Raw genomic sequence first — 72,089 nt, 5'->3', positions numbered from 1 at the left:
TTTTTCACTGGAAATAAAATATATGTATGTAGTAATGAACTCATTTACAGTAAATTATTTAGATAAAAATTATAATAGATATTTGAATACTTTTATTCCCGTTTTTATTTATTTTTAATACAAGCGCTTCTAGCTCACCACTATCATTATATACAATGTTAACATTTTTATAATATCTCCACAATAAGTGTTAACACACAATATGCAGATTAAATAATAGAAATCCCTACCCATGTTAGACACTTGTGACAGTAAATGAAAGTCAACTATTTAGCTTGTTTAGAATATAAACATCATTTTGAAAACTACGGTAAACATTAAAATGCTTAAGTAAATTAAAACAATTGAGAGATTTTTCCAATAAATGTTGCCGAAAAATGGGCATGGGCACATTTTAATATAGCTGTATTTGGATCAATCCCGATCAAAATGAAACTGATCCCGATCAAAATTAACACAAAATAAATAAAATAATAATTGTCGTCCTGTTTATGTATTTACCTCTAGGCTTTAAGAATTCTATTTAATTGTCAAGTTCAATTACCTTTTAATCCGTATTACACCTAAACAAACTAGTATTCTTGTGAAAATATTATCTATTTCCAATTATTACAAAATTCTGGTTGGGATCAGTTTAAATTTCGATCGGGATTGGCCAAAATTAAAAAAAAAAAATTTTAAATTTGGCATTTTCATTTTAATTTCTTTTAAAAATATGATTGTCTAGCATATTCATTGTAGCCGTGACTTGTTTTTTGAATATATTATCCATAGGTTTCGAAAATAATCGCAAATTCTGCTTTTGTTTACATATTAGATATTCATTTTCTGCATTTATTAATAGCAAATTTTTAACTCTAAAACATCTTAATTGCAAATAAAATCTTTTTTTTTCATTATGTATGAAAAAATTGGGGGGAAAATCTTATAGAATAATTGAGAGCTAATATCGGCCTTTTAATGTTGAAACCATAGTTTAAAGGGGATGTCTTAAAGATCTATGAAAAAAATTGGTGTGGCATTCCTTCTTATATTCTTCCTTCAGGCTTAGAATTAAATGCTTACTTCAAGTGTTTTACAATTTATAAACTTCATCTCTATAATGTTATGTACAGTACATGTAGATTGAGTAGGGTTCCTATGCGCGACAGAAGCAACTTTGGTACAATTTTTTAAGCCCACAATTTGCTTGGCTTTTTTTTTTTTTTTTTTTTTTTTTTTTTGATTGAATGGCTCTATTACTTAAGTGAATGATTTTAGTTTTCCCAGAAGCTTTGCTAGGACCTGTAATAAGGTGAACATTTACTCAAATTACGTTGATAGCCTAACGGTTAATCATTTAACACTGTCCATTCAAAACCGCTTAGCACATGTAGAAATCTATGGTTAGCAGAGTAGAACCATGCAGCAAGTAAAGATAATACATAGTTTTATTAAGAGTACGTATTTAAACAAACACCAAACGAACGTTTATATGCAATAAGAAAATATGAAATGCCGGGTAATCCGTAGAACAACGAGTGAGTCATGATGCAAGTGCATTTTGGTTAACATTGAAAGCAACGACACGATGTCTGAACAAGATAAAAATTATGAAAATATAGTAAACTGAAAGCTTACAAGGGAAAAGGATAGTGAATGTCAAACCCTTATTACATACTAGATCAAATAAAGCATATTTATAGACCTCCTCTCTGCATGTGGATAATTTAGGGCACTAGCCGTACATCTATTTTTCATAACGGTACAACAAATAATATCCAACTTAGATTTCAAGCTGACATATGTTCCTTGCATGTTAGTAAGCATATAAATATTGTTTTCCAAGCATATAAAATTAAATGCGCAAACATATAACGCAATGAACAAATTTGTGAACAGGGAAGCAGTATTTTCTGTTGTTTGAAGTTATCGCCCTTATAATTTTAAATTACATTCATTTTTTGCAAAAATAAACAAATTTTCCAAATTCAATTTAAAGTAAAAAGATCAAGAATAAACATTTTATAATTTCTTTTCTACTAACAGTAAGAATTTTGTCTTTATTCTGGAATAAGTATTTTTTCCATTAATTTTATTGTAAATAACTTTGAAACATCAATGTATTATGCATATATAGTAGTTTTTTCACAAGGGCTAAGAATAAATAAGTCAGACAGTCAAAGAAAAAAAATAAAGAGAGAGGGAGATAGTGGGGAGAGAGAGAGAGGGGGTGGGGAGGGAGAGAGTGGAGAGAGAGTAGAGAGAGAGTGTGTGGAGAGAGAGAGACTGGGAGAGGGAGAGAGACTGGAAGAGGGAGAGTGGAGAGAGAGAATGTTCGTGGAGAGGGGGAGAGAGAGAGTAGGAAGCGAGAGTGGGGAGAGAGTGTGTGGGGAGAGAGAGGGTGTGTATGGGGAGAGGAGAGAGAAAGATAGTGGCGAGGGGAGAGAATGTAGAGAGTGGGGGAGAGAGAATGGAGAGATTGTGGGAGAGAGAGAGGAGAGAGAGGGAAGGGAGAGAAATAGGGGGAGAGTGGGAGAGAGAGGTGTTGGGAAGAAGTGGGGAGAGGGACGGAGAAGGATAGAAGATGCTATAACCGTGTATAGACTTGTGTTAAACACCTCTTTCTTTGTAAAAACCCTCATTTTGTGAAGGCTTTGTTGACACTAGCAAACAACAAAAGACACTGGTAAAGGTTCTGTGCTTATCACATTTGTGTCCCTGATATCGAAGATCAGAGGCATATTGATTCAGTCCTGTGTGATATTTTTAAGATTTATATATTTCACATATTTAATCTTCCCTATATTTTTATGAGAAGAAGTTTAAGACTTCATTCATAGAAATTAAAAGATAATTATGAGATCAAATTTTCTTAACAATCGCTATTTTTAAAACTAATTGGGGGGAGTTTTAAAACGTTAATCTTTCTAATAACTTATGAAGAAGAAAGAAGACTTTATTTTGATTTTTTGCACATTTAGATAATTAAAACTGTGGAAACTGAAAATTTTTAAGTTATTATTATAAAGGTATTCCATCCCTAATAGCAAAAGATTCAATGAAATTGAATACATATCAGATGTGTAGGTGTTGAATACTCAGAATACTTAGACATAAATCCCATTTATTACTATAAGCATGGAAGGGTGGGATCTGTCCTAATTATGATCTTGAATTTTGGTAAGAGTTATCTGTTTTTTATTAATAAAAAAAATTCTTAAAAACTTATATGGTAAAAAAAAGTTTTCAATTGTCATTCTATTTCTAATGTTTAATGCATCTTTCTACCACAATATTCATTGATATTATTATTTGAATTTTTAAAAAATTCTTGTCCCCATAGACTTCAAAGCAATTTTTGTTAATTAATTACTGCTTAGTAAATTACATTTTTGAAACTTTCTCTCGGTAAATCCTTTTGTACTATAAAATGCTTTAATTAATATCAAAGTATTATGTACATGATGAACATTTAAGGATAGAGAATTTGGTCCTATTAGGATGGAAAACCTTAAATGTGATAAAAGAAATCAAAGAAAGCGCGTATTCTTGTTCTAATAGTCAAAGAACATCATTATAGCCTGTTATGTTTTCCTTTAAATGGGACAAACCACCTTGTATTATTTATGCAAAGTATAGTAATACCTTTTAATTTTATTATTTAAACTTTAAAGCTTTCAGAAATGAACACTTCATATAATAAGACTTTTTGATTTTAAGGTTCATACTTCATGTAAGAAATCACGAAAATCAAAAGAAATGGGTTAGTGTTTGGTCTTTGTCCAAGATAGAGCTTCTGGTAAAGTCAGCGGCATTGAGCGGCATTTGTCTAAGACAGAGCTTCTGGTAAAGTCAGCAGCATTGAGCGGCATTTGTCCAACACAGAGCTTCTGGTAAAGTCAGCGGCATTGAGCGACATTTGTCCAAGTCAGAGCTTCTAGTAAAGTCAGCGGCATTGAGCGACATTTGTCCAACACAGAGTTTCTGGTGAAATCAGCGGCATTTGTCCAACACAGAGCTTCTGGTGAAGGCAGCGGCATTGAGCGGCATTTGTCCAACACACAGCGCGTCTAGTTAAGTCCAACACGGTACTTCTGCTAAAGTTAGTTGCAAAGTTTAAGTAACTTATATGAAAAGTTGATCTTTTCTCAAAAAAAATGCTTTTATTCACTTTTGTGCAATGAAAATTTTTTTGCCTTAAAAAGATTCACAGAAGGCCTGAAAAATTAATGTGTGTATAAATAATGTTTTGTTTAGACCAAGGATAGAAGAATTTGAAATACAATTAATTCTTTTTCTACTGATAGAATTACTTATGATTGACAGAAGGTTTTCCATTCTATCTATGAAAGGTACTGTAAAGATATTTGTTTTTCTTTAATGGCAAGGATTTGATCATTAATTAGCATTTATGTTTTCCACCTTTCTTTTGATCATATTTTCATTAGTATATAGATAATACAATAATATTAGATTAAACTGAATTCACTAAATAGCATAATTCTGGTCGGTTATTAGTCAAGAAGCATGCTAATTAAGCATTACAGTAATGGCAGTCAGATACATACTTATCACCAATGTGTGATTCTGTCCCAAAATCTTAGCAAGTGTTTAAAACCCTAAGATGATTAGGCACATACTGTTAATCATCTGGCTTCAATATTCTATTTTTGTAAGAAATGTAATCATTGATATTGCTTGATTATGACTATTAACTTAAGGGCATCCCATGCATAAGTAGTAAAAATATATCTTTGATCTTTAATTTTAAAATCAAGGAAAATATGTAAAGAGTCCATAAATTGAGATACATTAGAAAAAACTTTACCATGAGATTTGTTTCAAAATTATCACAAAATAGATGTCTAACTTAGAGTCTAAGGACTAATTAATGTCCCCTATTCAATACAAGTTAAACCACAAGAAAGAATGCCCCTTCCATATAAGGTCACTACATGAAGAATACCACTCAGTTTGTATTGAGTCACTTCATAAACAATCCAGCTTATTCCGTATAAGGTCATTACATGAAGAAAGCTGCTCATTTTGTATAAAGTCACTTCATAAATAATGCAGCTTATTCCTTATAAGATCAGTACATGAAGAAAGCTCTGCTTATTCCGTATAAAATCACTTCATGAAGAATGAAACTTATTCCATTTATGGTCACTACATGCTGCCTATTCTGTATAAGGTCACTACATGAAGAATGCCGCTTATTCCGTATAAGGTCACGACACGAAGAATGCTGCTTATTCTGTATAAGGTCACTACATGAAGAATGCTGCTTATTCTGTATAAGGTCATTACATGAAGAATGCTGCTTATTCTGTATAAGGTCACTACATGAAGAATGCTGCCTATTCCGTATCAGGTCACTACATGAAGAATGCTGTTTATTCCGTATAAGGTCATTACATGAAGAATGCTGCTTATTCTATATAAGGTCACTACCTGAAGAATGCTGCCTAGTTCGTATAAGGTCACTACATGAGGAACACTGCTTATTCCGTATATGCTACTTACATGAAAAACTTGCTCATTCTGTTTATGGTCACTACATAAAGAATGCTGCTTATTCAGTATAAGATCACTACATGAAGAAGGCTGCTTATTCCGTATATGCTTATTAGATGAAGAATGCTGCAAGTTCTCTGTTGGACTTTACTAGAGGCGCCGTGTTGGACAAATGCTGCTCAATGCCGCTGACTTTACCAGAGGCACTGTAATGCCACTCAATGCTGCTGACCTCACCAGAAACTCTGTCTTGGACAAATGCCGCTCAATGCCACTGACCTCACCAGAAGCTCTGTGTTGGACAAATGCCGCTCAATGCCGCTGACTTTACCAGAGGCACTGTCTTGGACAAATGCCGCTCAATGCCGTTGACTTCACCAGAAGCTCTGTGTTGGACAAATGCCGCTCAATGCCGCTGTCTTCACCAGAACCTCTGTCTTGGACAAATGCCGCTCAATGCCGCTGAAGTTACCAGAAGCTCTGTCTTGGACAAATGCCGCTCAATGCCGCTGACTTTACCAGAGGCACTGTCTTGGACAAATGCCGCTCAATGCCGCTGACTTTACCAGAGGCACTGTGTTGGACAAATGCCGCTCAATGCTGCTGACCTCACCAGAAACTCTGTCTTGGACAAATGCCGCTCAATGCCGCTGAAGTTACCAAAAGCTCTGTGTGGGACAAATGCCGCTCAATGCCGCTGACTTTACCAGAGGCACTGTCTTGGACAAATGCCGCTCGATGCCGCTGACTTCACCAGAACTCTGTCTTGGACAAATGCCGCTCAATGCCGCTGACTTCACCAGAGGCACAGTGTTGGACAAATGCCGCTCAATGCCGCTGACTTTACAAGAAGCTCTGTTTTGGACCAATTCTGCTCAATGCCACTGACTTTATCAGAAGCACTGTGTTGGACAAATACCATGTTTTGACTCTTAGAAAAGTTTTTTTAAACATCTTACCCTAGATATTTCTTAGTACTCGTAGTATTCTATAAACTAAATGTAATCTTTCGTGACTTCTTACATGAAGGAATAGCCGATTTTAATGACCCCTTTGTATTTGCCTAACAGAAAAATTCTTTACAAAACCATATTTTATCAAAAAATGACAGAGGGTCATTATTCTACGGTGTCATTTTTCTACAATCCACACGGAGAAAGATGACCCAAAGGCCATAATTTCTACGAAAACGCCGGTCATTTTTCTACGTAGAATATTGACCGGGGGGGGGGAGGGGTAGAAAAATGATCCCCGGTCAATATTCTGCGGGGGTCACTTTCCGTCGTTACACCGGGTTCAAATCCCGGACCATAATTTTTTTTTTTTTTTTTTTTTTTTTTTGATTTACTAAATGATAGTATTCAACAAATGAAATGAAAAAGTTATGACTTCTGGTGTATACAAACTCATAAAATCATTATTACAGTGTGAATAAATATTCTATATAAAAAGAATTTTCTATACACATATTAAAGAGTAAGCAATCAAATCTTCATATCCATATTAGCATTTTCCCCTTCAATATACATGTATATATTTAATAATTCTTCAAATCCGGGGGGGGGGGGGTGGGGGGGGGTCCGACCCCCCCCCCCCCCGAACTGCGCATGCTCTTCTTTTTTCCCTAAGCTGGGGACACATATTCTCTGAATTAGCTTGTTTTCATTTTGATTGATTGTTTGTTGTTTAACGTCCCTCTCGAGAATTTTTCACTCATATGGAGACGCCACCACTTGCCGGTTGAGGGCTACAGATTTTGACCTATACTCGGCACTCAGGGCCATTGAGCAGTGAGGGTTCTTTTTCGTGCACCTACTGCGACACAGGACCTCGGTTTATCCGAAAAACCGGTCTCCACGTCCCACAGTGGGATTTGAACCCCCGACGTAAGGATCAACTCCTTACTCCGCGATTCTAGAGCAGACAGACAGACGGATGGACGGACTTACTCAGAGGAAACCTATAGTCCTAATAGGACTAATAAAAAAAGAAATCATAACTCAGTATTAATGCTTCAATTGAATGTACAAAGACATTTGAATTCTGAGTATGCTGATAATATCAATTCTTAGGCAGAGGAGGAACCTATTTCATAAAATGTATATAAGCACCAAAGCGTAGATACATGTACATACATGTACACTTGTAAGGAGATATTATTTTCTCACAGTGGAATATTTTTTATTTGAATATTGCTGACTGTGGCCTCGGAGGGAAAAAAATGCACTTAAAACACTTCGTACTTTCTTAATCAACACCAGATGGACTTACAATTCAATTCCATAACATAAAGGATGACTGCACTTAAGGACATGCGAAAATTGCGGCAAAATAAACTTTCAAAACAAGCATTTTTCTTTAAATTGCACGAATGGTCAACATCTAATCTACAACTTTATGTAATTACATTAAATAAAAGTACGTATTTACGAAGTACGAAGCTGTTTTCTAAGTCGGGGGTCATTATAATTCCTTGAATCTCCGTCCGATAATGAGGACGCCCACTTTTTCACTGACTTTATACATAGTCAGCGCATGTTTGTCTATTGTTCTCCGTTTTACAGTAGTTATATATTTGCATTAACAATGTTGTGTCAAAAGGAGATTAATAGACAAACATGCGCTCATGGTTTAAACGAGAAAAAACTGCTTTGCTTCTTCTTACATTCGCTCTCTCTATTGTAACCAAGTGCTGTGACATGTTGAATATTATAATTCACCACGTGATTTCTTACCTCAGGTAACTCTGTGAATACTAAATTCCGTCACGTGACTTGTAAAGTAGCATGTTTTGTGCTAACTAGGACAAAGTGCTCGAACACGTTAAATTGTTAGGCATTGATTTAAAAGATTCTTTACTTACATTGACGTCGCTCATATTGTTAATTTCGTTTTTGAAACCTCTGAAAATAGTGTATTTGTGCCATACAGAATAAAGAGGGAATGGGAAAGAGTGATCTCGTATTTTTTAAATACATTTCATTGTTATTTATGTAGTCTAATTTTAGACCCATTCTTACAATATTAGCTCCACCTCTCATGCATACCTAATGTTTAATCAAGGGCAGGTAAGTGTAAATGCTCTATATTTGGAAAGAGTAAGGGCAGAAAACATAGAATCATTTTATTGTATCACAGTCTAAGATCATTTTAATATTTAGATTCGGTTCGAAATTGACAGGATTCTTTCATAAATATATAAAAATGAAATAAGATTATGATATAAAAGCAACAGAAGCGACCGAAAAAGACCCAAAACCCGGCATTAAGTGAGGTCATCCTTTATCCGATGCTTAATTCATTGCCCTTCCAACGTTGATTTCGCGTTTTTAAGAACGATAGGGTCAAAAACATTGAAAAAAATTAAGTTATTTGACGACATTAAAGATAAAAAAGTTTCTATGGTGTTCCTCAAAGTGAAAAGTCGCCAGCGTGGCGCAGTGGTTAGAGCGTCTGTCCGTCTGTCTAGCTGTCTGTCTGTCCCTCTGTCCGTCTGTCCCACTTGGTTTTCCGTACTTTTTTTCTAAACGCTTGCAGATATTGAGCTGATTTTTGGTATGAGTGTATCTTGATTAGTTACAGATCAAGTTTGCATTTCTTTCCGCTTCAGTGATTTTTGACGGAATTACGACCTTTTCAATTTTTCAGGGTTTTCCACAATTTTTTTTCCTAACACATGCAGATATTGAGCTGATTTTTGGTATGTGACTTTACCTTGATAAGTTATAGATCAAGTTTGCATTTCGTTCCGCTTCATTGATTTTTGACGGATTTATGACATTTTCAATTTTTAACGGGAACCAGATTACACTTGCCGGTAGGGGACTAGTATTGCAAATGCAATACTCTCAGAATGCTTGTTACCTAAAATTTTTACATTTAGGAGGAATGCTTGGGGTTTAAAAATGGTAAACTTGTTGGATTATGCAGAAATTAAAACGTAACAAGTGTTCCGTGTTAATTCAGCCAGAAACACAATCAAATACAAAACAAACATGGGGAGGTCTATCAGTTTATGACATATTAAGGTTGGATCAAAGGCTATGCTCTATTCGAAATGTTGAAATAAAGCTCAGATTACTGGACAATGACGCATTTCTTGACTTGTCAATGAGGAGAAATTAGGCTGAAATTACGTCATATTTATCGCGTGCGTTTAATGTCTTTTTCTGTTAAAAAGCGGTTTGTTCCCGTTTAGCACACATTTGAATTTCAAGTATTGAAAAAATGTGTGCAAAACGGGAATTTGTCCAGGTAAGATAATTACTTAATTGCTATAGCCTATATCATACATATGCATGTAGTTGTGAATTAGGAGAAAGAGAATTTACGGAAACAATAGGAAGAAAAAATGATTAAATTTTGCATTTGCATATTTTGATTTATTTTTATTATTTCATAATAAGAAAAAAAACTATGTTAAAACATTAAAAATATCAAAATATCAAGAGTTATTAGTTAAAGCTATAATTATATTCATATGATCTCTCTCTCTCTCTCTCTCTCTCTCTCTCTCTCTCTCTCTCTCTCTCTGTGTTTATTAATCAAGATTGAATTCATTTACTCATTCATTTTATCTTTATGAAATAAAAATAATAAAAAAAAAAGGTTGAACTGCGATACACATGTACATGTAAGGATATCTGTCTAAGTTATCAACTTCATCTTCAATTGGGTTGGACAAGTTAAATTTTCCAAATTTATTCTCTTAAATATATGTTATAATGCATTGGGAAATTACAGGTAATTCCAGACGGATAACAGACTATAATTGCTATCAAAACATAATTCACACCTATTGTTCTATTCCTAATTATCAAATGTGTGCAAAACGGGAACACACCTAAAAAGCATACTGTTCTCGATTACCAATGAGAATTAAACTGAGCTTTTCTCGTTTCATCCCGAGCACTGTTTTGAGAAAACATAACAAGAGGCCCATGCATGGGCCACATCGCTCACCTGATCATTTGGCTAGGCGTTCAGTATTTTATAAGTGGTATCAACCTACCCTTAAGGGGAGAAAGATGATTCGAACAAACAGGGTGTTGCAGTTCTTTTGTTATTTTCCCTAAAGTTGTAGCAATTTAAAAGAAAAATTTTACTTATAAGTAACAGAAAACGATCTTAAATTTTTTCAGATACAACGGTATAAACAGCACAATGTAGAACAATATTTAGAAACTGCATATTGACTTCCAATTTGCCATTAAATGAAGTGTAAATTAGTCACATAGCAAAATAAGTCAAGTTTTCTGGGTTTTTTCTTCAAATAGGCAATCCCCATTGTTCTGAAAAACTGCCTCCTTGAAACAGAATGAATTTGATATACGTATAAAGAGACAGGATTTTTCTTCAAAACTGCCATTTCCGATTTTTGTTTCAAAGAGGCATATTTTTGAAAATCACAAAAATCGAATAAAAATTATTATCCATCCGAAATGCAAATGTGCTCATAAAATAGCACATCGGGGCTGGTCTAGTGATAAAGCGTGTGGACTCTAAGCAGAGGTTATTTTTACCTGAGAATGGGTTCGAATCCTGGAATGGCTGGTTTATATTTATTCATATTTTTTTTTCTTATATAATGGAATTACAATGTAACATCTCTCTTAAGCTTGAGAGAGAGAAAGAGAGGGAAAGAATGTCAAAAAGTTAATGGGTAACTAAATCTGAATTGAACTCTGAGGCTAATCGAAGGTGAAAATGGAGCTGATCTCTCGAGACGGACGATCAACGGTCCCTCACATATATGTGAGGATGACCAAAAGCAGTTATACTTTTATGAATTGTTCTAATATAGAGTGCAAAGGATGACAAGTGTGGAAAAATTAAGGTAATGCACGAAAATTGCATGGAAAAAATGTAGAAGCGTTTACGACGAATATTTTTTTTTATTTTTTTTTAAAAAGGTAAATGATCAATTTATGACAATAAAGGACAACATTCAGCCTTTCGACTGGCAAAACTTTTTCATGACTTTTTTGAATAAAAATCGAAGTTTTAGAGTTTGAAGCGAGGCACCGAGGAATTAATGGCGGCTCGTTAGGTCCCTTCTCCCCTATTATACTATATACCCGATTTTGCTAAGATTGTCTCAAGTCCCTATGATATACATGTACTGACTATTGTATTGATATTTTTTAATACCTCAAGATAGTGTTTTGTTATATTCATTCGACTGTATAAAATCTTGTGATCAGATCATGTGATCTTTACGTCATGTAGTTGCTCAATATATGTTCAGATAACCATCGACATGCTGTCTGGTACAGTAAAACTTGTTTAGAACGAACACGGATATAGCGAATTTCCGGATACAGCGCTAGCGAAGTTTTTAGCAATCCCCAGCGAAATTCTTAACAATTTTCATAGCGAATATACGGTTATAGCGAACTAATTCTGTGCCCCCTAGAAGTTAAAAATAACTAAAGTTATTTTTTTATAGCGATTTTTCAAAAAATTAAATTTTTGAAATATTGAACTGACATTAATTTTGTTAGTAGATGTATTTATATTTGAAACACAACTCCTCCAAAACCCGTGTAACTCCAAGGTAAATTTTGTATTTTATACACCTGTACTTCCTTAAATAAATTCGGTAGTCATACTCGAATGAAAAAATCTAAATTGCGGATTCGTTATGTATACTTTAAGGAATTCGTTATACGGATACAACGCATTACGAATATAGTGAAGTAAATTCACAGGTCCCCAGAACTTCGCTATAACCGAGGTTTACTGTTGTGTAGTACTCACAAGGGGATAATTGGTGTATGCGATTCATTTTACGTGAAATTTGTGGAGTTAACGAACAGTATTCGAGCTCAAATACTTTTATTTGTACAGACGAATCATCGAAATCGGTTTGTTTTGAATAACACTATTGTATGAAAATTGGTTTTAGCAGCGAGGGTTCTCCATTATGACACGGGACCTCGGTTTTAAGGTCTCATCCGAATTCGAAAGATCTGTTTCACTTTAAATAGCAGCAAAGGAACAGCCACTGCCTATTTCATACGTCTAATGATGAACGAGAATTGAACTTTGACTTCCCAAGCGCTTAACAAGTAGAATATGTACTAATTTTGAGAATGAAATTTCTCGACAAGTATCTGTGGTTCTCAAAAAAAACACATTAAAATCACAAAAAGATTTCTTTAAGTTAAAATAGTTTTATTTGAAGCAAACAAATTTCAGTATATAAATAAAAGTATGAAAAATAAAATAACAAACATATACACTCCTATATGATATGAATAAGAGAACGGGGAAATGAATTTGAATTCATGGTATAACATCTATTTTTATATCTGCAATAAAATATAATTGAATTTATAATGACAAATGAAAGGAAGAAATAAGCTATATCTAGTCTTTTTTATGACATAAAACGTTGAACAGTTTCACATCTAAAAAGAAGAAAACTCACACATTTTATTTGCGTTAAAAAACTGAATTCGCAAATTCTGGAATTATCAAGTTGTTTCAGAAGTCACTCTAAATATCAATTTGGGCGAGACTTCAATAGCATCATACTGTATTAAAAATAGGAATGGTGGACGAATTAGGACAGCTTTTCCTATGAATTATTTTCATCACTAGTCCTACAATGAGAAATTATTGGTACATGTTATTTCAAGAGTACAAGAACGCAGAAATATTTTTTCAATATATTTTTGATGCATTTCCTTGATTTTAATTGAAATCTTCAAAGTTCCAAAGAAAATTGATGTGAATAAAAATAGTCCCTTACATTCTCTTAATATTTTATTCAGATATTTCATTGCAATAACTACTTATTTATCACCTGAAATATGTATGCCAAAACTTACTTCCAGTTTGCCAGTTTTACCAAGTTTTTCAAGAAACCTCCTATATCGACCTGAGCGTTTTCCAAAACAGCCTCCCGTATTACAGAAGAGTCTCTTCCGGAAGCTTGGCTGTACTTCCGGTTCATCGATTGGGTAATTTAAAGGAGCAATATCCAACGACCCTGACTGGGACCTCTTGCGACCATTAGAGCATCCAAAGAAACCGTTACAGAACACCCTCTTTTCTCTCCCCTCTATCGGAGTTTTGTCTTCATTCATCAGCTCTTCAGCCAGTAATGCCGCTAATTTATTAACATTTTGTTTGGAATTTTCAACCTGGAAAAAAATGGTATGAAATGAGTAAAAATGTAGCAATTTTATTTGTGAGCGTGCTTTAAATCTAAATCTCAAAAGCCCAATCATTTGAATAAAATAGCCATTACAGGCACATCCTCTCTTTTTATTCTTACCTATCTAGTGGTAATCAACATAATGGATTTAAATGTATGGAATATGAATTTTTTAAAGTTACATGCATGGCAAACTTGGTATATGTACTAATACAATCAATCTCTTTCTATTTTCATTTCTAAAAATACCAACCATCAAAATGGCTTGTACATGTATTTATTAAGTACATGTATAGAAGGGGATATAAAAAAGGGAATTATTTTAAATCTACTTCGAAATGTCTATGCTCAATCAAGAAAAAAATGAATCAAATATAACTTTCCTCTCCACTAGAAATCGTAAATGCAGTGCAAGGTATTGGTGAAAGCCAGCAAAAGTACAAATGACATTGACTATGTGTATGTCGATCCCGACTTATTCAAACTCCTTAAGCATCAATTATTTACAGACGTCACAACGAATATGTAAGACTATGGCAATAATTGTTGAACTTTCTTTTTTGCAGAGGGGAAAAGCTATGAAATAAAATATCGGCGCATGACATTAAATCACTGGAAAGAAACTAATCTCTCCAACACTTCTGCGAAAGCATCGATACTAAATATTAATGTAAGGCTAACAATATTGGCACAAAGTGTATCTATAAAACTGAATTTCCTTGATTCTTTTATGTCATAACCGGCAAACAGAAAAAAAAAAACTATATATCATAAAAGGCTGGTGTTTAATGTGGGGGATATTGAGAAAATTAGATATAAAACATCAAAAAATGACTTATTTTCTCTTGGCTTGTTTCGAATTCCAGTTTTGGCAAAATTATTCTTGGCGTGAAATTAATACTTAATGTTGATATTAGGTGTGTTCCCAAAGGAAATCCCACATAGGCTATGTGGGTAGAGATTTGGTTATTTCATTGAAGGTGTTCACATCAGAAAATGCAAATGAAAATTACACTTTTAATGTTACTAGCAATCACAATAAATTCTCTGTTTCTTATTACCGTTTTTGAATTATTGTTGTTTGTCAGTGTTTTTCTTTAAAATAAATTGCCTATGGTCATAGAAAATAATATTAAAGTTTAACGAAAATTCCAAACTCTCTAGAATGTGTATTGAATATTTTCTGTGATTTTACACTCTGGTATTCAATAGATATAAACTTTCTCCTACTTTTACGCATACTATGTTCAATTATTTCACAACAAACAGTAAAGCATTGAAATTTCTCTGTTTAGGAAAGGTTTAATTAGTTAGAGATATCTCTTCATTTGGAGTAGAAATGAGCGTTAAATAACTCTTTCCAGTTTACTTCCAGCACTTTGTAACAGCTTACAATTATGATTGGTGAAGCTATCTCTCATACAAAAATTGCACAAAGATATCCTGTTGGATTATTTTTCCTAAACAGCCTGCTCGGGTGCAAAAAGATTATTCTGGTTGCCCTTTTTTTATTATTGAGATGACGTTAATTTTTAATTTGTGGCTATATAACAATTGCTCGATATGTAATTATTATCAGTTTGAAAGACTTGTTAATAAAAAAAAATATTGTATTTTTGAAAGGCTTGTTAACAAGTTCAACATTTCCGTGCTCATAAAAGCGAGATAAATTCTGTAGTGCTAGACAAAAGAAATAATTTCAGTATAAAGTAAAATCACATGAAATTATACGTTTTCGCGTTTCGAAGCGTAATTAGAGTCTTTTATGACAAAATCCAAAATAAATCAAATATATATTCATAGGTACCTGTTCCATAAATATTTTACGCATATAAGAATGAAGCTATTTAAATTACCTGAAAATGAAAAAGGCGCTCTTATCGATATTAATAATTCAGACTGTTGTTTCAGTTAACAACTGATTGCAATCGCTGAAATGAACGGAAAAGTGTAACAAACGGTGAGAGACCGTCTGTATCGACTAATAGTATGCCAATAGATTCGTACAGCCCCCTCACTAATTCGTCAGCCGTGAAATTAAAGTGCCTTTTATCTATTATGCATTGAGCAAATCTGTCTGGAAAAGTTTTAGAATATTTCAAAATTTCCTAACCGGAAAAAGTAGCTCCCCTGTACAGGTTTCAATTGTGTCAACTACAGGATAATGACACTGTTACATTGCTTACTCATAATGGCCGGATCCGGTTTTTAAAATCATTACGTATATTAATTTGTTTTCTTCAGGGAATAGAATTTTATTCATAAAAACCATCTTTTTACCATCACTAGGAGTTTGCTTAGATCTAAATCCTTTAATTAAGAAACAACATATTTTTGGTCTGAGGGCCTTTGGATGATACATGTGAATAGATTTGAGAAGTTCGCAATTTGCAAAAAACAGAAATGCCAAGTTCTCTAATTAACTCATCAACATCATAGATACCCCCCCCCCCCCGAAAAAAGATATATATATATATATATATATATATATATATATATATATATATAGATATAGATATAGATATATAGATAGATAGATAGATAGATAGATAGATAGATATAGATATATATAGATATATATATATATATATATATATATATATATATATATATATATATATATATATATATATATATATATATATATATATATTACCCATGCACGTTCCACCAAATATGATACTATTATTCATACAAGCAAAACGAATGCACAACCTAGGTTGTGTCAATATTATGGCAACAGTTGATTGACTCAGGAAAGGTTTAATATAAGTCACGTGCTTACACTTTGGTCTATCAGAGGAGAGACACATGTGGCAATTGTAGGATTATTGTAGAAAATAAATATTGAATGCAAATTTAAATAGAGAAGATGATCTTGAATTAACATCATTATTGTTATGTTTTATTAAGATATACGAGATTGTTTTTTTTTTTGGTCTTTTCTTTTCAATTGGGATGGTATTTTGATTAGACTCTTTGTATATAAAAAAGTAGTATTAATTATATATAAATGTAAAGTGTACTTAAATACGTATATAAAAGTAACATTAACGTGATACGACAGTCCTCCAGACAAATGATATTTCATATCATTTATTTTGAAAAAAATCCCTTTTTTAAAAATTATTCTTGAAATCATTTAAACATACTTGTCTTTCTAATAAAAATTAATATCCCTTACTTTGCGGTTACTTCTAGATGAATATCAGTCCCGTAGTTCTAACGATAACTAAGTTATTATGTTATATTGAGTCCGTCAAGCTACACAATCGTTAGAATCTTTATCATCTCGAGAACTTATTTAATTATTCAATATCTTGTCTCTGTAAAATTAGATACCTGATAGAGGGCCCATTTTCATCCACAATATCTTAAATGTTAATATGAGCTTCAACACGTATAAACTAGATTCTAGCTTCAACACGGATAAACTAGATTCTGATATTTGATACAAGTTAGACGGAAAACACCTATTTTTTTCCCCCAACATTCATCTAAATCGCAAATATTTTGCTCCGTACTTTTTTTAAAAAGAGCGCATACATGTATATATGCATTTCTATTCATATCAGAATTGAACATTTTAAATAGTAATTTGATTGATATAAAATCATTTATTGCCATTTAACAAAATTACCTAAATTTCCTCCTGTCCATAAACTTTTTTGTTAGACTTGATAATTTTTTGGCTTTAGACATCACCGATGCACATTTTATTTAAAAAAAAACTTAGAATATATAACAGAAATGAAAATCGTTTGCTTTGTAAAGAATTACCTTTTGTAAATAATCATTCCTATCTGTGAGATCGGAACATTGACAACACGTTAAGATGGTAAAGATTCCGAAGCAGGCAACAAGGAATACTGTTTGCTGGTAAGACATCGTGTTGCACATGCCAACGAGGTGATCGTCTGTTCCTTAGCTATCGACACCCAGCTGAATCGGCTCCGTTAGCCCTCTATTGCTCTTAAGATGAAACCCTTTATTATATCAGCAATTACGCAAGAGGGCTATCCAAAATTCATGAGGGGTTACGGTTGAACAGCTGGCTAGCCGAAGCTCACTGCTTCTCTATTGAACCTCTGAGCTCGCTCTTTCTCTTAATACACACCGGTATTAGATTATAGGTTGCTAATTGGTGAGATGACGACAGCCAATGGCAATATGTCACCTGAAGATGTCGCTGTTGTAAACCCAGAGATTCTAGGAACACAGCATGGATTCTCAGAAAATCTTATCATGTACACGATCACTTTAACTGGAATTATCGTGTATATCAACTTTTTTTCATTTAATTTTTTTCTTTCTAAGAAATATGTTTATATAAATATAGATTATCAATAATTATGTTTTTGCACTTGTTCTTGTTTTTCTTAATCCAGATTTCTTGAGTATTACAGACATGAAATAATGATGAATGTAGATCAAATATTGTACACGTACATGCATGTAAATTTTAAAAAAAAAAGTTGATCTTGCAAAAACACAGTATTTTTTTTCACTAAGCACATTTACGTAGAATTTAGATTTTGCTTTAAATATCGTGCTAGCTGGAGAAAAAACTATGGACAATTTAAGGTCACATGATTTCAATTTCTTGACAGGAATTGAAATGCGTTTATGCAACTACATGTATATAAATATAGGATTTTTAGATAAATAAAACATAAACAGTAAATCTAAAAAGATAACATTTGCATATTTTAAGTAATAGTAAGGTGGCGTTATGTAATTGCACTTAGTATAAATATAAAGGTTTTTTTTTTGCATTGTTCTTTGTTGTATAAACTATAAGAAGGCACATAAAATTAACATAACGTGGTACTTTATAAATTTGAATACACACTTTTTGTGATTAATAACAGTGCAACACATTTCAATAATTCAATGTACATGTACAATGAATAGTATTAGTAGTATATATAGTATTAGATATTATTCTATTTATAGCAGCGACATATTCCCATCCTCTTTTTTTATATACTTTATAGTTTATCAGTTCTCATTTATCAAAGCCATGTTTTGTTTTCTCTTCAATTTATTTTCCATAAAATAAAATTAGATTCGAACGAATTCAGATCAAACGAGCTGATATCAATAAACGTAAGTATAAAATTTAATGATACCATAAATACACTCTCCATCAGAAACACCCACTGATATTATAACTGAGATGAACCAAAACAAGGGTGAGAGGTTTCTAGTAAATGGGAGAGGGAGAGAGTTTTAAATAGACATACATTTTTTTTTTAAAAAAAAAAGAAAGAAAATGTTTTAGAAAATAGGACTATGAAGGAGATAGTCATATTTACATTTTATCTCTTTATTTACTTTTATAAGCTGAAAACTTTTCTTCTATGAGACAAAGAATTGATCAATAGCCGTATGGCTGTTTTCTTACATTCTTGCATTCTGAAAAATGGAAAGTTTAATTGTGGTCTTTTTTCATATATAAAACATGATGTCCCATAAATAGGGATGTCATTTCTTCCGAATGCATGGAGACAGGACCGGGTATTTAGATTTCTTCAATGCTATTAAGAATGCCTTGCTTCACATAGAGCATTATTTTAAGAATGAAGAGTCCAGGAAAGAAGAAAAAAACTTTCATTCAATAAATTTCCTTTTGCTAAATACTGCAAAGTAGCAGGTGAGCGCAAAACAAATTATCAAAATAAGCGAATTATTAAACAAACAAATATTTCTCTACTATCTGTTCCGCAAGAAACATGTCGTGTGAATGAAAAGGTAAAGATCTACGAAAGCCCAGAAGATCCATTCGAGATACAAGATTCGCTCCTGATCACAAGATGAAACACTTTCTTTTCAGCTTGGCTTCATGTTTGCTTATAAGTCCTTAATAATGGCTTTAAACAAGATTGTTAAAAGTCATGTAACATCAATTTATTTGTCAGTAGCCCGGCTCGCTTACTAATTGATTCTACTCAGAAAATATCATTGCGTGCCGAATCAGATGGGAGACATAAACACCATATGCAGATGATAATGGGATATTATATAAATAGTTCATAAATAAGGAAAGTTGACGATGGAAAAGATGAAGCCATTCTGTTCGTCCTATGGGTTAGTTGTTGGTTGGTAATTAATGTTAATAGTCAGTAAAGTATCCAAGATGAAATAAATGTGGGAGATTATAGCGTCGACGTATGAATAAAAATAAATATTTTTAATTGAAAAAAAAAACCCATCGTCGCTATAGAAATATCGAAATATGGAATTGAAGGCCACCACAATTTTTTTTTTCTTTTCGTGTAGATGTTTTTGAATAAATTCTGCTTCATAAAAAAAGGTCAGCTAATAATGGAGTACAGTAAGTTTCCATCGAAATTCCCAAATATTTTTGGAAATTCTGGTCTCCAAAACCAATATAGATATAGTCAATGAGGAACTCCAGCATCATTTTAATATCAATTTCAGCGTTAGTACTTTTGTATGGAACACGAATGATTTTTTAAAGAAGTATTTTACTTTTTCAACCAAACCTCACAGACGTTGAACTATTTCCTTACATTGATGTTATACAGATGAAATTCTTGGCATTTATCGCTGTAGCAAATTTGAATTAAAACCGATTTAAGTTGGGTCGAAGGAATGAGAATATTTTGATATACCAGACAATTATTTTATAGAAGGAAGATGACGATATAAAAGATATAGTCAGGATATAAAAGGGATTTAATAGAGTTACACGAATTAATGTGATGCTAGAGCTAACGAGCAACTTATCACTGAATAGACAGAGACAGAAAACAGAGACTACGTCTGGGTGATATTTTAAAATATGTTAGAAAAGCAAGTTGTTTCACACGTACGTTTGTGGAGAACTCACTTTAAATGTTTTCTGCTGCAAATTATACATTTCAAACCTATTAAAGCATTATTTCATTAAAAAGGAAATAAAATCACACAAAATATTCTCATGAAATAAAATAAAATGAATATATTGTCAGAAATATCAGTAAGTTTAAATATTATATATTTAGTAAATTATGGTTACAAATATAATTTTCGTCAGTAACCTTTAAGTTATTGATGGATTTTTTTTCCGCGAAATATTGAGCTTTTTATTTTAACTTAAGTACATGCTTTCTTCGAATTTCCCACTACGAAGGATATATGCATGGCTCAGTAAATCAATTGTTTAAATGTTATGAGATCTCGGTTTTTTAATCAGTAGAATATAAGAAAATAATTTTTCGCTAGAAAATGTATCATTTTTCTGTTTTAATTATTCTCTTTACGAAAGAAATAATGCTATAATTATAACAAATCACAACCATTGTTCGGGGATAAAAACTATTTTAACTGTCGAGGAATAACTACTTGGAATTGAATCTGACTAAAATTAGGACACTGTTAAAACTGTACTTTGAGAATACGTGATTCATTTCTCCGTGATAATAATTAATAATTTATAACAGCAAAAAGAACTAATTTCCATCTTGTTTATATCATGATGTCATCTCTCTCTCTCTCTCTCTCTCTCTCTCTCTCTCTCTCTCTCTCTCTCTCTCTCTCTCTGTAGCACTGTTTATTTCATTTGAACTGCAGATAAATAATTTGATTTAAAGTGAAAATAGTTGTTCTGAGCAATTTTCAATAAGACAGAAAACGCATACCAATCTGTAAACGAAGGATTGAACAATCCTGTTTTAAATTGTTTTATAGAGAAAAAAACACAAGGTTTAAATCATATCTGTACATTAAGTGTATATTATAATTTGCAAAATTATAACATTTTATTTATTTTCTATTCATTGCTTCCTAGTTATAAAAGTTCATATTATACATTACAACAGAGTGTATGTAAGTTCATTATAACAACTGTATATCAGCATATATGCTTAGATGCTTTTATTTACTCTATGCACAGTACTTTGATTCGGACTTGATAACTTTACTGACGATTTGCTTGTTAAACTGGAATTTATTTTTTATGATAAATTATAGCTTACTTTACTAACTTTCTTTGGTTTGCACCATGTTTTTTCTTGAAGAGAAAGTCGTAAATTAGAAAAAAAGTTAACTCAGTACTCAACAAAATTCAAATTGACAAATAATGCGTGTTTCAAAATCATAATTCATAATAAGAAAAAAGTAAAAATTATAGTTTTAATTGTAAGCTCGTAAAACAAAGTTTCGTTACTAGTGAATTTAAAATAAAAAAAAAAAACACTGATAGAAAATCATGCTTTCAGAACTATTTTATATCTACTATTGAAGAGTTCTTTTAAATATGAGTCTTTATATTTTGTTTGAAAAGATTCAGGTGGACAAACCTTGTTGTAAAAGAGAAGATTTCTCTACCCCTATCATGACGATAAAAGGTCAACGTATAATACACACGGTATATAGTCTGTATAATAGGTGAATTTGGACAAATATAGTGTACTTGAAGGTTTATTATATATTCTATATTTATAATTAGACATTGCCCTGTTGACATTTACTAGGATCATATCAACAACAACCAGGAACGCCTTGAACAAGACAGACAAAACAGAAACATCTCATATAGGATTTTAAGGTAGAATAATTTGATTTATGTAATATTGAATTATTTACTTTTTCATGAAAAGAGAACACATTTGTTGCCTAGATCTTTGAGGAAATATTGACTCTACTCTCACATCATTAATGTTTTTAATATTAATGAAATAAAAATTACAAAAAGTTAATAGCAACCAGCTTTAACCAGCTTTATATTTGTTCTTAATTCTGTTTTTTTTCCCCGAGTTGACAACGTCGACAACTATAATTTGTAAAATAATTACATTTTTTCTCCCATGAAATCTGAGTTTCAATACAATAGAGGGCATTAATTGTTGATTATGCGTGTCAAATCTAAAGAATCACCTACTACGGTTCAAAAGTTAAAACCAAATATTTAAAGTTTTCTTAGTCAGGCAGATAGAGCGAAAGCCGGGACAAAAGCATGATGCACATAAAATACTTCGAAAATTAAATTGACATACCCTTTTTAATCGAAAGTTTTTAATTGTTTTTTTTTTCAATCAAATCGATCTAAAAAAATAAATATTTTAAGTAATTTGAAAGTTTTAGGGATTTTGAATTAGGTAGACTATGAATACAGTTTAATACTTTTTTAGCTTTAGTTTTAAGATATTGTCATTGAAATACTAAAAAGCAAGTAAGAAGCTGGAGTCCTCAAATATACACAGTGAATTATAATCATAGGCATGTAATTCGTTTATATATTTGCATCAAAATTATATATACGAGGGTTGTCCAAAAAAAGCGAAATTTTTGAATATTTCATAAATGAAATATATGGAGATAACGAACAGTATTCAAGCTCAAAAGTTCATTCAAACACTACAAATCAAGAGCGGATCAAACACGACCTCTAAAACATCAGAGGTGGGATCAGGTGCTATGGAGGAGTGAGCATCCCCTGCCGACCGGTACCACCCGCCGTGTGCTCCTTGTTGTGATCGGGAAATAACGGAAAAAATCCGTCGACAATTTATTATGTAAATAATGGCCTTACAATTGGTATGAAAAACGTCAGTCGGCATTTGACTTAATGATAGATTGTATTTGCTGAAAAAAACTATTTTACTAAAATTTATAATTTTAGCACTTTTTTGGGATATGATATTTTTATTATTTTGACATACCACAATCTGATTTTGAGCAAACCCCATCTGTGTGTTATCGACTTGGCAAGTTGACACATGTTCTTTCAGACCATTCATCCACTCAAAACATATTTTCCTTAGTGGCCTTAAATTGAATCAAGGCCATGATACACTCTGCATGATACCAGCAATACCCTTTTGTGTGTTTCCGACTTGACAAGTTCACACATGTTTTTTTCAGACCATACGTTCAAATAAAATGTCCTAATTTCTATAGTCGTAATTCATTAGGTTCTACTCACTGCTTTAAAGGTTCATTGTAAATGTTTATGCCCAATTTGGACATTGAACAAGGTGTGTTTGTGAAACACTGATGTCCCTTATGGTAGCTTATGGAGAAGGTTAAAGTTTCTCAAATGCAAGTCAAACTCCATGGTCAATTGCAAGGTCAAGTGATAAAAAATGTTATTACCCAAAGAAACGTCTTGACACAGAAAATTATAACTGTGAAATATGAAAACCGTAGAACCAACCGTTCAAAAATTATAGCCAAGGTTAATTTTTTTTAAAGAAGGTCAAACTCCATGGTCAAGGGCAAAGGGTCATAATTGTTGGTACCCAAGGGAAGGTCTTTTTACAAGGAATACAGGTATGGTATAAAAAACCTTGGTACCTATTACTCAAAAGTTATGATCAAGGTTAACGTTTTTCAAAAGTAGATCATACTCAAAGACGAAGGTCAAAGGGTTCAAAATTTTTGGTATACAATGAAAGGTCTAGTAACAAGAAATACACCTGTGAAATTTGAAAGCCCTATTACGAGCCAATAAAAAGTTATTTCCAAAGTTAACGTTTTTAAAACTCGGTCAAACTCCAAGGTAAAATGGTCAATATTTTAGCAAGGAAAGGTCTTATCACAAGGAGTACAGATGTGAAGAACAAGAAAACTGTGAGCGAATGCTCACTAGTAATACCCCCGCTCTCGTGTGAACTGCGATGAGAAGTTGCTGAGAAAACTGCGACGGAAATTTGGTAGAGACAGACGCATCGATAAACAGGAAGATGACATCGGATTCAAATAAAAATGATTCCCACAGTAAAGCATGCTAAAACAGTGTACTAAAATTTCAAGCATCTGCGATGAGTGGTTGCTGAGAAAACTGCGTCGGAAATTTGTTACGGACAGACGCACGGAAGAAACAGGAAGTTGAAATTGGATTCGGACAAAAATAAATACCACCATAAGGCAGGCCGAAACAAAGAGTGTGCTAAAATTTCAAACATCTGCGATGATTAATTGCTGAAAAAATTTGTTACGGACGAACAGTTTCGGACAGATGCACGTCGATATTGGATTCGTACATAAATGAATCACACCATGTGGCATGCCTAAACAAAGAGTGTGCTAAAATTTCAAGGATCTGCGATGAGTAAAACTGAGAAAATGAGAAAAATGAGAAAACTGCGACGAAAATTTGCTATAAACAGATAGAAAGATAGACAGGCACACAGACAGAAACACAAGGGTAAAACAGTATATCCCCTCTCCTTCGGAGCGGGAGTATGAGTATTTAATTCAATGTTTATGATCTATGCCTAATTATCCGAGTTCATATGGAAGTATGAAAAAAAAATTGAATTAGTTATATTTTTGATGAAGAGATATACAGAAAATGTTTTCAAATTTTAAGTCATATTACAATACACATCTTCAAAAAAAAGTGTGTGTATGTTTTGGTGGTTAGACCTTTTCAATACACTTTTGCTGCGATTTGGCTATGTATGATCGTACAACAACAAAAAGTGGGGAGGTGGCAAGCAGCAACTAAATCAAAATTTAGATATTAAAACTACAGCAAAAGACTATTTTCAGAAAAAGCCTGGGACCCCCCCCCCCTTCTCGTCGCGTACTACGGACCTGCAAAAAAGATGCCAGCCCTACATTCAGAATGCACCAGGAAAGAGTGGCAAAAAAGAGAACTTATTTTGTTGTTTTTTTGGGGGGTCTATAAATCGAATCAAAATATCTTTTCCTCGAGAGTCTTTTTTCCTTGAATTCATCCCAGTGATTGTGTGATTTATTTCATATATTTTACGTTCTGTACTAGACTTGGAAAATGGCAACATTTTTGGGTTTTTGAACTGGCCTTGAAGCCTGCAGTTTTACGATAATTTCAAATAATAAATTCAAATTATATGTAATTCGGAATTAATTTTGTGTTAAATTTTTTAATGTTGATTTCAGGAAATATGAAAAATTAATTTTTGAAGTAATGTTGTTTTAAGATGAATAATTTATCAATTTAAAATTCTATCTTAATTCACATTGGAAAACAAATTAATAAAAATTCAAACATTTCTACCTAGCAAATTTATTGAAAAAGTAAGTCATATTTCAAAATCACCAAAACGTAGAGGCAGAAACATTTTTATAAAGGTACCATCATTATGACAGTTATGTTCTGGGTCAAGCCTGTAGAAAGCAATATTAGTTGCTTTTTTTTTGGGGGGGGGGGGGGCACAACTAAACAGAAATTTCTTGATATATAAACAGACATCATTGAATGGGAGGGGACACGGCCGTAATTCAAAGCTATATTGTGACTAGGAAGGAATGAACTTTCATTTGTCAAGATCTTTTACCAAACTCTTCACTTTCAATTTTCAATTACGGATTCTTGTTGCAAAAAAAAAAAAGAAAAGAAAAATAAACATATACATTTATATGAATCTATCAGATGGATGAATTATTTTATTAATCATTTTACCTTAAAGGAAAAGTAAAAAGTAAAAATCTCAATCAAAACTTGTCCCGCATACTGTGCTCTCTGATTCATTATTTCATAGCACCTATACATGTAGGATAGGATCGCCAATTAAGACTGCAGGTGTGATAAATTCACAGCATGCAGCTCCAGCTTTAATTCCAATTTTGTTCCAAGATATTAATTTTCAACGCAAAAAATTAGACTTGGATGAAAGAATATTTTAAGCTAGTTCACCCATGAACACATATCACAAAGTACTCCAGAAAAAAGAATAATATCACTATAGTGTCAATAATCAAGGATCTTTGTAAGAAAAATAATAAGTTGTGACATATGTTTCCACCATATTTTGAAGAAAAATTAGAGACATCCTATATATTGGTCATTCTGGAGCCTAAATTTTTGATCGTGTTTATGCCATCTACATGCCATATGATTGTCTGTTATTCAATGCAAAGTAACTTCTGATCCATTTATACTAAAGCTGGATATTTGGACATATTTATAAGGAGTTTCATTCCTTTTTTTTTTGTATTTAAAAACGTCATTTTTCAACTCCCATTTGATCCCCAGAGTAAAAAAAAAAATCCGAAACCATATTGCACATCTACAGAACACCATCAATCATCTTAAAATAGATGATTAGGCTACTGCGTAAAATTTGAGAGGAGTTCTTGGAACCAGGGTGTTTTTATATACAAACGTCATTTTTCAACCGCCATTTGACCCTCAGGGTGAAGATGAAAATTGCAAAACCCTTATTGCACATCTACAGGACACCACCAATCATCTACCAAAATATGATCAGGCTACCGCGTAAAATGTAAGGTGAGTTCTGGGAACCAGAGCTTTTGGTATTTTTTTTTTTTTAAAAGAAGTCATTTTTCAACCCCCATTTGACCACTAGGGTGAAAATGAAAATTCCGAAACCTATTTTGCACATCTGTAGGACACCATCAACCAATGAATAGGCTACTTTGTAAAATGTAAAAGGAGTTCTGGGAACCAGGGGTTTTTTTGTATAAAAAAACATCGTCTTCATTTTAGGTTGTGAAACTTGCCATTATATGGCATCTTATACCCTAAATAAGTGAAGAACATTGGAACATCGGGTTCAAGTATATTAAAGTTATTTTAATTTTGTTTTTGTTTTTTTTTTTTTTTTTGTTTTGTTTTGTTTTGTTTTTTTTGCGTCAAAGTGTCTCTTTAAAGACCAAGTCTTTTATTTAATATATAATGTAACTGTAGTTCTAAAAGACATGTTAAATGATGTCACGTTAACGAAAATCAAGGAAAGTCACCGAAGTTTACATACCTTGATCATTACCCTTCAAACAAACTGTACACAGTTATTTCTGAGAGCCATATAATACTAATGTAATAAAGAATGAAAAGTGCGGGAACAACCAGAAATAGAATACCCTATTTATGCTCATTTAATGTACTATAATATAGTTTGTTTATTGTATCATTATCTTACAAATTACTTTTGAAAAAGCATAAAGAATACGTTCATGTATTTTTGCATTGTGTTTCAAGACAATGAAGATTTAATTCGATACGTTGAATGATCCATAAATTTCCTATCAACGACAAAAACCTTGGAAGATAAAATCAATGTTTGTCTTTTACTGATGCATAGAATAAACATATTGTGTAGAATGTATTCTACTCCACATTTAATAATTATGCCATTGCCGAGGCCATCAGAAAAAGCTGGAATAAAATGGAAACTGTGAACAAGAGGGTGGTCTATATGTAATATATGTAGTTGTTTTTAATAATTTTTATTTACATCACATCATTATACTAAAAGAGTTCGATATGTTTTCTGGTTAATTTAGGAGAAGGCATAAAATGGATTTGTGTAAAAGCATTATTAACGGCCTTCCTGATTTTTTTGGTTTTCATTAAGTAGTAAAAAAAAACACCCTATCTTTATCAAAATTCATTGTTTTGCTCTAGCAAAAAAGACGATAATAATATAATTTGGAAGAAGAGATTTTTTAATACATCTTTTTCATGTTAGGGGAATTAGCTAAAAATCCCTGGCTTTTTCTCTAAATTGACAATCGGCGAGATATGCCTGGTTTCCCCCATTTCAATTATTGCAAGTTCTTCCAAATTATCACAAAAGCACACACTTTCCAAATTAAATAATGTAACAGTCGGTGCAAGGAAGAATCTTGTACACACCATAACGACAAATATTATTAGCAAGTGTTTGCCTTTACTACATTAAGACAGGATTTATATTCTTCTACTCATGAAGTTTGTCATACAAAATATACTTGTAATATTTTTTACAGTCATTTCAAAAACATATTCTATAAAGGACATAAGAATAAACAATTTCGTCTATTGTTTGCCAAAAGCAAAATATTATCTTGATTTTTCAATATTTTCCAAAATTTTAAAATAGAGAGAAAACGGGGATAAGTTCCCCACCAGTTAATGTATTTTTTTTTATGAGAACGCACCCTTCGTTTATTTTTTAGTGTCAGAAAGTTAAACAACATGGATTGTTTATTATGGAACGTTGTCCTTACTTTTATAATTTGTTTTGATATATTTTGACAATTAAACTATTGGGTAAAGAATTTTTACATAAATTTAGGATTCAACATAACTGTGTTCATATGGTTTTAAAAGAGAACAAGAATTTGGTACAAGTTCATAGAAATAAAATAAATTTTCAGAATTATCGAATTTGCAATGAAAATGAATAATTTGTTTTTTGTCAAATAATATGTTCATATAACTTGTAAACCGACCTTTTTCGAAATCTTACTCACTGCAGCGTTTCAGAAGATTGACTTTCATGGAAAACACAACGAATTTAACGTTGAATTGATTTTTTAATATCTGAAAATAATACCTGTTTATTCGACATTGATTTTTTTTATGAATAATTAAAATTGTATTCAATGACATGCATCCAGAAAAAGGGTGAAAAGACCGAAGTCCTAGAAATTATCAGGCAATTTTTATGTGTTAATTGCTAATATTTATGTTACATATTTTCAAGAGAAAAAAATCAATGCGACCCTTTAGGCCCTCTGCGCATATCTAATATTATGCATTTTACTTTGTATTCTTCTATACATATAGGTTCAAATATTATATAAAAGTTTCATATCAGAGACTTTGGACCCACTTTAACACAAGAAAAGGTCATCTTGCTAACTTACCTGTACATAACAAGAACAATAATTATTGCACGAGATTAAATATAACAGAGATGCTGCTGAATGGTTTGCTTTCAACTACCCGTTAAACACATTGCATAGGTATCCCAGTCTTCGTTTAACATGAATGTTTATTATGCCCCCGGATCGAAAGATCCTGGGGGTATATTGTTTTTGTCCTGTCTGTCTGTTTGTCCGTTTGTCTGTCTGTCTGTTGTCAACTTTAACCTTGCCCATAACTTTTGATTGGTTGGAGCTATGACTTTTATATTTCACATGTGTATTCCTTGTGACAAGACCTTTCTTTGGGTACTATCATATTTGACCTTTTGACCTTGACCTTGGAGTTTAACCCACTTTTGCAAAATTTTATGAGACTTTAACCTTGGCCATAACTTCTGAACGGTTGGTGCTTGGGGTTTCAAACTTCTCATGTGTATTCTTTGTGACAAGGCCTTCCTTTGGATACCAACAACTTTGACCTTTTGACCTTGACCTAGGAGTTTGACCTACATTTGAAATACTTTAACCTTGGCCATAACTTTTGAATGGTTGGAGCTAGGGCTTTCATACTTCACTTATGTAATCCTTGTGACAAGATCTTTTTTAGGATACCAACCACTTTGACCTTTTGACCTTGACCTAGGAGTTTGATTTAATTTTGGAAAACTTTAACCTTGGCCATAACTTTTGAACAATTGGTGCTTGGGGTTTCAAAGTTCACATGTGTATTCCTTGTGGCAAGACCTTCCTCTGTATATCAACCTCTTTGACCCTTTGACCTTGACCTAGGTGTTTGACCTACATTTGAAAAACTTTAACCTTCGCCATAACTTTTGAATGGTTGGTGCTAGGGCTTTCATTCTTCACTTATGTAATCCTTGTGACAAGACCTTTTTTTAGGATACCAACCACTTCGACCTTTTGACCTTGACCTAGGAGTTTGACCTACTTTTGAAAAACTTTAACCTTGGTCATAACTTATGAATGGTTGGTGCTAGGGCTTTCATACTTCACATATGTAATCCTTGTGATAAGTCCTTCCTTTGGATACAACAACTTTGACCTTGACCTTGATGTTTTACTCACTTTTAAAAAACTTTAACCTTCGCCATAACTTTTGAACAGTTGCAGCTAGGTCTTTCAAATTTCACAGATATATTCCTCGAGACAAAGCCTTTCTTTGGGTACCAACATTTTTTATCTTTTGGCCTGGATTTAGACTTGAAAAACTTTAACCTTCGCCGTAAGCTGCCATACAGGGGCATCAGTGTTTCACAAACACCTCTTGTTTTTATTTTAGAAAAATGACCTTCGTGATTACTGAAAAATCGCGTTTGTACCTTCAATCAACTAAGATAGGGAGAAATAGTACATGTAATCAAACTCTAAGTCGAAAAAAAACTAAATAATGAAAAAATGTCACATCATTGCTTTTCACAATGCTCTTTTTTATTATGCCCCCGGATCGAAAGATCCCGGGGGTATATTGTTTTTGTCCTGTCTGTCTGTTTGTCTGTTGTCAACTTTAACCTTGCCCATAACTTTTGATTGGTTGGAGCTATGACTTTCATATTTCACATGTGTATTCCTTGTGACAAGACCTTTCTTTGGGTACTATCATATTTGACCTTTTGACCTTGACCTTGGAGTTTAACCCACTTTTGCAAAATTTTATGAGACTTTAACCTTGGCCATAACTTCTGAACGGTTGGTGCTTGGGGTTTCAAACTTCACATGTGTATTTTTTTTTTTTGACAAGGCCTTCCTTTGGATACCAACAACTTTGACCTTGACCTGGAGTTTGACCTACTTTTGAAAAACTTTAACCTTCGCCATAACTTCTGAAGAGTTGGTGCTTAGGGTTTCATACTTCACATATGTAATCCTTATGACAAGACCTTCCTTTGGATACCAACCACTTTGACCTTTTGACCTTGACCTAGGAGTTTGACCTACTTTTGAAAAACTTTAACCTTCGCCATAACTTTTGAATGGTTGGTGCTAGGGCTTTCATACTTCACATATGTAATTCTTATGACAAGACCTTCCTTTGGATACCAACAACTTTGACCTTTTGACCTTGACATAGGAGTTTGGTTGGTGCTAGGGCTTTCATACTTCACATATGTAATCCTTGCGACAAGATCTTCCTTTGGATACCAACCACTTTGACCTTGATCTTGACGTTTGACTTTTATTTAAAAACTTTAACCTTCGCCATAACTTTTGAACAGTTGCAGCTAGGTCTTTCAAATTTCACAGGTATATTCCTCGAGACAAAGCCTTTCTTTGGGTATCAACATTTTTTATCTTTTGGCCTGGATTTTGACTTGCATTTGAGAAACTTTAACCTTCGCCATAAGCTGCCATACGGGGGCATCAGTGTTTCACAAACACATCTTGTTTTACCAATGTTTATCTATTCAAATATCTTTCACAATACAAATTGTTAAAGAAAAACTTTTTTGATGTGCTCTACGGTAATTACAATATTATAATAATCTGATGAATTCATATTCTTTCTAGTTTTATTTCTCAGTTGTGAAACAGAAATAAATCAAAAAGTGATTAATTTAATATTATACATCAAGTTGGATTCTGAAATAAATAGTGTTCATCTGCAGATGCTTTATTTGAAATATTCAATTTTCATTTCTATCACAAAAATCTTTAGTTATCTGTTACAACATAACAATATTAAATATATATAGTTTGCCTAATCGATGGAAATTTAATCTGATTTTCAGATCCCCGACTGAAAACATTGTTTTCCTCATTAACATAAAAACTTTCAGCTTCCCTCAAATGAAAACGAGCTCGTTATCACGGTCAACGTCTTCAAGTTTCATGCCACCTGCAAAACAGTAATTGTTTCTGTTAGGTAAGAGAAATGCAAAAGTCGAAATTTGTACTATAATGATTCAATTATATCATTAGCGCTTTCAAATGCAATAATGTATCAATCAGGAACATTTTATTTGACATATACATGTAAAGTCATATGTTGGCTTGAACGTATTCATTCGATTTTGGACATTCATCATTAGTGTTCGTATCAAAATATTAAAACGACATTTTTTTTCACTACTCTGTCAGATGTTTTAAAATTTAATTATAAAGAAGAGAAAAAAATAATAAACATCATATACGATTGAATAAGACTACAATAAACGAAAAAAAATCATATATCATAAAAATAAAGCGTCCTATTTTAAAGCAAATTCTTTGTACATAGTCCTTCCCCTATGAAGAAATGTTTTCTACAAAAAAGCAAGACATTACATTGATATCGTTCCATCAATTAGCAGTTTTTATTCCAAATTAAGTACCTTATGCAAGCGGACGATTGCTTCAGGAGCACGCGTACCAAATAAAGATTTTTCTTTCACATATATGTATGTGATTATCAATACAAGATACATGTCACGTAGTTCTGCCAATAGAGCTCTCGTCCCGTGATCGGAAAATTTGGGTCCAAGCCCCGGCCGCGAAAGACCTAGTCTATAGAAAAGGTAGCAACTTTTCTTTCCCCAAGCGCTCGGCACTTTGAAGTTAAAATTGCGGGTCTTTCGGATGAGACTCTAAAAACCGATGTTCTCTGTCACGGTAGGCTTTGGCGCGATAGAGAACCCTCACTGCTCGATGGCCCTGGGTGCCGAGTAAAGGTCTAATTTTGAAGCCCTTCACTGGTATAATGTGAAGACTCTATTTGAGTGAAAAACTCGAAAATTCGACGTTAAACAACATACAATCGTTCCATCAACACAAAAAGGGAAAACTACGTTCATCATTAGAATTGTTTATAACTTCATTTAATGCTTTAGAAATGGTCGCTGATAATTGAAAATAAATGCCCTTAAAAATATTTATATGCATCTTATGTATACCAGTCAAAATATTGATATTCTCAGATGTTTTTTTTTATTAACTTCATTGTGTAAACATATAAATATGCATAATCAGAAATATCCGCGATTACCATTAAAACTTGGGCAATGTCTAAAGAGAGTGCAAAATGGCATCTTTTCCCTTTTTATTATTAGGTAAAAGTATAGTTCTCGTATCTATTGTTATTGTTCCCTGGCGAATCACTTCGTCGCTTCTATCAGAGTAAATGCATATACTCAATAGATATTTGACACTTTATTTGACAAGGACTCGTGAGTAGGTAAACACTTGATCACTTTTCTCTTTATCAATTATTATATACATTATTCATATTTTGCCATCTGTCTTGCAAACCGTCTCAATCATTATGTAACCCATGTTTGTATTTTTTATCAAAGCTATCGCATTAACTATTCATTTGAAATAGATTTTGCATTCGAGAACAAGTCAATATCGGAAAACGAAACACTTTGCTGTCATTGAGAGATTTCAAACTAAAATCATAAAATTGCATCTTTAAAGCTTGCTTACATACATGTAGCTTCACACTGATAATGAACAGCTTATCATCTTTTATAATAAAAAACACCATTTCTCATCAAAAAAATTATAGCTCGAAACAAATATTTTTTAAAGAACCTTTTTTAAACGTTTAAAACGTCAGCTATAATATTGTTTAAGTTATTGTAGATAATTAATTAATGTTTTGTATATGGATTAGATTTTCTAATAAGATTTGTTTCACATAACACGCGGAATTTGCAACTTTAAGTCAGATTAACTAATAGGTCTGTATTAACAATGTTATGGACTCATGTTAAATTAATCATGGTAGAGTAGTTATTGATTATTATTAAAATATTCTTAAATTTACCTTCTGCTTCAATGCCTTCTCTGCTATTCACGTGCGTTAATGAAGTCACTTGAACACGTGGATATGTTTTGTAATGTTTGACTGGTCTAGAGTTTTGTCTTGGGATATTTCCTTCCTTTGAAACTGACGCATCCTATCAAATCAAACATAAAAATGCTGTTTTATCCAAAAGTAAATAAACAAAGTATCAAAAGAATACAACAGAATATCGGGTTCTTGTCTATCATTTAATTTTCAGTTCTTTCTTCAGTCATAATATTTGAAAAAGAACAGACTGCAATCTTGCTCTTAAAATCATTTTTGATATAATACAAAATACCATATTTACTAAAACCTACTGAGCTCATTTTTGTGGCAGAAAACTTCAATGTCTAATCTTTGCGACATAATTTTAAACGCGGAAGGTATCATTGGTAAACCATTTCGTACTGCCAACCAAGATATGAATACCAACATGTAAACATGCCGTCCGTCCGTCCGTCTGTCACACCTTATATTTCGAGAATGTTTATGGTATGTTCATCCAGAAGTCGGGTGAAATTACTTTTCACAACCAATAGTATCAGTTCAGAAGTTTGGTCGAACGTATTATTTCTTTTCACCACCAATTGTATCAATTCAGAAGTTTGGTCCAATGTAGAAAATTAAATGTTATGTTCAGCTAGAAGGTTATTAGGGTGCTGCTGAATATAACTTTCCATAACTACTTTATCAGTTTGGAAGTTCTTGATCTAAATGAAATGTTATGTTCACCTGGCAGGTCTCGTGCAGGGCGAACATAGCTTAGTATGATTTCTACAAAATTTGATTCGAGCCAATCAGAGACCAAAGAATTATTCAATCATATAGTAATTCATTTATTATACATGCATGTTATAAAATAATAGAGAAATCGAACATAAAAAGTTGCATAAACATGTAACTTCTTGATTAATAAGTTGTATGTCAACACACTACATGTTTCGGAATATATCACTAATACTTCGATTTTGATCGAAAAATTAAGATTCGCTTTATATTTCAAAAGCGTGTGTTTATTTATAAATGTTTCTTCTTTATTCGCAAATATTTTGCGTCATATCGCCAAGTTTTGCAGTTATTTGCAAACAATTTGCCATATATAATGCAAAAACACTCCCCCATACAAAGATGAGTTCAGTGGATGTTCTTTCTTAAAGTAAATATGTAGAATTTATCATGAACCTTTATCAATTTTTATTTTATTGTTTTATAATGAAGAACATGTAGCAATACAAAGTATTACTGGGACAAGGAGTACCCAATTTCTAAAGATAAATTCATGATTTCTGCAAAACTTTTCCCTTTTCTTTGATCGTCCTATTTTAAAAATTAAACTGACATATCTTTAACATTTATCCAACTCAGATTTTGACAATGGTGTGTTTCAAAAAATTCGACTTACAGTCTGAGTTGGTATGTCCGAAGTGGTGATTACTTCTCCTTTTGACAAAATGCGTTTCTCTCTTAATCTCTGAAGTGCCTGCCTAACCTAAAGAAAGTTAGTTGAAAGAAGTGACAGTTGTCTCCGGAATTTACAAACACTATAATAAAATAGAAAGTGTAAATTTATTCAATATATGAGTGTTATGCACATAGACTTGACAGTTGACACTGAAAACTTAAGTGTTCACTGGCACAACATCCCTATAGGAATTTTCTTATATCTTATAAGAAAAAAATCTCAACTTTAGGAATCAGTTCATGACCATCCTTCGTGACACTTGAAATTGGCCTTTGTAAAGGTATTAACAAATAAACTTAAGATGTAACATTGTCGTTCTTGAAAATGATATTCATAAAGTGTTTTCTTTTTACTCCATTCCTCTCTCAGGGAAAAATGGCATCGCATTTTAATTTTCTGATATAAATCGTCATTCTTAGCAAGAATTTTTTTCATTTATTTTATCATGCTAGGTATTGAACCCTTCATGAAACCCAATATTGACCTAGGTTCGGTATTTCAAACAAGGTTTTATATAAAAAAAAAATGTTTTATATAATTCTTACATGTAAGTTTTGCAATTTTTATTATCCACCAATGAATTGAAAAATGATCTTTGTATGAAATAAATTAAAATTCGCTTTACCCAGTGACACTTTTTGCCAAGAAGAAATTTCTCAATTATTGAAGAAGATTGTAGTCGACAGGCGACGGGGTGACATCCAGTGAAGCCAGGCATATTTCAATAAAGAGTATGCTTATTTGAAACTTTGGCCTAAATGAGCTAAAATTATAGTTAATGCACAGAGTGAAATAATGGCTATGCTCAAAAACGCCAGAATACAGACTGATTTGATCAGCTTAAACATTTTATATTCTCGGTTGGAAAGTTTTATGAGGAAATTGGATTTATTTTCTGAATGGCTAATTTTATTGACGATATTTTTAAATTGTTTATGAAAGATATAAATCATATCACATTTATCAGCTTTTGCACAACACCAACAATTTTTTTAATTTATGTGTCAACAACAATTGAATTTGAAATACAGCTAGGATTAAACAGACATGAAGCGTGCTACAAAAACACAGTTTAAAGAACAACGAGGGAAATATTTTGTTATTTATATTTTGAACTCAATAATATTTAAAATTAAAGATTACCTCTGAATTACAGACACAGTGGAATAAGAATACGAAGAATCCCTAGAGAAAAAATGATATATAAAACTGCAATCATTGTTTGAATTTCTTTTAAAGCTGTTTACCTCATTTAATTTTACAATGTCAAAGCATAACCGAAGCATTTTTTTTTTTGCATTTACCTTGGTGAAATTACTGCATATAATTACATTTGCCTTTGGTATTTAGTTTGAGAAATGAAACATATGCATGTCTCTCTCTCTCTCTCTCTCTCTCTCTCTCTCTCTCTCTATATATATATATATATATATATATATATATATATTTGTTTTTTATACAAAATTTTTTTTGTTTTGTTTTTATATAAAACAAAAGTGTATTTACCTGTAGCGAATTAAAGATAGCAAAAAGATACTGAAAAATGATTGTATCTTCATTTACAGCCATGAGTCCAAATATCCAAGTCAAACCTAAGAGAGGAAGAAGGAAAATGGCGCCTTTGATACTTGACCTGAAACGAAAATGTTATGATAAACCAAGAAAAACAAGATGTGTTTGTGAAACACCGATGCCCCCGTATGGCAACTTAAAGCAACGGTTAAACTTTCTAAAATGCAAATCAAATATGTTGGTACCCAAAGAAAGGTCTTGTCCCGAGGAATAAACCTGTGAAATATGAAAGCCCTAGCAGCAACCATTGAATAGATATGGAAAAGGATAAAGGTTTTTCAAAAATATGTCAAACATCAAGGTCAAGGTCAAATGGTCAATACACAGGTGAAATATGAAAGCCGAAGCACCAGTCGTTCAAAAGTTATGACCAAGGTTAAAGTTTTCCAAAAGTAGGTCAAACTCCTAGGTCAAGGTCAAAGGGTCAAAGTGGTATCCTATGAAAGGTCTTGTCACAAGGATTACATATGTGAAGTACGAAAGCCCTGGCACCAACCGTTCAAAAGTTATGGCCAAGGTTAAAGTTTTCCAAAAGTAGGTCAAACTCCAAAGATAGGTCTTGTCACAAGGATTACACATGTGAAGTATGAAAGCCCTAGCACCAATTGTTCAAAAGTTATAGCCAAGGTAAAAGTTTGGTAAAATTTTGCAAAACTTGGTCAAACTCCAAGGTCAAAAGGTCAAATATGGTGGTACCCAAAGAAAGGTCTTGTCACAAGGATTACACATGTGAAATATGAAAGCAATAGCTAGAACCAATCAAAAGTTATGGGCAAGGTTAAAGTTCTTGCGGACAAACAGATAAACAAACAGCTAGACAGACGGACAGACAAACAGACAGACGAACGGACAGGGCAAAAACTATATATCCCCGAATCTTCGATACGGGGGCATAAAAATAAAACTAGAAACATTGCTATTGCAATCAGTTAGTAGCTAAATCATCGAACTGGCCCTAAGACCATAATCTGAGAATAGACTTAAGGTATGTCACTTGTGAAATTTGTTATATGAAGGATTTTTTGAGAAGTATATTTTGGATAAGTACTCGTATAGTATGACTCAAAATCACAGAGAAAATGGGGGGTCAGTGTGCATTAAACTGAGCTATGGTACAATTAAGTTGACCTTTCTGTACTTAAATTGTAACTCTTTGGTTAATCACTTTAACCGTTATCATATTTTATCAGATGTAACCATGGCAAGAAACTTAATCTTATTTTAAGTAAAATAGTTTGAATAATATTTATCATTGAACAAATCATGCAAATTAATGCGCGTAAATTATTGTGTGACCTTTTTGCACTAAAAAAGTCTCATATTTGGGGTATTAAAAATCTAAATAGGCAATAGAATATTTCTTGTATCAAACTTTTTACGACTTAAGTGCTGATCGGTCAAAAGTATCGAGTACTTTAAAATAATGAAAGAAAAAGTTGGGGTCAGTGATGTAAATTTTGAAATATTGGTCAAAATATGCGATTTTCTGGCAAAAAACTGTAAATTTTATCTCGACTTCCTTAATATATCTTCAATTCTTGGCAAAGTTTGTTGAGCGAAGGTGTAAATTTTGTTATAAAAATATAAATTGAGACCTATATTTAATATTCCAGGCGTATTATAATTAACGGAAAATATTCTCTGAGTAAAAGTATGTGAGGCTAAAGTTCCAAGATATTAATTTTTATAAATGTGTAGATTTGCAGAATTTTCTGCTAAATATCCTTCCACCACAAGAAATAGTCCCCTATAAATCTTGCTTCTTTATGAATTTTTGAGCAGTTTTTTAATTGAGTGTTGAACGTTTTACATTGTTTAATTTAAATATGTTAAAAAGATTGAATTGTAATAAATAGTTTTTAAGTAAGAGGTTCTGACTGAAATTTTCTAAAAGGCTGACGAGTGACATACCTTAAGACAAAATTTTGATTTTTAATATCTTAGGTTTTGTATTTGCTTAATATTTGACACTTTTATATAACATTTAAATTCAAATATATGATAAAAATTTTGTTTCACCAAAATTATTTCAAAAGTTATATTGGTTTGAATATCTGACTTAAGTCTGTTCTCGGTTTATGGTCTAGGGGCCTGACCTTCCCCAAGGGCGGCTATTTTGAATGTAACATGCATAATTACGTTTGCTGATTATTACTGAGAAGTTTTATTAAGATTATCTGAGCAATCTGCTAGAACTCTTTCTTACAACATTAAGTGGGACAATAACAATATGTCACCCAGATTTCGTTCAGATTGACAAATTGATTACAGACATTCCTGAGAAAAACAAATTATCATCGCAACATATGGTACTGTGTATTTGAGAATTTTATGATTAATCCTTGTGAAGTGTGTTGTATCTTATTGGTATGTATTTAATATTTGCTAATATATATTTATCATAATTTAAAATTTTTGGGGAAAATGCTAAATTACTCAGTGATTTTTTTTCTTGTAATTAAGTGCAAGGTTTAAGTAGTAATTAGTGGGGAGTAACAGGAAAATCTTAAAATTCTTTTTTTTTTAAATTCATTAGCATACTGAATTATATCACTAGATTACTCATGTACAGACTTTGCAAATCATGATTGTACTAAGTTCTTAGTCTGGTCACTTATTTGAGTATACTTGTAAGTTATAAATATATTATTTAATTATTATAGTTTGTGATATTATGTTCGTGAAACATGTATATGTGTTCTTTATTAAGACGTTTCGTGGTATTTAAATTCACGTTGGTATAATTGGTGAGTAGGATTTAGTTATAACAAGCATTTTAATGGTTCATGCTCGAATTTCATAAAAGTGATAATTTAACATTAAAAATTTGGGTCACATAAATTAAACTAAACTATTACATGTATAGTTAAATGAAAATCCTAACTAAAAATCAAATGCTTAAAAATTTCAACTAATTGAAGAAAACTTCAACTCTTGTAACTATAGATAATTTATGAAATTATATATTGCACTAAGAAAACTAAAGAAACTTATTACCTGATCTGCCTATATTCATCAGATCTCTCAAGATGTACAATAATACGGATTACAATCCATAAAATTACCATGTTTACCTAAAAAAATCATTTTATTTACATATTAATTACTTTATTAAACATCACATAAGAAATACTCGCAATAAGCTATGTTTCTGAAATCGAAATTTTATACATGTTTAATTTAGTAATCTTTCTTAATCAAGTGCCAAACAATCTTTTATTCTTTCTTTTACTGTTTCAATTTCAAGTATTATTTTTAAATAGAATATTTTTTTTATATCAATATTTTGACGATGCATTATTAATGTTTCATTTAGGATTGATCAATTTTGGATAATATAATATACTATTGACTTACAACAATGACTGACACAGCTGGACCAACAAAGGCCCAAACGGTACCATCCGACATTGATAGCCAGCAACTAGATAAGCCATTCGAATAAATTACATATGAAATATGTATGTACAAATATGCACAAAACATAAATTATTTTTTCACCATATGTCAGTTCAGTTAACGTAGCATGTATAATCCTAAACTTCATATTTCGTGGTGAAATGGGAACTTCAAATTAATTAAAATGCAAATTTGGAGACGTTGACAACCCTAGAATCAACAAGAGATCCAAGATTACTGGTCACATGAGTATAATGCAACCCTGTAAAGGATCAATTATACAATAATGCTTGAGTTTAATACATCCCTTTAAAGGATCGATTGCATGTATAGAATTACACAAATAAACTGGAACTTAAGAGCAAGAAAAACGGGATGATCAGAGATCAACAAAATAGTCTTGTAATCAGCAACAATCAGAAATTTGCCTGTATTTGCCAATGCTATCTACACTCTATCACAAAACGTAACAAGACAATTGTGCTTTAGCAGATAACTTATTTTTGCAAAGTAAACCCAGCACGATCCAAAGCCCTGACTCAGGGGCAATGAATTTCACAATTTTGCCAGATTGAGGCACTCTTGCACATCATAACTATGCACTTAGTTTGACTGCTAAATACTGAAGAATAAAGAAGATTTTCAAAGAATTAACGCATTTTATCTATACTATGAATAAAGTCTCGTCCTAATTTCGGAATCCCTGACCCAGGGCCATGAATTGTACAAAGGACTATATTCTGTAGTGGCCAGTATCTGCCCCCAAAATAAAACTTTGATGGAGAAATCTTTAATTATGCTCTAAACCAGGTGGATATTTGCAGACTTCAAAGCATTAAATATTTTTATCAACTATGACATCATTAGTTAGATATGACGTCAATAAAATGACGTAAATTCCAAATTGCAATGATTTTGAGAGAAAATAGCGTATTTTACGTCGATTTTTTGATTGGAAATTATCGAGCGCAGGTCTGCTCAGACTAGATCTTTTGATATAATGTGTAGATTGATAATATCAATGAAATAAGTGAATATGGTACCTGAGCAAGCTTGCGCTCTATAAATACTATAGCCAAAATTGAACAAACTCTGTGCATTTTGGCCTCTTTTTTAAAAATAACGGAAATCCAAATAGTTTGTGACGTCACAGAGACAAGAAAAGCCAACTAATTTTTCCAATTTCATAATATATTGTCTTAATTTGGATTATTTTATACAATATATGCATTTTTCTCATTTCAAGAGATTTTCAAAATTTGAATATTATGGGGGCAGGAATACGCCCTTACCGTATATAGTTCTTTGGAAAAGATACCCTAGCTCCTCATAACTATACACTTAGTTTGTCTGCTTAATACCTCGGAGCAGAAAAGAAGATTTTCAAAAACAAAAAAAAAATGCATTTTCACTATACGATCAATAAAGCCCCACCCCAATACCAAAACCTTTGGAGCGGCACTACCATAACCATGACTTACTTTGTTGCTTCACATCAAGGAGTAGAAAAGATTTTTCAAAGAAATTAATGCATTTTTCACTGTATGATCAATATAGCATCATCCTCACACCAGATCCCTGACCCAAGGGCCTTGTTTCTTTTATGCTGGAAAGGCATCCTAGCTCATCATAATCATGCTCTTAGTTTGTAATACATTTTCACTACATGTATATAATCGATAGAGCCCCGTCTATCACCAAGATCTCTGATCCTGAGGTTAGGAATTTCACAGTTTTGGTATAGGACTCAACATTTATTAGAATCATGCCAACAGTTAGACTGCTTGATGTCCAGGAGCTAAGAGGAATATTTTTAAAGATTGTTTTCATTTTGATGATTTTAGCCCGATCCCTCAGGCCCCGTAGGAACAGAGAGACCATGCAATTCAAGAAAGCTGTTTCCCTTCAATCATACACGCTATATACCAACACTGGTTGAAATTGGTTCAGCAGTTTCAGAGAAGAAGTTGTAAATATTCAAATATTAACACACGAAGCACGGCGGACGACGTCAGACAAAAACATTTAGCAACAGGTCACCTGATTGATCAGGTGATCAAGAAAGAGAATACGAATCGCCAAAAAAAGATAACATTTACAGAAAAGGTTTCATGCAACAAAGTGCGCGAACATGTAGTATCAAGTGCATGGTCATTCAAGTACTTTCATAATGAATATATTCATGGTGTCTTTGTTTACCAACAGATTTATATGATGCATGGTGCAGTACGTGTAAAAAGTACTTTACTCAGAAAATCAAATTAACATCATAATCATGATTAAACTTGAATACAATCTTTGAAAATATGCAACATGAATGACATCATTAACAAAATTTACCTTTGTTTTGTTCCATATCCTTTCCAATTTGCTGTGGCTGATACGATAAGAATTATCAAAGGAAGTCCTGAACAAATGAAAATTATAAGACAATCAAACACATTTTGTTAACACCTAATACTTATACTATATAATGAATTCTAGCACTTCAGATAGTTAATTTAGCATCAGCGAATTACTTTAATTTAAAAAATCATAGACAATAAATAAAACGTATCAAAGGGTCCATATTACAATGACTCATGGAAGATCATAAAGGATATAACAACGACTACTATTACTTTTTCTTCAAAATTCAGCTATGTTCTAAGGATATTTGGCTACATTGTTCTCAGAGGCAATAATAATTCCTAAAGTTTTTCTCCCTAAATAATTCTGTCTTAAAATTAGAAAGTTTATTCACCCCAACCAAAAACGTAGTAATATGCAATCCGGGACTTTTCAGATCCAAAGACCTGAACAACTTTACTGTACAGAAGCAACCCCTCAACCAGCATCCACACAAATACAGCGGAATAAAAATAGTGCAATAAAAGCGCAATAATAGAACAAATAATCTGTAAAGAAAAAAAAGAATGAGAATTCTACAACATAATTATTATATTTTATGTCCAAAATTGACAGTTCTTAAAATATAATTTGAATTCAAATTTCATCAGAAATTACTTCCTTCTAAGGAAATGATATATAAAAATGTGCAGACTAATGCAGTCAAATAGAGAGAGAGAGAGAGAGAGAGAGAGAGAGAGAGAGAGAGACAAACGCCTCAGCGGGACTAGTAAGTCTCACCTTAATTTGAACTGCTTTGATACCCATCAAAAACACTAACTGTGCTGCAGTTATCGCATAGCACAGATTTTTGTGTACACAAATTCTCTCCGAATTTAAGGATCTGAAAATATACTTTTAACTTATTACTAATCGGGACTTTGGTAATTATAGCTAAATTGCAAAATCAATTAGCCATCTTTCTATGAATATCTGTTTACTACTCACCCAACACAGGAAAACACTGTGATGGCTATCACCTGAGTGACCAGTGATACAGTGCACCCAATATATGTTATTATGTTGAGGGCCAAAGCATGGATGCTTTCAACCTAAAAAAAAAAAAAAGATTGAGGGAAAATGTTCGTGGAGCCATGTAATGCAGATTCATCAGTATTTTTTCTGTTTGTATTTCATTAAATCACAACCATTCTTATGTGGAAGCATGGAAGTTATGAAAATAAAAAGTACTAGTATGAAAAGAGGAATATTGTGCGGGTAATAAAGCTGGATTTTCTTGACAATAGCCATTTACAAGTTCTTGAAAATGTCTCTTTTCGTAGAAATAGAGATATTGTGGTAATGGATTCAGGTTCATCGGTTTTGCTTGGAAATCGTACAGTTTCAGGGGTATTCTGCGCTAAATTTATGTTCTCAACACATCTCATTCCCATTTTGTCCGATAAATAAGGACAAAGAAACAAAATGTATGACTTTTCTACACTTTATACAACCATTTCTCAAGATAAATTAAGAAGAGGCCAAAGGGCCTTTAATTAACGGTCATGCTGCCCCGTTTCAAATTCGCCCACTCACAGTTCTGTTAAAGAAATTATACTGTGTTTTTTGAATTTGCACCGTTTTAAATTCGCTCATCCGTGAGTAGGTTGAAAGGGGCGAGATAAAACGGGGGCGAAATTTTCCCTGTATACAGTATTAATTTTTATGGTTTTAGCCCTCAATCCCAAGTGGAGCGGATACCATGAAATTCACAAATTTTTTCTTCATTATGTAATAATTGATGCTATATACCAAAATTGGTGAGATTGGTTCAGCGGTTCTAGAGAAGAAGGTGAAAATGTTAAAAAAAATTACGAGAACGACGAACTATGACGAAAAAAAAACCCTAACAGATAACACGATAGCAAAAGAGATGGTCACAAGGAGGATTCAGGTGACAAAAAAAACTTACCATCCTAACACCACTTTATTTTTACCTTGAAATCCTTTATTTGCATAAGTATTGCAAAATTTGTCGTATGATTACAGAAGCATGTTGTATTCCATAAAGATGTGAGTAATACGACACATCCGTCATAAGACCATGACCTGTGGTTACAAAGGTATCTAAAGATGATATGCGTTGTCAATTTTGTAAGTATTGAAAGGTAGAAAAATGTAAATAAACTTAGCACAGATTCGATTGATAATCAATTACAATACATGTAATTTTATGTCCTTATTTAATGAACCCACCTTGTTTGCTTGTCTATAAAGCCACATTTTACAGTGCCATTTTCCAGGTAGCCATCCTACATAAAAGTGTTCATCCATTAAACTCTTTAATTTATAAATGAAAAAAATAAACAAAACAATAAAAGCAAACAAACAAACGAAAAGAAAAAAAAATAATAAAGGGAATATGTCTATATAGTAATTTGCAATGAAAAGTCAAATCCCTTCTCAAGCTAAAAATTGTAATACGGTCAAATAAAATTTTTCAAAGAATTGTTCCCGCGTTTTTGCAAAAAGAAAGTGTCTACTTAATGAAATTAATGATTATTTTTATGTAAATTTAATCATACTTGTCTGCATTCACCTGAATGATCGAAGCATAATGTTGCAGTGTGAATGTATGTTCCAGACTGATATAATCCCCCTCCTTAAAAGCAGACAGGGACAACACGGGACTTATCCTTATTACGTCATCTGTGATAGTCCTGGGAAAAATACAGTTAAATCACTTATTTTCGTGTGGATTGAATTGTCTTTGTTTTCAAGGTTTGAAGAAACACACTAATTCGTGTCCACCACGAAATGTAAAATGCCATATACAAAACTACTGAACAATTCTTCATCCACGAAATATGATACTCATGAACGAATATTTTTTCTTCAAACCACGAAAATTTGACACCATGAAATTAAATATGTGAATTTACAGTTATAGACAGATATTTACGGTACCCTGTCTCAGATGACTGAACAAATTCTAATTTTTTATGAATTAAACCTTACCATATGTTATTTCAGACTTAATTTTACATTGTACTTAACTGTTGTCTTGTTTTCTTGTCTTGTTTTCTTCATGTGTTTAAAAAGAGCAATCTATAAGTATAACTTTCTGAACATTATTTATTGATAAGGTATCAAATTTTTATACAAAAGGCATGGTTATAGTTACCCTGTCGTTCTGTTTTCCATCAGATTCTTGTCAATAATAATCACAATTATCGTAATGTTAGCTGTATGTAATAAACGAAATTAAAGTCAAGGTAAATAAAAGTAACGCTATATTACACATCCAATATAAAAGTTGCGTTTGAAAATGATATCAGTAAATACAAGTAATTATATTCAAATGAAGAACTATTTATTGAAACACATATCATGTTTGTAAAGAGTTCCCACTGCTCTCTACCTGGCGTTCAGTTGAAATTTATTTCCGTGAAACTAAAGAGCTCCTCATTTAAAGCTATAATCTTTTTATGATGAAAATCATGTAAAATTTATTTTAATCAACAATTATCATCGATAGAAATTAAAACTCAATTAATATTTCTCGTAATATTTCGTAGCATGTTGAATAATAGATGCTTTGTGTATTGACGTATGTATTTTAATTTTCAATATATTTTGTATACCTTCGGGAGAACCATTAATCAAGATGTTTTCAAAAAAATCAGCATTTCCTACATGACCTTTTGAAAATAATTGAGTTGGCTTGTTCCCACCGAGTCTGATATTGGAACCCATCTTCCAGGCATTCGTTTTTATTCGCAACTCTGGAACATAACAACCAAATTGTTAATTTGGCAATATTGCACGAAACTGTCCTAAATTATTTATTCATTCTAAAAGCACCCAAGATAATTTGTCACTTTTATTAAGTTTCAATTTTACTTCAAATAACAAAATTCTTTTTTCTACTTTGAAAGTGTCATATTTGTTTCAATTATTTATCTTTATAGTAAATATGTTCCTCATAATAAAAGTTAATGAAACAAAAATCTAATAAGATGGAATACTTGAGTGTTAAACACTGATCAACAAAATATTAAGACTTGGTGACTCCTGAGACGATTTGAATTTATTGTAATAGATTCCTAACTAGCTAAAACTGGTGTGGGTGGTTATAAAAGGAACATTTTCCGCATATATACCTATGTTTTCTCTTTCTTCAATATATACATCGTCCAAGAAGGAACTCGATGTCAAGTCATGTTCAACAGCTTCTAATACGGACGAAATGTTCATAATATGAGAAACGCTTGCCTACAAAGAAGATGTACATAGTAGAAAAGTTATTGTATATTCCTTTTTGTCTGCTTATATTTTTGAATATCAAAGTGTTACTAATTAAATTACTCACATATTGACCATTCTCTGCAGTTACTGATAGTATGGCATTATAAATATCCAAATACATCTAAAACAAAAAAAAAATGAAATAAAATTGTGTTATAGATTTATATAAATAATTTGTTTATCATTTAATTTTCAAGCCTGAAAAATATTTCATTTTAATCATCTTATGAAAGTTACATTTCTCAAAGTGTAGCACTATTTAAGTTTCCTTTGTTATCAAGGAGGGTATCAGGAATACAAAGATCAATAATCGTTACTGACCGACGCTCATCAACTTATCTCATCCATATTGCATCCTTCTAATAAACATGTCAATGACATTACAGAAAATATACCTTCACACGTTCTGGAAAATTTAAGGCGCGAATTATCTCTCCCACATATCCCACAATTCCAGAGTAATTTCCTGCTAACTCTTTATAACAGTTGTTTTTCTCGATTTCGACCCCTGTACTGTAGCACTGTAATTAGATTGAGACTCAGTGTTTTCATGACACTAATAATGTTTTATGTGTAATAAATGTCAGGAGAAAAACAACAAAGGTCGTATAACCTATCATATTCTTAGATGGAAATTGAAGTATCAGTGATTCTTTTTTCAGCCGATGCGAAATATCTCCACCTTAAAAAGCACTTATATTCATTTCAAATTGTTATTGTTTTGATCCAAAAGTAATTGGGAAAAATCATTGAAAAAATTGAAATGTTCTTCCATTTCAGGAACTAAATGGAGCAGAAAATCTTTGACCAGTGTCAAACTTGGTTTACCAAAATTCCCCAATTGTTGTAAAGGTGGAAGTCCTTTGAAGTATGTAAAAAAAAAAATGAATAAGGCTTAATAAATCAGCAAACTGACCAGATACATAGCAATAATGAGAGGATTGGTTGATGTTGTTATACGCCCATTCTAGAATTTTTCACCTATATAAAGACGTCACCATATACCGGTGAAGGCTTCAAATATAGACCTATACTCGGCAATTAGGGACATTGAGCAGTGAGGATTCTTTATTGTGTCAACGCCTACTGTGACACAGAACCTCGGTTTATAAGGTATCATCCGGGAAAGACCCGTGACTTTCACTTCTAGCGCTTGCGCTTGTCGAAGGAACAGTCACTATCTACATGTACGTTTAAGTCTTAGGTTTGACGCGAACGAGAATCGAACCCGGGCCATTCGATCACGAAGCGAACGCCAACAATAAGAAAAATCATTCAGCTTACTCATTAGATGAATAGAATTCCTCTAATGGCATTTGATCTTCATGATAGATGCCACCCCACTCCCAACTCCATCCCCAAAAATTTCTACAGACTCAGAGTTCTCTGAAAAGTTTTACAGAAAAAATGTAATATAGAAGAGCCCCTTTGTTCAATTCGTTTTTTCCTATTTTTACAGCAATAAAAACATATTTATCGAAACTCTTACTCATAAAGTAAAGCAAAATAATATTGCATTCAAGGGCAGATTTGGTCATGACAACTTATGTACAACAACAACAACAAAAAAAAAACAAAAAAAATACCCACTGTTTGTTGAACAACCTAGTCATCGATTTAAAATTCCTGTTCACACGCGTACATGTAATAAGGACTTGCTCACCTATAAAATTGACCTGTCGAGTTAAAATCGAACTGAAGAGTGTCTTTTATTAAAAACTTATTCAGTATTTTCAGTCTACGTAACTAATCCATAAAAATTAAGCCCAATTGTAATTACAAACAACCGCAAAATGAATACAGGAATTGAAATTGTTATTTTACAATATACGCTTTAGACAAATGAACATTTAACGATTTTACAAATAATATTTGAAGCACCATAAAAAATGATAGTAAGCAAAAGTCTGTGAGTCAACTTTATTTTTAAACACAAAATAAAAAATAGTGTGCCTATATCAATTTTTCAGTCTTTCGATAATATGAGTTAACCTGGAATTGCAGAATCTTCATTTCGCTGCCCAAATCCTTTATCTTGTCTCGTTGTTTATAATAAAAGCCAATAGTCGACCTTATACCGGTACCCATTCTTAAGGAAAGTAAAGCAAAATAAAAACATTCAAGGATCTTGAAAAAAAAGATGAGATAATTCATTCGTTCTAAATAAACATCACATTTATTAAAACATGATATTTCCTGTAAAGTACAAAGACAATTTTTTAATCATTGTACTCTAGTTTAAATCTTAAAAACATGTTTTTCCTTTAATACTACAGTCTTTATATGCTGAACTTTTACATTGCTATGCCATACAATTTCTGTTCTATGGAATGATTTGGATTGCTATTACATGCATGACTAGGGAGATAGAGGATACTCTCCTGGGATTTCCAGTTATTATATAGTTGACCTTGGACACTCCCCCGTAAAAACACGTAGTCCGTTGAACATTGGTGAGGAAAGTCTTAAACACATATGTGTATATGAAGGAAAGCGACTTGTCTTACATTCCCCTAATAAGTTTTCGGGTTTGGAAAAGTTGTTTATGTGTTGTTATTTATTCATTTATTGCTTTGCTTCTTTTTTTCTTTTTCATCTCAAAAATTTCGTGTCGAATTTCTTCTTTTTTGTATAAAATATATATTTATAAATAAAACAAGAGGCCCAAGGGCCTTAACGGTCATCTGAGTATAAAACAACATTTTAGAGGATCCATAGAGTATTTAAAAAATGATAGATGAAGCTTTGTTGCCCAAAAGGAAGAGAAGTAGAAAGATCAGGATCAACAAAATAATTAGTCTAGTATTCAGTATAAACTCATAAATAAAGTTCTAATTTGCCCCCCACTAATCACTATCACCAATCAGACTATCAACAAACTGTTAATGCTTCTGTACTATTACCATACTAAAACCTCTTACATTGACCTCTCATGGTCTTTGAAGAACATTTAATAAGATAAGTTATTTTTGTCTCATTTTTATTTATCTATTATTTACAGGTCGACCTGATCATTAAAACTACATGTAAGAAGTACTCTTTGTATTATACAATAAAAATTCTTGCATAATCATCTTATTCTATTAACCTTTCAAGTGCATTATTTACAGTGATTAATTATCAAAGGTGAATGGAAAAGGGGAATAACTTCTCTCACTAGAATACAAATTAATAGAGCTCTGCCGAGGACCAGAACGCTTAACCAAATGGTCCGGATGTTCAAAAATCTGGTAAAAATGCCCTTGCTTATTAAAACTTTTACTCAATTTGCCTCCGATATGCCCAGAAGCAGAGAAAAATTTCACAGGCAGTACAATGCCCTAACACCAGAACCCCTGACCCAGTGGTCATAAAATTCACAATTTTGAAAGAGGCATCTTTGCTCATCATAACTATGTACTCAATAAGTTTGTTTAATACACAGGAGCAGAGAAGAAGATTTTCAAAGAATTAATGCATTTTCACTATATAATCGATAGAGCCCCGCCCTTACACCAGAACCCTGACACAGGGGTCATGAAATTCACAATTTTTGGAAGAGGCATCCTTGCTCATCATAACTGTGTACTCAGTTTGTTTAATACCCAGGAGCAGAGGAGAAGATTTTTTAAGGAATAATGCATTTTCACTATATAATCAATAGAGCCCCGCCCTAGCACCAGAACACTTGACCCAGGGGCCATGAAATTCACAATTTTGGAAGAGACACACTTGCTCATCATAACTATGCATTTAGATTGTTTGCTGAATATCCAGGAGCAGAGGAGATTTTTTAAGGAATGATGCATTATCACTATATAGTCAACAGAGCCGCGCCCTAGCACCAGAACCCCTGACACAGGGGCCATGAATTTCAAAATTTAAGTAGAAGACACAATGCTTAATACAATAATGCCAACAGTTTGACTGCATGATGTCCAGGAGTAAAGAAGAAGATGTTTAAAGATTGCATTAATTTTGATCGTTTTGGCCCCACCCCTCAGGCCTCGTTGCTCCCCTTCACCCATAGATGCTATGTGCCAAAATTGGTTGATATTGGTTCACTGGTTCCAGAGAAGAAGCTGAAAATGTTCAAAAGTTTACGACCGACGAACGACGACGGACGAAAAGAGATAGCAATAGGTCACCTGAGTAACTCAGGTGACCTAAAAAAAGTAACGACATGCTTTGCTATGGTACGTTATGTTATACAAAGAGACAGTAAGAGACAGTCACATTACACAATAGGTCCACTTATTTAAAAAACAAGATTTGTTTGTGAAACACTGATGCCCCCGTATGGCAGCTTATGGCAAAGGGTCTCAAATGCAAGTCAAACCTCAGGACAAGAGATCAAAAATGTTGGTATCCAAAGAAATGTTTTCTTTCGAGGAATATACCTGTGAAATATGAAACCCTAGCACCAACCGTTGAAAGTAATAGCGAAGTTTAAAGTCTTTAAAAGTAAGTAAAACGTCAAGGTCAAGATCAAATGGTGCTCAAGGGAAGATCTTGTCACAAGAGATACACATGTTCATGAAATGTGAAAGCCTTGGAACCAAACGTTTAAATTTTATGGCCAAGGATAAAGTTTTTTAAAAGTAGGTCACACTCCAAAGTCAGGGTCAATGCCAAAATCGTTGGTATCCAAAGGAAGGTCTTGTCACAAGGAATATACATGTGAAGTATGAACCCCCTGACACCAACTGTTCAAATGTTATAGCCAAGGATAAAGTTTTTCAAAAGTAGGTCAACTCCAAGGTCAAAGGGTCAAAGTGCTATCTAAAGGAAGGCCTTGTCACATGGAATGCACAGGTGAGGTTTGAAAGCCCAAGCACCAACTGTTCAAAAGTTATGACCAAGGTTAAAGGTCAAGTATAATATATTTTTTAAAATTCATAATTATTCATCATTATCAGCCTTTGGAACAATATGAATAACATTATATAGTCTGTTTATTTTTTTGTCACCAATTCCCATCACTAATCGTCGCCTAAATTTACCTGTGTGACAAGTGGACCTTTTATTGTAAATCGCTTCTCTCCCTTTATGCGTGACGTCATAAGAGAGGAGAAATAGAAAGTACAAACTTTATTGCCGGGTTTGGAACATTATTGTTGGCGATATGTTGCCATCGATGTGCGCTTTTAACTGTACCAATAAATTAAAACAAGATATGAGTATATATTTATTTCCTAAGTACCCGAAATTGAGGAAAATATGGACATTAAATTTAAGATGGTATTGAACCCAATCAATATGCGACGCCATGTGAGCGACATTTTACATGACCAGTTTACAGTTTTATTAAACATAAAACGACTCACGAATTTCTTGGTTTTATTTCAAATTTATATTGTATATTAGTTTGTCAGTTTGGGTTTTAGCCGCAATACTGTTTGAAGGGCAAGGTTTTTAGGATTTGCGTTACAGTTGAGTAGTAGACAAGATCACAGGCACTTGACGAATTGTTTGTATACATTGCCCCCCCCCCCTTTCCTACTGAGAATTTAACTTTTAAATATACATGAATTCCTTGTCTGTCAGTTCAGGAATGTTTTTCCATTAAAGATAAAACATTTTTACATTACCATAAAATCAATGGTAAAATGAAATTGATGTAAAAAGTTAACTATTATACCAGATTTGTGGACAATTCTTTTTTTTCCCCAAGTTCACTGATATGTCCTTTAAAGAATTATGACGTTCAATTTGCTATTTGAAAGAATATTTTTTTCATGTTTTATACCCTGAATTGGTCCTTCTTTCGTAGAATGGCTGATATATCGTAAAGGAACAATCTCTACAACTTGAAAAACGGAAAATGATATCAAATATCGAAGTATTGGTATGATAGACAAGGAATTTATGTATATTTGCTAAGTTACCGCGTGGGGATGGGGGTATATACAGTAACAATTCGTCAGCTGGTGCCTGCGCACCAGAATTCATCTGTTCTTCGGACACTTCTTCCCGAGGCGCTGGTATACCCATCCGACAAATATGCGGTAAGCGACATATATGTAGAGTAGGAAATGATTAAGGAAATACCATTTGCATGTTGTTTTTTCATTGTGTACATAAATGTTATTCTTTCAAAGAAAAAAATTAGCATGGTGAAAGAAGCAATAGCCAAGGGGGGGGGGGGGGGAGGGGGGCAGACTGAATGGGGGAGGGGGCGTAATTGACAAGCCAAAAAGATTATTGATAAAAATTTTGAAAAGCCAAAAGAAAAAAATCCAAACTCAAAAAAAAAGCTTAAAAGGGGTGGGGAGGGGGTAGTCTTTTTCTTATTAAAAAAATGGATATATTGAGGTGTGGGAAATTGACCTCACTGTGACAAAACGGGGAGGGGTTGTTACCATCTTTTCATGAAAATTTAAAAAGTAATAAATTATACTTCTAGAAAAAAGTGAGAGAAATTAATTCTAGGAAAAAGTCAGGGGAGCACCCCCTACCTTGATACTTCCTGCCTGTACGCAAAGCATTTTCCTTGGATATTATACAAAGTGATTGTTTCTCAATTTTACTGTACACAATATTTGTTTTTCTGCAGCATTTTTTTCTCTTGCTGTCGGCATCGTAACACAGTTACCACACAATTACCACATGAAATCAGAATAGATAGTTGAATATTAATTTTTTCTTTAATCTAAAAAATATATTAGGGTGATGTAATTGATTTTCAAATATTTTTTAATGAAAGTGTCTTATGGCGTAGCCAGAATGGAAGTGAAGTGTACGCAGAGAGCGGCAGGGGGGTCGGGAGGTGAGAGTGTTAGGCTCCAACTTTCAAAAATCAAAATTTTATTAATACATTACCAGATTACCATGTCTGATGATTTAATTACGCTTCAATCACCCTTTCAAATAACATTTTCAATAGTAAAAGGTAAGGTCTGGAAATAAGTGGGGGAGGTGGGATGCCCCCACCCCACCCCTAACTAGTGACTGCTGTTGAAGGCACAGAAACTTCTGTCTTTTAACAGTTATTTCATTCCTTTTCTGGCAAAATAAAAATTATGCCATGTAGATTTTGTTTACAGAGTAAAAGACGTAGTAATATTTATTATTTTAACGCAAATTTAATACTTTCATGGAAACTTATTGGACATGTACATGTAGTATCAAAAGCACGGATATATACTAAATGTTAATTTTTAAATCATATATTTATAGATCATATCATTCAACGATGCGTTTGAATTTTAATTTCTCGAAGATCTTTTTTTTTTTTTTATAAAAATCAATGTATTAAAGAACAATTACAAATCAATGAATGATTTGCAATGGTTTAATAAAGGATTTCAAATTTTATTAAAGAGTCATGATAATTTAAAATTCAAATCAAAACAGTATGACACAAAATAATTCGAAGCACGAATATTTGTTGGATGGGAATGATTTTTTTTTTTCGGATCTCTCTCCCTCTCTCTTGGTTTTTTTTTTTTTTTTTTGGGGGGGGGGGGTACGCACTTGCGTATCTGCATATCTACTAGGCAGCTACGCGCCTGGAGCATTCGGACGACACAGAATTGGTCGAAGAAGAATAATCATTTTCATGTACTTTCCTTGATTGGCTCAAACATGTAGAGCCTATTCTTAACTGAGGGATCTACCTCTGGTACATGTATATCAACATCTCCGTTCCCTAAAATTTGCCATTTTTAAAGATAATCGAGAGCACTATATCATATTTATATTACTTATACTATATTTATATTACTATATATTACTTATACTATATTTATATTACTATATATTATCAGTTTCTGATGATGATTGTCTCTTATGACGTCACAAAAAGGAGAAGTAACTCGATTGATAAACGTTGTTTTTAGCGATTTTTAAACAGGTAAATAAAAAAACCAGCGAGGTTTAAAACTTTATGAATATTGTTATTCCCTCTTTTTAACTATTATTTACAACATATATCATTTACAAGTGTTTCTATTTTCTATGAATTTGACCTTTAAAGTCTTATAAAATTTCGTAAAAGTGGGTCAAACTCCAAGGTCAAGTTCAAAAGGTCAAATATAATGGTACCCAAAAAAGGTCTTGCTACAAGGAATACACATGGGATTTATGAAAGTCATAGCTCCAACCAATCAAAAGATATGAGCAAGGTTAAAGTTTTTGCGGACAAACAGACTTACAGATAGACATACGGACGGATGGACAGGGCATAAACCATATGCCCCCAAATCTTCGATTACGGGGGCATAAAAATTAAAAGTATGAAGTCAAAATTGCATTTCAAGATTTTAAAGTTGGTTAAAGCATAAAAAAGAGGCTAAATTCAGGAATCAGTGCTATCTAAAATCTATTAAAATTTGTAAAAATCTTATAATGTGTCTTCTTTGTTTGGCAACATCGCAGATTTGAAATAAATACGTTTTACCAATATATATACGTACATATGAATAATATCAACAAAATTGAAAGATATTAAATTATTCTTTTTCATTTGGTCCATGAAAAGTAATTCAGAGCTTGTTTATTTTGCCACAATAGGGGCCACAAATTTCACAATATTTGCTTTTACAAATTGTATTTCTCAAAAAGTACTTAAATAAAGAAAAAAAAAAGAATTTCTTATACCGATTACTTTGAATAGAATGGATAGACTTCGAATTTATTAAATAACAAATTCATGAATCTCAGATTGTGATATTTGATAAGACACAGAACACACATGTACAAAGCGGTCATTACTGATGTGATAATTTAATTTACACTAAATATTATCTCGGCGATGGTTTTATTTTAATCGCATCTTTTCCTGCCTATGGTATTAATCTAAAGCCTATATACTTGAATGTACACTCTTGCATGATTGGATACAACCATGTACTTAATTCAGCATGACATATTCATTAAACGTAAATTATAATATTGAAAAAAAAGTTAGTATACCAGTTACATGAAATGTCTCCGAGCATTTAAGAATTTAACATTTCTAAAAAAAAAAAAAAAAAAAAAAAAAAAGTATTTTGAAAATCTCGAAGTCGTGTCAGTCATATCAAAGCTTGACTAGCCACCTAGTATAGATAAAGAGGGATAATGCTGGAGTACACATTTAATGTTGAAATATGTCAGGATAAAATCAATGATTCAAAAGAAATATCGTAGAATGACGAAAAAGTCTAAGTAATTCTGGTTTTATTTAAAACATTTCCTAAAGAAACTAAAGTTTCGTAATAAAAACCAGTTAACACGCATAACAGAAGTTGTTTGAAAACATAACTACATAAAAAGTTTTATATGAAGATGAAAAGAGAATTAATTGTGAGAAAGAGTAATACTCATACTTTGCAAAACTCTTGAAGCTATTAAAACCAAGATAAGGAAAAGGAACAAGAGGCCCATGGGCCACAACGTTCACCTGAGTAACTTTGGCCTTGCTATTTTTCACCTGATTCCCCCCCCCCCTTTGTAGTACATATTGTGGCCCCGCTCTACCCCCATGGGTCATAATTTGAAAAATTAGAATCTACACTACCCCAGGATGCTTCCACATAAGTTTCAGCTTTTCTGGCCCAATGGTTCTTGAAAAGATTTTTAAAGATTTTTACTACATATTTCAATGTGAAAATTGGATTCCCTATTGTGGCCCAGCCCTACTCCTAGGTGTCATGATTCGAACAATTTAGAATCTACACAACTCAGGATGCTGCCACTTACGTTTAAACCTCTCTGGCCCAGTGGCTCTTGAGAAGAAGATTTTTAAAGATTTTTTCTATATATTTCAATGTAAAACTTGGATTTTCTATTGCGGCCCGCCCTACGCCGGGGGTCATGATTTGAACAATTTAGAATCTACACTACCCCAGAATGCTCCCACATAAGTTTCAGCTTTTCTGGCCAAGTGGTTCTTGAGAAGAAGTTGAAAATGTGAAAAGTTTACAGACGGACGAACGACGGACAACGGGTGATCAGAAAAGCTCACTTGAGCTTTCAGCTCAGGTGAGTTAAAAAAAGCTCATGAGTCAGATAAATGTACCGTTAGAGTAGATTTGAAATTCACTGGAGAACACTTGACTCCCTTTGATCTGACAACTTTAGACAATGTTGAGTTAATCATCAAAAAGTCAGCAACCAAGTCTTGCGAGTTGGATCCGCTCCCCATTTGTCTGACAAATCAATACTTGGAGTCACTTCTACCTGTCATAACATCTATAATAACGCATCCTTTTCAGAAAATGCAGTTCCCCCTAGCTTCAGGGAGGCAGTCATCATACCATTGCTTAAAAATAGGATTAAATAATGAAATCCTTTCAAACTGCAGACCTCTCAGTAAACTACCTTTCATCTCTACAATACTTCAAAAGGTAGTTACAAGCATCTTAAATTGTCTTTTTGACGCAATGCAGTCAGCATACAGGAAACAGCATTCTACAGAAACTACTATCCTTAAAGTCCATCAGGACATAACGCAGGCATGCATTAGATAACGGGTCATCTGTCGTCCTTGTGCTCCTCGTTCTGTCATCAGCTGCATTTGACGAAATTGCCCATCGTATTCTATTGGATAGGCTTAATAAGCTAAAAATGGAATAACAGTGGTTTCATGTTTAATTAGAAAATCGACGCCAGTCTGTGTCAATTAACTTTCTCAAATCTTCTCTTCCAAACACAACGTAGAAAAGATCCCACCTCACCACATTAAAAATGGAGAAAACAACTTATCCGTTGCATCGCTTGTCAAGAACCTTGGTGTTCATTTCGATTCCAATCTCACATTTGAGAGTCATGTGTCATCTATTGTGAAGACATGTTACTTCCATATGAGTAATATTGGACGAATTCACCATCTCATAACGACTGAAGCATGCTAAACTGTCATCAACGAACTCGTCACATCAAGGTTCTCTTATTTTAACTCGGAAATTATCCTATCTTGTGATTGGTCATCAACAGAATATTACTTTGTTAAAAATCATTCTGATTTTACACAAAAGTATTCTGAAGTTGATATTAAAAGGATGCTGGAGTTCATTGACAACATTTATGTAATCTTCGGAGACCAGGTCTTCCAGCACACTGTTGGGATTTCGATGGGCACTAATTTTGCCCCTTTATTACCTGATCTGTTTTTATATTCTTTTGAAGCAGAATTTATTCAAAAACTTCAACATGAGAAGAAGTAAATACTTGATGTGGCCATCAACTCGACATTCAGATATATCGGCAATGGACGAGTATTATCAATTAACAAGTTACTTTCATTCATATGTCGATTCAATATATCAGAATGAACTTGAAATAAAAGACACCATAGAGTCTGCCACATTTGTTTCTATTTCAATGCTTTACTGACTTTAGACGATAAGTGTATGAGAAACGAGATGGCTTCGACTTTTTCATCGTCAACTTTCCTTATTTATGTAGTAATATCCCGCTATCACCTGCATATGGTGTTTACAACTCCCAGCTTATTCGATACTCAAGAGCATGCTAAGAGTACGACCAATTTTTAAACTGAGACAGGCTACTGACAGATAAGTTGATGTTACAAGGATTTCAATATCCTCTTTTAAAGTCAGCATTTCGTAACTTCGTAACTGGTCGTTATGATGACCTTATTAGCAAATACAACTTATCATTAGGTCGTATTTTGGCTGACTTGTTTCATACCAATTGTTAGACCTTTGTTTTTATACTGAAATTAACTTCGGGATGTTCCGTCTACTTGATCAATATAAAGGTCTCATGGCGGGTGTGCCCGGTCAACAAGGGATACTTACTCCTCCTATGCACCTGATCCCATCTCTGGAATTCCCAGGGGTCAGTGTTTTATGCCCTTTTCACAGAATTGTATAGTTTATAGATTTTTGGAGATCGATCACTATTCGTTGTCTCCAACTTTTTCATCTCTTCTGTTTGAAATCAACAGGACCACCCTGGACCGCTAATGGAAGGTGCAGTATACTGCAGCCAGTCTAGTCTTGATGATATGGATGCGGAATCATATTTCTCTGGTCCTGGCGGAGCTACATCAGCTTCCATTGCAGTATTGACCACAATCTGAGATATTGGAGCTTACTTACTGCGCCCTGTTGGGAGTGCCCCTGTATATCTTTAAAGCCAGCCCGATCACTAAGATCGGAAACATCACTTTGTCATGTTGTGTCAGAGGTCCACACTAAGATTTTTAAAGATCGCACTTTTACTTGGGTTGTAGCAAGATTGTGGTATTGAACTTCCGACACTATTGTAAGTTGCTCAAAATGCTCTTGTTTTTAAAAGACTGCTAAAACGCATTTTTCAAGATTGCGTTTTAACTCCTATGATTTCTTTAAATTGTCTCAAATACTGTTTTTCTAACAGTTTATAAAGCTTACTCGATCGTTTGTAATTTTCTTTAAAATGCTGGACCATTTTTATATAACGTAATTTTTTTTTTTTTTTTTTTTTTTTTTGATCCCGTTGAAATTACTTTGTAGGTCTTTCATTTTAAGCATTTTTTAAAAGTTTTATTTACCATCTGTAAATTTATATAAGTATACCTTTATTCCCAACCGTTTTAGGGTAATTTATAACATATACATGTAGCGCTCTACAAATGTTTTATTTGTATTGAAATTCATATAAAATGCATTTTAATATCAATTTTTGTCGTACATTACAAGTTTAACAAATCTTATGTATTGCCTATTTCGTGCGTCAACGCCATAGTCTTGAAATCTTTTTATATATTTCATCCAATATAATTGCCTCGAAAAAAGTAGAATAAGCTCTTGTGTCGAAGTTGTTTTGTTGATCTTACTAAATTTCCTTTTAAAGTTACGTACAGTCTCAATCTAGAGCAAACTTTTAGAAGTACTTTATGCCAACTTGCCATTTTTTAAAGACCTTTATTTGCATAAAATTGCCAATTGCCAACCTTGACTCAGATTAAAAGCAAAACATCAAATGGCATTTACAATAATGTATAAATTGTTCGTTCTTAAAAAAACATCTACATGTATTTGAAATTTATGTAAAGTGCATGAAAGCAAATGAAAAACATTTAAGATATCATGCATTGCACTTTTATTCTTAAATCCTACTTTTCGTCGGTATAACAGTCACCTAGGCACCTGGTACCACTTCTGGAATTTCCGGGAGTCCGTGTGTTATGCCCTGTTCACAGGTTTGTATTGTTTGTGGGTTGTTCTTGAGATCGATCACTGTTCGTTACCCTCTTCATTTATCCCATGCTTATCTTTTATATTAGTAAAGTATTAGTTAGTAAAGTATATTATTTTTATGGCAAAGAATTATATTAAAATGATATTGTGTATTTTAGAAAAAGAGTTATGCGGTGGTAAATTATGTTATTGATCAGTATATTACGACATATGATTTAAGAGATAGTCATATTGAATAGAATAATTACTTTAGGAAAAAAATCATTTCAAATTTGAAACAATATAAGTATCTCAAAGAAATGAACCAATGAAAATGAACCAGTCTACAATAAGAAGCAATTGGGTACTTTTTAAAACGCTTTTTTCAATAAAAATAGATGTATTGTTAATTGTAGCTTATAAACGAGAAGGGCCTCTGAGTTCAATCTATTTTACCGAATTCTGCCGTTTTCCAATGTATACACGAACAACAATGACAATGCTGCAGAATGGTAAATCGTTCCATTTCATTTGGTCAAAAAATTATAATTCGGGGGTTTATCTTGTATGAATGTTTCCTCGTTAAAGCTTGAAATATTAAGAGAAAAAGTTAATTTATTGCTCAAGAAGTCCTAAATCATTTCTTTTGGCATGCATGTAACTGGATTTAAAATCATTGTATGTTAAGCATATATGATCAAAACGATTGCTATGAGATTTGACTGATGTTGTACTGGATTAATAGATTATGAGATGATTAATGTTGTAAAAGATAAGCAGGAAATACTGTACAAAATTGATGCATTCAAAAAAACTACCTTTAGAAAAGCTTTTCTGATTTCATCTATAGGCAAAGGTCCTGAAAAATAAAAGTTCTTTTCTTATTAATAATCTAGTAATACAATGTACGTATTTCATTTTTTTTCTAAATCGAACATGTATGTTTCTAGTATTAAAAATTAGCAATGCATAACCTTTCATTAGCATCAGTGCATAAATTGCTTTGTATGACAAAGAACATTAGAGTTTATCTGCACTAAACAAGCTATGAAACATTAATTCGAAAAATATTCATTTTTTTATATTTTACCAAATATTGGGAATCAGCTTCATGCATATGGTCTCCGTTCAGATCGAGTGTTTGTAAGAGGCTACAAAGATTTCGCTTCATATATTACTTGCAACGCGACAAAAGGAAAACACGGGAAAAAATCGACCCAATAAAACGAACACTTTTGGGGTATATTAAAATTGCTTAACTAGATGGTACTCTTTCTTATATCCCTATTCATACTTTTCTTATTGTTAACATAGAAGAAGGATAAAGGTACAGATATAAACTAAAAGACTTCTTAGTTTACCAACGTCTGTGTTGACAGTAAGTGACAGGGAAGAACTTAGCTTACCTAAGTCAATGTTGTCAGTGAATAACCGGGAAGATCTTAGCTTACCAAAGTCAATGTTGTCAGTGAATAACCGGGAAGATCTTAGCTTACCAAAGTCCATGTTGTCAGTGAATAACCGGCAAGATCTTAGCTTACCAAAATCCATGTTGTCAGTGAATAACTGGCAAGATCTTAGCTTACCAAAGTCCATGTTGACAGAAATTGACAGGGAAGAACTTGATGTGTTTTGCAAGGACACGGAGAATTGAACACCTGCAAAACGAATTAACTGTAACAATTTTAAGTGTTCCCCCTTGACCAAAATAACTGCATATAAACATATTAACAAGGTATATGCATCTTGTACCATCTGGCATTTAAGGTCTCATTTATGTGTTAATAAATCGGGCTTTTTATAGAACCCGATTAATTAACACTTCCATAGTTGAATTTAAAACTTGAAAATCTCTACTTTGAGATATTTTGGGGTAAAAAGATTGTTTCCGTATTACATATCAATCAAAAGAATAATGAAGAGCAAATGAAAATAAAAGTATTTTCCTTATGTGTGTCAAATTTAATAATTTTAAATTTTAAATAATATACCTCTTGTATACATACGGTGATTGGCTGAGCTGCTAAAATTAGACTGTGCTGTTACTGTCTCAACTGAAACCTCAGTTGTCGTTGCTTTACCTTAGAAGACATAAAATGACAGTATGTGCAGAGTTCAGTGCAGATGGATCCACACCAACAATGGATTTCACTTAACAAAATTTTGCTTTTGTTAACTTATAGTTGACCATAGTAAGTGTCTTTGAGACTGATTTACTACGAAATCTTACTCTATAATATATAGAAATATACAAGAAATAGTTCCATTAAATAAAAAAAAAATGTGCATGTATGAATTTTAGAACATAAAATATGACAACCTGAAATCCATAGTAAAAATACTTTGATTAACTATATTAAAAACTTTAATTTACTAAAGTAAAAACTTTGATACTATGATAAAATATGTGTTTGAGAACCACTGACGCCCCATTATGGCAAACTATGGCGAAGGTTATGGTTTCCCAACTGCAAGTCAAAATTCAACGTCAAGTGATCAAAAATGTTGTTACCCGAAGAAAAGACTTGTGTCAATGGATATACCTGGTATATATGAAGGCCAAAGCTCCAACCATTCAAAAGTTATGGTCAATGTCAATGTTTTCTAAAAGTGGGTCAAACTCAAATGTCAAGGGCAAAGGGTCAAAATTAATGGTATGCAGGGGAAGACCTTGTCATAAGAAATACACATGAAAAATATAAAATTCCTAGCATCAACTGTTCAAAATTCATGGCGAAGGTTAAAGTTTTTCAAATGTTGGTCTAACTCCAAGGTCAAGTTCAAAAGGTCAAAACTGTTGGTATCCAAAGGAAGGTCTTGTCACAAGAAATATACCTGTGAAATTTGAAAGCCCTAGTACTAACTGTTCAAAAGTTATGGCCAAGGTTAAAGTTTTTTAAAAGTGGGTCAAACTCTAAGGTCAAGGTCAAAAGGTAAAAAATATTTACACTCCTGGAAAGACCTTGTCACGATCAATATACTTGTGAAATATGAAAGCCATATCATCGAAAGGCTTTCATATTTCACAAGCTTTGAAAGTTATGGCCAAGGTTAAAGTCGGGTAAATTTTTGCAAAAGTGGGTTAAAGTCCAAGGTCAAGAGGTCAAATATGTTGGTACCCAAAAAAGGTCTTGTCACAAGAAGTACACATGTGAAATATGAAAGCCATAGCTCCAGCCAATCAAAAGTTATGGGCAAGGTTAATGTTTTTGCGGACAAATGGACAAACAGGCAGACGGACGGACAGGGCAAAAACTATATACCCCCGAATCTTCGATTACGAGGGCAAAAAAAAAAAACAAAACAAAATTTAAAATAAAAACAAACGAATGATTCAAACATTGACAAGGAAAGAAAAGCGTTTCCCTATTCCTCTTTCTTCATAAAAAATGCTCCCTCTACGTACAACTATTCACATAAAAATATAATATATATTCAAATATAATATGTATATGATGTTCAGGTCTTATAATTCTCGTCAAATACAGCTGTACAGCTCAAAAAAACTGTTAATCTCATATGCTTTTTTTAACTTAATAAAATTCACATTTTGGAAATATATTGCTACTAAAGAAATGCATGTTTTGAAACAGGTCTGATCAGACCCCAAGCTTTTTATTTTTGTTTGAATCGCGACTGTTCCGGAACATCGGAAGTGCCAACACTACATTTTGTCTAAAAAATTCTTCTCTTGTGCTTTATGACTTATGGCATGACCAAAATAAGACATTTAAATCCTTTTTCTGGGAAATACTAACATCTTATGGTATCTCCCGATGAACATAATAGAGTTTCTTAAACTAAAAGCATTTTCTACACTAATGCAGTCGATTGAATCTACACTACTGCAGTTGATTTAGTTGAAATTTATGGTGGAAAAAGACTTCAGTAAAAACATATCATCAGCTAAAGAGAGCCGTATGAAAGACAATTCAGCAGTAATGGTACTCAATTTTAAAAACGTTCTTTGAAAATCTATTTTATAGAAAACCTATTGACATTAAGGCTGTTATTCTCAAAAAAAGGGGAACTAAATGGGGAAATATAAGAAATGAATGTGAAAGCTTGATATGTTTAATAGCAATTTATTTCTTTCAAAATTGTGCATATTTAGCAAATTTCCTCCAGGGAAAGTTTACTGAAAAACAAACTTTCCTCAAATGCATAGTTAGCGATTCCTCGAATTTTTTGCTATATAGTACATTTGCATTACTTGTGACAAGACCTTTCGGATTGTATTATGATATTTGACCTCATGACCTTGATCTTGAAGTTTGATGTAGTTTTGAGAATTTAAGTTTAATCTTTGCCATACCTATTTTTAATTCAATAATTTATGTTTTTTTTTTGTATAATGCATAGACAAGACAGGACACACAAACAAGACAGTTACAATATGACATAAACAATGGCACCCCATCCACTAACACACCGAAAGCGGGAAACCACAATTCTTTGAATTTGCTTGTTTTCTTTTAAAATTACTGACACAATTAAACCTAAACTGCAATTAAAATTTCTTAAACAAATCGTACCACATAATGATACAGATTCGTCACTTCCGGTCGGGCAATCCAGATGTCCGTCACACAAAAGACTCCGTGATATACAGAACATTGAATCACACCCATACTCGTCATCTCGTGATGCACAAGAACCTAGTATGTGTAAAAATGTACGGTCATAAAAAATACACTACTAAGAAAACATCAGAATATCTAAGAACACCCCCCCCCCCAAAAAAAAAAATAAGTTAAAACTTTACATAACGTGATGTTTACTGATCCGTAGATGTAAGTTAAAAATAAATGTTCTGAAATCAGTCTCTATCTGTGCTATATGTTGGAGACATTTTGTTTTTAATTCTTAGAAAAAATAAAGCAATTTTTAAAACTGTTAAAACATATTCTTACTTATTTCACAAATAAACATTTGGTGGACATTGCAGTTTTCGTAGAAAGGATCCACTCGATTCAATGTAATGTTAATTCCTTCACAGTTCGATCTTGGAAGTGAAAAAAGAAATCAAGCAATTCTATTGAAATGGTACAATATACATGTACATGTACTTTAAACGTTCATATTTTTCATGTTTTATAAACTTTTAAATAGGTCAAATAGAATTTGCACAAAGCTATTCTTAATTACCATCATATGTTTTACGTTATTTCGAGAAATATATCAATATCAAATAGATTTAATTGAAACTCTTCATAATGTCTATGTAAAGCAAGTTGAGAAACGTCTGTATACTTACCCGAAAGAACCAAGGTCCACCCAATACTGATTATATGGCAAGCTTGAACATAAAACCCTATCTGTTTTAATTTCTGATAGGAAGTATATTTACATGTAATGATGATTCTTAAATTCTCTGAAATGCTACCCAGTCGACGATATCGGGGAAAGAAATTGCTTTTTGTTTCATACTTTTTAATGAATGTTTGCCTTAATAAATTTTAGTAAATGTAATGACTCTTTCCTATATTGGAAGGACTTGAATTAATATCAGTGACCTGTATTGAAATCTACTTATCTTTTAAGTGAATGCAGACTAACAAAACTGACCAATCACTTACTTTTGAATACTTATTGTACGAAAAATATGCAAAACTTCAATAGTCAAATAAAATGATTTACAGTACCTTAAGTTTTGTGTGAGGAAATCTAGTTCATTTCTACTGCGAAAAAGAGCAAGATCCGCGCCTTGTCGTCTGCATGTGTTTTGTCCATCATACCAACCAGAGGGCGCTGTCATCACTTTAATGCAATGTTTTGAAATAGTAGTGGTCCATCCCGACTCTATGTGACAATCTACAAGTGAAATAATTTCTAAGAACACCTTAAACAGCTTCATTTCCACTACAATTATACATGTACATTGTTTTACAATAGAATAAAATCGCGTATACATTCAACATTTTTTAAATTAACATTTTATAATAAAGGTACATTTGTAATAAACAAAACTCAGCCAAATAACATTCAACAGCAACAGACATATTAATTGATGTCTTAGTTAATTACGAAAAATAATAATTTCATCCCCACCTATGCTCTTTGCCTGACAAATATAACGATTGCTCTCATTGCATGAAGCTACAGACCACCAGCTGTTCCTTAAAATCACACACAAACTGTCATTGGAATTTCCTGATAAAGAGTGTTTATTCTTCATTCAACATCGTTTACTGAATGTTAAAGCTCAAATGAAAGAAATCGAATTTCAACCAATGAAAACAATTATATAACCAGGGATGGGGTAATGGTAATTTGTAATGGTAATTGACAGTAATTAATTACAAATTTCGATGTAATTGAAAGTAATGTGTAATTGGCCCAATTTTCAATTACATGTAATTGTAATTTAATTAATTACTTTTGAGAAAAGCATGTAATTCACAATTACTTTTCAATTACATTCAATTACACTGGTGTTTGATAAATGGGAAATAGCCCCCCTCCCCTTTTTTTCAAATCCCAAACACTTTATTCAAGAAAGGTTAACTGATTTTTAGGACAAAATGTTCTATAATATATTTTAAAAAAATTATATATTTTCTTTATTTAGTGAATTGCTGTTTCCTCTCTTCAAAACTTTTTAATCTTATTTATCTCCTTGTTTATAAATATATTAGATAAAATTCATAATTTCAATTAAGTTGTTTATGAATTGACACTTAAAATATCTAGTTCAATGGCTTCTAATCCTTTGTTTGCCATACCTACAGCTTGTGTAAGAAGTGTAAGAAGTGATTAACAGGTGCTAATTAGTGCCCTAGGGTCATGTACATATTGACACTTAACTTAGAGATTTTACACACATTTTGACTTTACCTATTGATAGTTTTATACACATACATTGACTATGGCTTCCCACTAATCTTTTTTTTTAAATATATAATTTGGTGTTATAACATCAATTTTTATATTTTAATAAAAATTTGTGGGAAGACAGTAGTTTAACACACAATATGTCAAATACTATAACATTTTGAGATGTAGAGCTTAGGATGATGAAAAAAGCAGGAAACAAGGCAAAACGCATCCATTGTTTTGCATAAATATATCAGAAAGCTTAAAAACGGACACATGAATTAAATGGAAAACAGCACCCAGGTCCTGGAAAAGGACAGTGTCCCATTTGAAAATTGGCTCCTTTTTCCCCCAAAATTCAGGTAACAATTCCCAACTGATGACCAAATTCAATTTTTTGAAGCTGTTTATATAGAGAAACAACATGTTTTGAATTTTAATCATTTAAAACATTCATATAATATAACACGATAAAATCTTCTTTTTAAAATGTCAAAATTTCATTTTAATATATTATTCTTTCTAATTTTACTTTAGAGATAGTCGTAGATATCTAGTTAGTTTTACCTATTAGATTTGAGGATCCGCCTCTAAAGCTGGAAAAAGCGCTGATATCGGATCCAGATACCCATTTCCAAGATGATTGCTACAGTTTCAAATGTTTTAAAAAGTCTTAGAATTTCATTTTGGAAGGGGGTGGAGATTGAAATACTAGTAGTTTGTGATTTTTTTTTAGTGAATGTAATTACAATGTAATATAGGTGAAACTTCCTATTAATTTTGTGTAACTGTTGTCTATATTTCGAGGTTCAACAATGATTGAAACAATTATATTAAAAATCGATAAATTTGCAACCGTCTTTTAATTGAAAAAAAATTGAAAATCTATGTAGTCTTTTTGTGCAATAGCTACACATTATTAAAATCAGAAAACATTAGCTCTTCTGGTCTTTTAAACAGAAGAGTGATAAAATTATAATTTACATTCCCTTGAAGTCCAATCCAGTAAGATTTTGATCGGTCTGGAATGACGTCAGTTTGAACAAAGTGTTGATCGGTTGCAGTGATGAAGCAGGCGAGATCTCCTTCAGGAAACAGACGACAGTAATCACGTGCATCCCACCAAGAACGCGGCTCTCTAAACGACTTATAGCAGCTGTCGAGTTGAAATGTCCAACCTTGGTAGCAAGATTTTTCTATAAGTAAAAATATTTTGTAAGTTGCTGTTAATATAGCTATTTAGAATTCAGAACAATAGTAATGGTTAACATGTCATAATTCTTTTTAACGCATTCAGATCATTCAAACTCTCTCTCTCTCTCTCTCTCTCTCTCTCTCTCTCTCTCTCTGATTGATGTTACCATTATATGACATTGAGTGCTGACATCTGTGTACTTCTTCTTATCGTGTACTATCTCGCATAAAACTGTGCTAATTTTTTTTAAGAAATCCCATGACTGAACATTCATTTACATGGATCGAATAAATGCAGGATAGTTCATATATAATATTTAGGCGCCTTATTCATACTTCGCAAATATTGTATTTTAAAAAAAGTTAAAAGTTTTGACAAGAAAAAAGGAGGGATCTTGGCAAGTCGTAGAGTGAACAACAAATATTTGAGTTATTCCCACTCCCACGCCACTCTCTCCCTACTACCACCTCTTCCCCCTCCCACTCTCTCCCCCCTCCCACATTCTTCCCCACTCCCATTCTGTCTTCGCTCCCATTCTCCCTCCCCACTCCCTGTCTCCGCTCCGATTCTCCTTCACCACTCTCTCTCAATCTCTTTCTCCTCCCTCTCTCTCTCCCCACCATTCCCATTCTCTCTCCCCAAATCCCGGTCACTTTCTCCTTCCTCCCCACTCCCCTTCTCTCTCTCTCCCTAAATCTCTCCCTGTCCTCCCCTCTCTCTCCCCACTCTCTCTCTCATTCTCCATCCTCTCTCTCTATACCCCTTCCCCATCCTCTGGCCCACCTTCCTCTCCCCACACTTTCCCCTATCCTTCTCTCTCCTCCACTTCACCATTCCCTCTCTCCCCATCACTCTCTCCCTTCCCCACTCTCTCTCTCTCCCCTATCTCCCTGCCCACTCCCTATCCCACCCTCTCTTTCCCCACTCCCTCTCTCTCATCTCTCCCTCCCTACTCCCTCCTCTCTCTCATCTCTCCCTCCCCATTCTCTCCTTCCCAACTCTCTCTCCAACTCTCCCCACTCCCTCTCTTTCTCTCTCCACTCCCTCCCCACTCTCTCCCCCACTCCCTCTCTCTCCCTCCCCCACTCCCTCCACCATCTCTCCCTCCCCACTCCTACCCACTCTCTCTCTCTCCCACCTCCTCTTTCTCCCCAGTCCCTCTCTCACTCCCTCTCTCTCCCCACTCCCTCTCTTCCCCCCCCCACTCCCTCTCTCCCCACACTCCTTCCCCGCACTCTCTCTCTCTCTCTCCTTATTCCCTATCTCTGTCTCCCCACTTTCTCTCCCCCTCCCAACTCCCACTCTCTCCTCACTGCCCCTCCCTCTCTACTCACTCCCTCTCGCCCTTTCTCACCACTCTCTCATACTCTCTTTATTTATTGATTGTCCGTCGTATTCAATTACTTTAAGGCCTCGAGAAATAATATATATATATGCATAATACAAAGATTTTTCATAGTTTATTTACAATAAAAAATAATGGGAAAAATACTTATTCTACACTAAAGACAACATTCTTTTCGTTATCTTAAAAGAAATTTTAAAATGTTTATTCTTGATCTTTTTACTTAAAAATGGATTTAGCATAATTGTTTATTTATGCAAAAAAATGAATGTAATTTAAAATTATAAGGGCGATAACTTCAAACAACAGAAGATACTGCTTCCCAGTTCACAATTAGATCATTACGATGTTGTGTTTTTTTGTGTGTGTTTAATAGAGAAGAATTTTATATGCTTGAAGAACAATACTTATATATTTACTAACATGCAAGTAAGATGATATGTAAGCTTGAAATCCCAGATAGATATTATTTAATGTACCGTTATGAAAAGTATATGTGTGGCTGATGCCCTAAATTATCAACATGCTGAGAGGAGGTCTATAAAATATTCTTTATTTGACCAAGTATGTAATTAGGGTTTGACATTCACTATCCCTTTCCCTTGTATGCATTCAGTTCACTTAAATTCTATATTTTTATAATTTTTTCCTTTTCAGACATCGTGTCGTTGTGTTGAATGTTAGCCAAAACACATTTGCATCATGACTCCCTCGTTGTTCTACGCATTACGTGGTATGTCATATTTTCTCATTGCATAAAAATGTTCGTTTGGTGCTTTATTCAAATGCGTACAGTTAATAAGCCTACATGTGACGTTTACTTGTTGCATGGTTTTACTCTACTAACCATAGATTTCCACTTAACAATTATAAATGGATATTGTTAAATGATTAACCGTTAGGCCATCAGTGTGATTTGAGTAAATGTTCACCTTATTACAGGCCCTAGTCATGCTTCTTGGAAAATTACAATCATTCAATTAAGCAGTACTTAGAGCCATTCAATTCAAAAGAGGGCCATACAAAATGTGTGCTTAAAATTGTTACAAGGTTGCCTCTGTAGCGCGTAGCACCCTCCTCAAGCCATGTAACATTATAGAAATAAAGTTTGTAAACCGTAAAACATTTGAAACAAGCATTCAATTCTTAGTCTGAAGGAAAAATTTAAATTATGAAAAGGACCGGGGGGAGGGGAAGCGAACATGTTAGATATTCGAAATTCCTTAAATTCTGTTGCTAAGTTTTTTGGTTAATGCTGCTTTCATAAGGAAAAACATGGAAATTCAAGACTGGCAAATAGTCACATCGTTAGGACCTTGTAACACAAATTGCATAAGAAAAATTGGGATTAATTGCTACTTTGCAGTGTTACCATGGAAACAAGGTACCATTGGTTTAAAGTGATATTTTCTGCTGCTTTAAGATTTAGTTACCCTTTTTCAAAAAACGTATTTCTTGACTCCTCTTAAATTGTACTTATATCTGATAGAACTGAAGTTGAATATCATATATTTTGGCAAAGTTTGATGAAGAAAATAACGTTGTTGCCAAGGGTTACCAAGAAGGGAAAATGTTCAATTTTATTAGCTTTCTAGCAATATTCAACCCTACGTGGTAGCTTCTTGCATTCAGTTAGGAATCGTGTGGTTGTCAAAATTGAAAGGTTAATAATATATGTTCATAAATATCAGTCATAAAAGTTTTGGGAATCTACATACAACATGTACAAGGGTACCGGGGTACGTATCCAAGGAAACAAAATTTCTTTCAGCTTTTTATACATATTCTTTTCTATAGTTTCCACAGCAACGAGCTAATTAAAGAATTCAATTTGAATTTGTTGAAATGTGAAAATTAGGAGAACACCAATGTCTTTAAAATTGATCACAAGTTATATAGAAATGTGCATTTTAAAAAGATAAGTTCAGATTAAAACATACAGAGAGTACTAGTAAATTTGAAATCCCTTTGCAGTATTAAAACCATGGCAATCATTGTCAACCAATAAGCAAAATGACACTTCGTCCTTGGTACATGTATATGTTACAGGGCTCTTTTTCTATTATTTGGTTGCATTTCAACCTGTAATTGCTTTTATTTTTGAGTTTATGACTTTATAAAAATGAATGTATGAAATCACAACTTTTGAATACTCTTTCCCCATATATACATGTAGTAATGTATTCAATAGTTGCTTTCCCTAATATGTTTATCATACATTTAAGGCGTCAGACCTTCAACTTTTGGTTGTAGCATAGCGTGATACGCCCTCTGGTGAGAGATTGATGTTACGGCGTAAGAATATACTTTTTTAAAAAGTAGTACTTAGGAATAACTATATAATTCTTTAATAATGACTTTTTCACTAGTTATGCCAAGATAAAAAGCGAGAACAACCTTACAAACAACATTAACTTGTGGATATTACTTTATTATGACAGCATCTAGTTTTATAGAATTTTTTTTGTTTTAGTTGATACATGTAAGTATACTAAATGAACATTTCAAAATATTAAGACTATTTACCCCTATCTCTCAC

The 72,089-nt window shown here is 32.9% G+C and overlaps 2 protein-coding genes and 1 long non-coding RNA gene across 3 annotated transcripts; all 3 read right to left on the bottom strand.

The window, feature by feature from the left end:
- Positions 1–12,701: 12,701 nt before the first annotated feature.
- LOC133180552 (uncharacterized) lies at positions 12,702–17,759 on the bottom strand. Its single transcript, XM_061315038.1, has 3 exons — positions 17,444–17,759; positions 13,335–13,649; positions 12,702–13,106 (listed from the first exon to the last, which is right to left on the bottom strand). Exons 1-3 carry the CDS (start codon positions 17,561–17,563, stop codon positions 13,101–13,103), a joined length of 441 nt encoding a protein of 146 aa, XP_061171022.1. The 5' UTR covers positions 17,564–17,759; the 3' UTR covers positions 12,702–13,100.
- Positions 17,760–31,910: 14,151 nt separating this feature from the next.
- LOC133180430 (uncharacterized) lies at positions 31,911–68,834 on the bottom strand. Its single transcript, XM_061314959.1, has 27 exons — positions 68,645–68,834; positions 66,246–66,347; positions 65,840–66,008; positions 65,452–65,493; positions 65,108–65,199; positions 64,730–64,852; positions 61,601–61,852; positions 61,013–61,053; positions 47,499–47,624; positions 47,168–47,224; positions 46,959–47,070; positions 46,440–46,580; positions 45,980–46,040; positions 45,389–45,515; positions 45,052–45,107; positions 44,793–44,904; positions 43,804–43,907; positions 43,597–43,699; positions 43,211–43,364; positions 42,808–42,874; positions 40,426–40,492; positions 40,066–40,142; positions 37,003–37,129; positions 36,640–36,681; positions 35,437–35,523; positions 34,014–34,146; positions 31,911–32,105 (listed from the first exon to the last, which is right to left on the bottom strand). Exons 1-27 carry the CDS (start codon positions 68,832–68,834, stop codon positions 32,053–32,055), a joined length of 2,817 nt encoding a protein of 938 aa, XP_061170943.1. The 3' UTR covers positions 31,911–32,052.
- LOC133180553 (uncharacterized) lies at positions 46,446–47,217 on the bottom strand. Its single transcript, XR_009720360.1, has 3 exons — positions 47,168–47,217; positions 46,959–47,070; positions 46,446–46,580 (listed from the first exon to the last, which is right to left on the bottom strand). It is a non-coding gene; the product is annotated as an uncharacterized LOC133180553 (long non-coding RNA).
- Positions 68,835–72,089: the final 3,255 nt, after the last annotated feature.

The sequence above is a fragment of the Saccostrea echinata genome, unplaced genomic scaffold, assembly GCF_033153115.1.
Source record: "Saccostrea echinata isolate AGI-Se365-2 ecotype Australia unplaced genomic scaffold, CSIRO_AGI_Sech_v1 ptg000006l, whole genome shotgun sequence".
Classification (NCBI taxonomy): Eukaryota; Metazoa; Mollusca; class Bivalvia; order Ostreida; family Ostreidae; genus Saccostrea; species Saccostrea echinata.
This window is presented reverse-complemented; position numbering and strand designations above follow the sequence as displayed.

What these genes read in the sequence shown, in the direction of transcription:
- LOC133180552 (XM_061315038.1), bottom strand. Translation starts at nt 17,563, where the DNA reads ATGTGCAACACGATGTCTTACCAGCAAACAGTATTCCTTGTTGCCTGC. An exon ending in GGAATGATTATTTACAAAAG is followed by an intron (nt 13,650 to 17,443) that starts GTAATTCTTTAC and finishes ATTTTTTTCCAG; the next exon opens with GTTGAAAATTCCAAACAAAA.
- LOC133180430 (XM_061314959.1), bottom strand. Translation starts at nt 68,834, where the DNA reads ATGGGAATGGTGGGGAGAGAGAGAGGGAGGAGAAAGAGATTGAGAGAG. An exon ending in TTCCTCACACAAAACTTAAG is followed by an intron (nt 65,494 to 65,839) that starts GTACTGTAAATC and finishes TTTATGTTCAAG; the next exon opens with CTTGCCATATAATCAGTATT. An exon ending in CGGACATACCAACTCAGACT is followed by an intron (nt 34,147 to 35,436) that starts GTAAGTCGAATT and finishes TTGATTTGATAG; the next exon opens with GATGCGTCAGTTTCAAAGGA.